Source organism: Dipodomys ordii, unplaced genomic scaffold (assembly GCF_000151885.1).
Source record: "Dipodomys ordii isolate 6190 unplaced genomic scaffold, Dord_2.0 Scaffold22, whole genome shotgun sequence".
In the NCBI taxonomy this organism is placed as follows: domain Eukaryota; kingdom Metazoa; phylum Chordata; class Mammalia; order Rodentia; family Heteromyidae; genus Dipodomys; species Dipodomys ordii.
In genome coordinates, this window is record NW_012267238.1 from 2,983,334 (window position 1) to 3,053,542 (window position 70,209).

The 70,209-nt window shown below is 49.4% G+C and overlaps 2 protein-coding genes across 6 annotated transcripts in view; both read left to right on the forward strand.

Annotated features, from left to right (window-relative positions):
• The first annotated feature begins 11,496 nt into the window (after nt 1–11,496).
• On the forward strand, nt 11,497–50,433 carry P2ry6 (pyrimidinergic receptor P2Y, G-protein coupled, 6). 5 transcript variants are annotated; one of them, XR_001174971.1, is made up of 4 exons: nt 11,497–11,570; nt 30,878–30,937; nt 31,172–31,225; nt 31,843–32,053. XR_001174971.1 is itself a non-coding variant. In XM_013013907.1 (3 exons), the coding sequence occupies exons 2-3, from the start codon at nt 46,843–46,845 to the stop codon at nt 49,115–49,117; spliced, it is 1,098 nt and encodes a 365-aa protein (XP_012869361.1). In that variant the 5' UTR covers nt 31,198–31,225; nt 46,815–46,842; the 3' UTR covers nt 49,118–50,433. The 5 variants fall into 5 exon arrangements, 3 of the variants coding, with proteins under 3 accessions (XP_012869361.1, XP_012869363.1, XP_012869362.1); XR_001174970.1 differs by lacking the exon at nt 11,497–11,570 and adding an exon at nt 22,208–22,286; XM_013013907.1 differs by lacking the exons at nt 11,497–11,570; nt 30,878–30,937; nt 31,843–32,053 and adding exons at nt 46,815–46,902; nt 48,080–50,433 and having other exon boundaries at nt 31,198–31,225.
• Nucleotides 50,434–55,340: 4,907 nt separating this feature from the next.
• Nucleotides 55,341–70,209, forward strand: part of Arhgef17 (Rho guanine nucleotide exchange factor (GEF) 17) — a 64,964-nt gene continuing 50,095 nt past the window's right edge. The window contains exon 1 of the mRNA XM_013014185.1: nt 55,341–58,945. Coding sequence (XP_012869639.1) covers nt 55,766–58,945 — 3,180 coding nt within the window. The 5' untranslated portion in view covers nt 55,341–55,765. The remainder of the gene's footprint in view (nt 58,946–70,209) is intronic.

A 70,209-nucleotide genomic window follows, 5' to 3' on the forward strand; every position in this document is an offset into this window, starting at 1 on the left:
CTCATTATGTAGCCCAGGAACTTGCCATATTCCTGCTTCAACCTCCAACGCACTGAGATTACTGTTGTGTGCTATGACATCTAGTATGAGAAGTTCTAGATAGAAGAATTCAAGCAATAAATGAAGAGGGATGATAGAAGTAAGCATTATTTTGTCCACTCTAATAAAGTAACATATCCTGGCTTGGTTTGTCTATTATGTAGCAACTACCATAGTGGTTTAAGCATTTGAAATTTGGCTCATATGAATTAAGATGTGTTATAAGTATAAAACACCAATTAACTTTGAAGACAGTACAAAATAATTGTAAAATATCTCAATTTTAGCTGGGTGCTGTAGTTTACGCCTGTAACCTAGCTATTTGAGAGATGGAGATCACAGAGTAGTGGTTCAAGACCAACCTGGGCATAAAAGTTCGTTAAGACTCTTTTTTTTTTTTCATTTTTATAGTCCAGCAGTCTTTTATTTTTTAACATCTCTTAGGCCATGAATTCATAGGGAATAGGTTCCAATAGATCAGGTTCCTTTCCGTTGGTTCTCACAAAATGTGCTTCTCTGGGTAGAGCTGGCTGGTGCTTCAGTTGAACCCAAGTTCCTTTCTCTTTGGCTTCCTTCTTTTTCTGGTCACTTTCTTTCATTCGTTTCAGGAAGCTATCTTGGCTCTTAAAGTGTTTAATATACTCAATTCGCACATTAATCCTCTTGGCAAGGATCTTGCTCTTAACTTGCTTGTTCACAACAATGCCAACAGCATGCTGGGTAACATTATAGACCCTTCCAGTTTTGCCATGATAACATTTGTGGGGCATTCCTTTTTGAACAGTACCCATTCCCTTGATGTCTACAATACCACCCTTCTTGTAGATTCTCATGTACGTGGCCAAAGGAACAACTCCATTGTTTCCGCAAGGGTCTAGAGAACATGTACCTAGTACCTCTCCTCTTTCCCTTTGTGTTCGTCATTTTGGCAAATTACTGGAAGATGGTGGTTCCAGCAAAAGGAAAAGCCATTAAGACTCTTTTTAAACCAGTGGCTAGAAAAGATGGTACATGCCTACCATCCCCAGCAATGCAGAGTAGCTCAAGTAGGAAGATCACAGTCCAAGTCAACAGGGGTATAAACCTAGACCTTACCTCAAAAATAACTAAGACACAAAGGGTCTGGAAAGGTGGGCACTAGTGGCTCACATCTATAATCCTAGATACTCAGGAGGTTGAGATTGAGGATTGTAGTTCAAAGCCAACCCCAAGCAGGAAAGTCAGTGAGAAGTGGAGCTGTGGCTTAATTGTTAGAGTTGAAAACAACAGCTCAAGGACAGCATCCAGACCCTGATTTCAATCCCCAGGACGGGCACACAAACAAAGGGTCTGGAGGCATGACTCAAATGGTATAGCACCTGCCTAGCAAGTACGAGGCCATGAGTTTGATCCCTAATACTGCAGAAAGAAAAAAGATCACAGATTTGACATCTTTCAGCATTTTCTCTCTGTTTTCTGCTTACAATGATGAGAGCAGCTCTCCTGTCATGACGGACTGAAATCATGAACTAAGATCAATCATTCCTCCCTTTCAAAAAATTGTCAATTTTGAGTTTTGAATACAGATTACCTATTGCAATTATAATACTTTGGATAGACTGGATTAAATAAAATATATTAGTAAAATTAATTCCACTCATTTCAGATTCTTTTGTAATGTGCTTTCTTGAAAATTTGAAATCATACATGTGCTTTTCATTATATTTCTTTTGTTTTGTCAGTGAAATCAAAGCCATGGTCCCATCTCTTCTCGGTACTACTAAGATACAAAGCCCAAACTCTCTAAATGTCCACAGGCCATTGTGAAAGGAAACAGGAAATGGGAAAACAGAAGAGACAAAACCACTTCCTTCCCCTGTCCGCCATGGACCTAGCACTGTGGGAATCATCAGATTTACTACAGACAATAAAGGAGATGTATTGCAGGGCGGGGGGAATAGAGCTTCCTAAGTTGGATGCCTGGTGAAATGATCTCTCAGGACCTGGATTTATCCTATCTGTGTTAGGCATTGCCATCATGTCCGGGTATTTGCTTTGATACTCTTCCCAGATTTCATTGCTCTATTTTGACCCTAAATGAAGATGGCTTTTTTTTGGGGGGGGGAAGGTCTGGTCGTGGGGTCTGAACTCTGGGCCTGGGCGCTGTCCCTCAGCTCTTCAGCCCAAGGCTAGCGCTCTACCACTTGAGCCACAGCGCCACTTCTGGCTTGTTTCTTTTTGCTTATGTGGTGCTGAGGAATCGAACCCAGGGCCTCTGGCACGCAAGGCAAGCGCTCTACCACTGAGCCACCTTCCCAGCCCCAAAGATGGCTTTTGTATCAAAGAACATTATCTCCCCTGGCAGGTGTACAACTTAGCTGAGGCTCTTTATTAATTTTCTAAATAATAGGTGTTGATGTTCATAGCCTGTGATTGCTTTGTGGCCACCTATTATCCACCATTATGTGAGGCCACCCCACTTCATCAGGGAGAGGAGAGGGAAAGGGAGTAGAGGGAGAGAGAGAGCCACACATGGCCCAGGCTGACCTGCAGTGATGACATCACCCAACTATTATCTGCATGACGGCCACCTACTGGTCTTCTATCTCTTGTGCCAGTACCTGTCAATTGAGTAGTAGGGTTTTGTTTTTTTTAATCGTCGGTTATGGGGCTTGAACTCTGGGCCTGGGCACTGTCCCTCAGCTCTTCAGCTCAAGGCTAGCACTCTATCACTTGAGCCACAGAGCCGCTTCCAATTTTCTTGGTGGTTTGTTGGAGATAAGACTCTCACAGACTTTCCTGCTCTGGCTGGCTTTGAACTGCAACCCTCAGATCTCAGCCTCCTATGTAGCTAGGATTATAGGCATGAGCCACTGGCACCTGTCTAGAGTAGTGGTTTTTACTGTGGAGATCATGCTATCCCAGGTCCCAGTCTTCATTTCTTTTACTTTCATTTAGTCAGCTTACCACTAACCTTTTAGCACCTGCAGCTCTGTCTCATTTCTCTTTTCTTTGAATCTGTAAAGTTCATGTATTTCAGACATACTTTTTCCAGGATGTTTAAGGAAATATTTGCTATTTGTGATTTCAAAATAGGGTTTATGCTGAACTTCTGTTTTAAAGCCCAAGGAACAAGAATTATGAACATCTGTTATAGATAATTCTATATGTCAACTTGACTGGATTAATGGGTGTTGGAGAGCTAGCAAAACATTCTGTGGTGTGTGTGTGTATGTGTGTATGTGTGTGTGTTTCTGAAAGACACCAACATTTAAATTGTTGGACTGAGTGGCGTAGATGGTCCACCTCAATGTGAGTGAGCATCAGCCAATCCATTGAGTGCCTGAGTACAACAAAAAGGCAGAGGAAGGAGACATTCTCTCTTTCTCTGGGCTAGATATACACATTCTCTGGTGAATTATGCCTGTAATCCTGGGTACTCAGGAGGATGAGATCTGAGGATCTTGGTTTAAAGCCAGCCAAGTAGACAAATGCAAGAGACTCTTCTCCAACTAACCAACAAAAGGCCAGAAGTAGAGATAAGCTCAAATGGTAGAATAGCAGCCTAAAACTAAGCAATATGCATATACTCTATCTATATCTTAAAAGTTATGTGACTTTCTTCCTTCATGGGCACACAAAAATCTGTCTCCACTTTTATACCTTTCCTCTGAAGATTTCTTACAGATCTTTCTGTATTAATATACAAAAAGCTTCTTCTTTCTATTTTAAAAGCTACAATTTATTTAGAGAATTTATTTATTTGGAGAGAAATTAGGTTGTTTCTAACCTTGTCATACTGATTTTTAAATTTTCTTTGAAAGCACTGAAATGAAAGCAATATATTTTTTCATTGGGAAGTTGACACTATTTCACCAAACAGTATCTGGTTGAATCTCAGATTCAATAGGATATTAATAAACACCTATTTTAATTAATTGATACATTAATCATTCCTTTTCTTTCTTTCTTTTCTTTTTTTTTTTTTTTTTGCCAATCCTGGGGCTTGACCTAAGGGCCTGGGTGCTGTCCCTGAGCATCTTTACATTCAAAATTAGTGCTCTACCACTTGAGCCACAGGGGAGAGAGAAGAGAAAGAAAGGGCTTTTTTCTGAGTAGTTTATTGGAGATAAGAGTCTCATGGACTTTTCTGCCCAGGCTGGCTTCAAATCACAAGCCTCAGATCTCCTGAGTAGCTAGGATTACAGGCATAAGCCACCAGTCCCCAGCTTAATGATTTCTTTTTTAAGCGACAAAGATCTGTTGGCACTAAGTAAAAAGATTTGTCCAAGGTTTGACTCATGAACTAGGCTCCACAAGACGCCACAGGCAGTTTGAGCAGCAGACATTGATGGACTGTCGCCTCTGTTGTCATAGGCATATTAATCTCTTTTCAAGGATGCCAGAAGCATGTGAACTTCCATGCCATGCTGCAGTGGGCCTAGGTCTGGTAGGAGCATGCTACATGGGGTTTCTTATCCATTTGCTTAGAGACAGGAAATGAACCCAGAGCCCTGAGGAAGAGCTACTGGAGCAGGAATTCCTGGATCATGAATTTGTAAACTGACACTTGGCTAGGTAGCTGGAACATAGACAGAATGTGAAGGACCAGCTTCCAGGAAATTGCTTCCATTTCAGACAAGTGCAGTCAGGGCTGCTGGACTTCAGGGCAAATAGGAGTCTACGGGAGGAGAGTGGAGGTTCTGAGGCTAAGGCTGGGTTTGAAAGCACTGGCCTCAAGAGGCGGCCACAGGCACCCCAAGGCTGGGCATATAGGGCCAGAGAAAGTCTCAGGAACTGTTGAAAATACCAGACATAGCATGTCCAGCAGTGAGTCTTGCTGGACACCTGCCAGCTGCTCCAGAGTCTGAGACAGGGAAGGGGGGGGGGAGAGGAAGAAGAGAAAGCAAATTCGCTTCCAGGCACAGTTTAACAGAGGGCTTCTGGACCTCTCCTGGGGCTGTGGGGATGGGACCTGGTTCCTGGGGACCCACTCTTCTCCTTCTCCCAAGCCCACCTTCCTTGGTCTCAGTGACCCCCACATTGCTCTTCTTCTCATCCTACTTCTCAGCCTCCATCCTTGTCAGCTCCTCTTCCCACGTTCTATGGATAGCTCCATCCCAAAACAGAGTGGAAGCCATCTTACTTACTGCCTGGAGGACCAACTAAATTGGTAAGTCTCAAATGTGTGTCTCCAGCCCACTGCTAATCCTGGGTTGAGTGGATCGGGTTTTTATTGAAAAGCCACCAACTTTCTCTGCCTAGATGTGAGCACAGGGTTCCAACCACTTGGAGACTATATTCTAGTCTCAGGCTGGTACTCTGCCAACCTGGGAGGATCTGGGGACAGTGCATAGACCAGGCAAGAAAAGCTGAAGGTCGAGAGGAGATGCTGGGTAGCAGTCAGGACTACCAAGTCCCGACCCACCTCTCACTCCAACTCCTACAAACTCCGTGCTTCCACTTAGCCTGTGGAAGCAGAGAGGACTCCTCAGCTTGTAGTAGCTGCTATGGGTCCTACAGCACCTTCAGTCTTCATCATTTCCTACAACCTAATAGCTTCTCACTCTAAAAAACTCAGACTGGGCCTTGGGGCTTTCTCTGGCATTTGTACTGAAAGTTCCAGAATCATCAGCCTTTATCCAGTGACTGCTAGGGTTGATATACAAATGCTCCAGCTTCCTTGTCCAGGGATTGAAGTGGGGAGGGGAACGGACATCTTCAGGGCATGTTCTGTACAGTGCTCCAGAGATTCCAAAAGGGCTCCCCTCCCATTGATGCTCTGCTGAGTAACCACCCAGAGTTGGTTTCCTTCTACTCCTTAGATCATCCTCCTAAATTAATAGTTTGAACTTGAACCTCTGCCTCAGAATCTGTTTCTGGAGCACTAACCAAAGTGTCCCTTCCCTCTCCTTCACATTCATATCTAATCTTCCTAAGACCTGCTGATGCTACCTCCTAAACAGCCCCAACTCCATCTCCCAGGCATCTCCCCACTCACCCCCACTGTCTTTCCCCCATATCCACTGCCTTGACCACCTGCCTGGACTGCTGGCTCCACCCCCCCACTGGTCCCCAGTGTGGGGCCACCAGGACAGGCCATCTTTACAAAGCACAACCTCGAGAATATTCCACACCTGCTTAAACCCTTTTTAGAGTTCCCATTGTCCCCAGACTGACATTTAAGACCCTGAAAGTCCTGGTCCCTGCCTTCTCTGCAGCCTTATCTTGTCCAATTCATTCCTTCCACCGACTCTTCAGTAGGATGGAACTTCATGAGGTCCCTAGAATTTGCCATGTTTGGTCCCATCGTCAGGTCTCCACATTCCCCAGGAATACCTTTCCTTCCTCCACCCACAGAACTCTAGCTACTTAGTGTGGGGGAAGGGGTCCTGCAGCTTGAACTCAGGACATGGGTACTGCCCCTGAGATTTTTTTTTGTTCAAGTCTGGCATTCTACCACTTGAGCCACAGCTTTACTTCCACCTTTTTTTCTTGGTCATCAATTGGAAATAAAAGTCTTACAGACTTTCCTGAGCAGGCTGGCTTCAAACCATGATCCTCAGATCGCAGCCTCTTGAGTAGCTAGGATTAGAGATGTGAGCCATTGGTGACCGGCTCTGGAGCTATTCCTGAACACTCAGCCTAAGCCATACTTGCTCTGCCTATGCTCAGGCTGTCCTAGGGCCCCTTTGGGCTCATCCTGTGCTATGCCTATGTCTCAATGCCTACTAAAATCTGGTCTGTTGTCCCCCCCAGCACTGGCACTTGTTTAGGGTGCTGGTTGTGAACATTCACCTCTGTATCCCCAGAGCCTCACATAGGCAAGGGCACATACCAGGCATCAGAATAAAAGAATAATGATGATGACTCTAATTCCTTAAAGAATCCTAAGCGCATTCCTTCATTAACTGTTTACAGAGCACTGAACCATGTGTGGAGGAAATTGACTAGCCATCCAAAACACACACACTGCCTGCAGAGGAAGAACTCAGCTGGTGGGGAGAAAGGCAACAAGTGACATCAGGCCACAGTGATGAGACATGGCAGGACAGCATAGAAGTCTAGGGAGCCCAGAGAAGGCCCTCAGCTCTGTCTGATGGGCAAGGAGGCAGTGAGGAATGCTTTTTCTCTGTGTCGACCTGGCCCATCTTCTTCATTAAAAAAACCGTGTGAGGCTGGGAAGGTGGCTCAGTGGTAGAATGCTTGCCTTTCATGCATCAGGCCCTGGGTTCGATTCTACAGCATCACATAAACAGAAAAGGCTGAAGTGGCGCTGTGGCTCAAGTGGTAGAGCGCTAGCCTTGAGCTGAAGAGCTGAGGGACAGCACCCAGGCCTAGAGTTCAAGCCCTATGACCAACCCCCGCCCCCCCAAAAAAGTATAAATACACACATATACACATATAGATACATATATGTATATATAGTTTACATATTTCTAGCTTGGTGCCAATGGCTCACACCTGTAATCCTAATTACTCAGGAAGCTGAGACCATGGTTCAAAGCCAGCTTGGGAGGAAAATCTATGAGACTCTTATCTCCAACCCACAGCTTATTTAAATGTAAATATAAGTCAATTGGAAATTAGAAATTCAATTCTTCTCTTGTCCTAGACACAAGAGCTGGCCCAGGGGCTGGGAAGGTAGTTTAGTGGTAGAGCGCTTGTCTTGCATGCATGAGGCCCTGGGTTCGATTCCTCAGCACCACATAAACAAAAAGAAAAAAGCCAGAAGTGGTGCTGTGGCTCAAGTGGTAGAGTGCTAGCCTTGAGCTGAAGAGCTGAGGGATAGCACCCAGGCCCAGAGTTCAGGCCCCACGACTGGACGCAAAAAAAAAAAAAAGAGCTGACCCAAGGCTGTGATATTGGACAGCATGTATAGGTATTTCTATTATTACAGAAATGCATGTAAAGCACCAACTGCTTTCTTATGGGATGGAGCTATTTTCCCCCATAATCAGCTCTTGCACTTGTCAGGCAAGGGTTCAACTTCCACCGTTACTGACCAGCCCGCATGAGCCTTCCCTTCTCCTACTTCCCCTTTCCTTCCTATGCATAGCCTTGTCTCTCAACATACTTAGTTTCTTCTCAGGCTTTCCCACTTTCTTAGAAGACAATTTTAACTAACAAGGAGGAGACAACAAATGTACAGCAAATAACTGTAAAGAACATTCTCATGAGATGTGAAGGATAACATCTTGCTAAGGTTTTTTTTTTTGGGGGGGGGTCCAGTCGTGGGGCCTGAACTCTCAGCCTGGGCGCTGTCCCTCAGCTCTTCAACTCAAGGTTAGCACTCTACCACTTGAGCCACAGTGCCACTTCCGGCTTTTTACTTTTTGCTTATGTAGTGCTGAGGAATCGAACCCAGGACCTTATGCATGCAAGGCAAGTGCTCTACCACTGAGCCACCTTCCCAGCCCCAAGGATCACATCTTATAGGCAGTCAGCTGTGTTGGACCCCAACACTCTTTGCCTCACATGCAAATTCCCTACATCAGGTTTTCTACTAGTAAAGTTTTTGCAAGTCACTAGAGTGACAAATATGGAAAGAGTAAGAGATCAGTCAAGGAATATCTGAATAATTGTTTATATTCTATTCTGTTGAGGGGCATTTAGGCTGTTGAAGTGTTTTGCTATTAGTTAGTGCTGGTATGTTCATTCCAACATCACAGAGTTTCTCTTGGTGGTTTACATTGGAACAGCCTATTCTGTTTTGGACTATGTACATCTTCAACTCTACTACGTCACATTGATTCTTTCAATCACTAGCCCTATCCACAGTGTATAAAAATCCCCATCTCTCTACCTCCCTGCCTGCTAAACAGAAGTGCTATTAAACTGAAAACTTTTTTTTTGCTAATCAGATATGTGTGACATGGCATTAAATTACCTGATTGATAGTAATATCAAACACCTTTTTTTTGGAGGGGGGGTGGTTGTGGAGCCTGAACTCTGAGCGTGGGCACTGTCCCTCAGCATTTCAGCTCAAGGCTAGCGCTCTACCACTTGAGCCACAACACGACTTCCGGCTGTTTATGTAGCGCTGAGGAATCAAACCCAGGGCCTCATACATGCAAGTCAAGCGCTCTACCACTGAGCCACCTTCCCAGCCTCCCTCTCCCCCCCCACCACTTTTTTTTGTATCTGTGTGCCAGTACTGAGGCTTGAACTTTAGGTCTGGGTGCCATCTTTTAGCTTTTTCACTCAAAGCTAGTAGTATACCATTAAAGCCCACTTCAGCTTCTAGTTTTTCTGCTGGTTAATTGGAAATAAGAGTCTTGGAGAGTTTTCTGCCTGGGCTGGCTTTGAATCACAGTAGTCAGATCTTAGCTTCCTGAGTAGCTAGAATTACAAGCAGGAGCTACCAGCTAGCTTCTGGCTGAGAATGAACATCTTTCATTGGCTATACTTGCTTGCTTTTCTATGAAATTCCCATCTTGTCTTTTGCTTATTTTTTATTAGGTGGGTTTTTGTTATTGATGATGGTTTTTTTTGTTTTATTTTGGTGACAGGTCTACCTATATTGCCCAGGCTGGCTTCAAACTCACAATCTTCCTGTCTCAGGGCTGGGATTAAAGACATGAGCCACCATGCTTTTTTAAAATTACATTTTTACTATCTTTATGTAATTGTACAAAACACTTACCATTCAACACGTCAGTTTAGCTACCTTGCTTTTTCTTTTTCTTTTCTGTTTTTTTGGGGGGGGTCCAGTCATGGGGCCTGAACTCTGGGCCTGGACGCTGTCCCTCAGCTCTTCAGCTCAAGGCTAGCGCTCTACCACTTGAGCCACAGCGCCACTTCCGGCTTTTTTCCTTTTTGCTTATGTGATGCTGGGGAATCGAACCCAGGGCCTCATGCATGCAAGGCAAGCACTCTACCACTGAGCCACCTTCCCAGCCCATATTATTTTTTAATACACTGAAAAATAATACTTTGTTATATGTTTTGCAATGATCTCTCATTCTATAATCTTTTGCTTTTGCTTTTGATTGAACAGAGTTGTTGGGAGTTTGCTTTTTTGGGGTTTTTTTTTTTTTTTGGCCAGTCATGGGGCCTGAACTCTGGGCCTGGGCACTGTCCTTCAGCTCCTCAGTTCAAGGCTAGCACTCTACCACTTGAGCCATAGCTCCACTTCTGGCTTTTTTCTGCTTATGTGGTGCTGAGGAATCAAACCCAGGGCCTCATGCATGCAAGACAAACACTCTATCACTGAGCCACCTTCCCAGCTACCAGAGTTGTTGTTTTTTTTTAAATACTGAGTTTATCACTATTTTCCTGTGGCAGCAGAGGAGGCAAGTCCTTCAAGAAGGGTGAAAGTAAAGGGACCTCTGAGTAGTTCAGCCTAAGACTGTCCCCCGACCTTCCCCTGGTGGCGCCTCCCTCTTCCTCCAGGTCGCTGCTTAGTTGTCCCTTCCTCTGAGAAGCCTCCCTGGATCTCCAGCGTTCTCACTGTAATGTCCCATCTCGTCCTTCATTTTTCCTTCTTAGTGAGTCCTACATGTGTTAAGTTATGGGAATGTTTAACTAGCATGCCAAGAGATGTCTAGGGAATGTAGGTCGGTGAGGAGGGGGGTATTCAGAGATGAGAACTTGGAGGTCACTGTCTACCAGCACTGGCTCAGAAGATAACAGGAGAGAAGAGAAGGAAGGAGACTGACAATCAGAAGACCTGCTAACCTGGAGGAATATGTATTATAGGACATGTCTTATGTCATCCAGATATTCACCATTCCTAACAGTGCCCCCAACTCCACCACTATCTTTAGTCTCAGGTCCCACTAGCTCTGTGACCTGAACACAAGCCCATGTCCCTTGGGCCTCAGTTTCCCAATCTGCAAAATGGATGGGTAGCACTAAGCTGTGAGCCCCCAGAAGCAGTGCACCATGTGGAAAATGCTGTAAAGCCACACCTCCAGTATACTTGGGCCCTGGAGTCAGACTGCCTAGCTCCAAATCTCAGGCCTCACCCTTCCCAGCTGTGTGATCCGGGACAAGGCATTTTTCATTTCTCTGTGCCTCTGCTTCCCCATTTGTAACATAAGGGCCATGACACACCTGCAATTACTCTGAGAATTACATAAGATAATGCATTAAAATAAAAACAGATAAAATGATTAGCACACGCCTGGCTTAATCCCTACCCTTCGCCATCTCAGAATTGTAAAAATGCCACACTAATTCCAAGAGGGAAACTGAGGCCAGGGAAGGGAAGGAGTCTCAAGGGAATTGGGACTAGAATGCAGCGGTGGCTTCCAGTCCTGCCCTAGGAACCATGGGCCTGCAGCCTGCAGCCTCTTCCCCTCTCGTATCACTGCCTCCTGTCCCCCGGGGGAGGAGGGGGGCCTGGCAGCCAGCCAGGTCCTGCCTGGGCGGGACTCCAGCGCGGGTGCTAAGGCGACTCCTCCCGCCCTCCTGCCAGTTTGGTTCTCCCAGCTCCGGGCACTAGACACACTTGGGACCGCAGCCTAAGGGGACCCACGCTGCCCCTCGCTCGTCACTCCTGTACTCAGTTTGCTGGTTCCTCTTCCAGCTGCGCCTAGGCGGAGCAGGTGAGGGAAGTGTGCGCACCGGCGCGCGGCAGGGATTCAAGGGGCTGGGGTGCCGGGCCCAGGCATGGGGTACAGAGTCCTCTAGTCCCCTCCAGACCCATGGAGGATCCTGGTGACATTCCCGATGGTGACTCCCAGGAAAGTGTGGGCGACGTGGACGGTGGACGCGATTACTGTGAGAGATGGGGTAGTGGTGTGGGCCAGCGTGCCAGTGCGCCACGTGCGGCCAAGGGATTGTGGATTGTGCTTGTCTGCAAGCGTGGGGGGGGGGTACTTATCTATACAGCGGGGAGTGCCTTTGCCAGGGTGACCCAGGGTTCTACACACAGGAACCCGTGGTAGTATGGGGCGCTGCCTGTGTGTTGTTTCCATGGTGAGGTGTGGGGTTTGTGCGGCTCATCTGTGGTCCCTGCGTTGCACTGAGCGAGATGATGGAGGTGAGGAGCATGTGTGCAGCAGAGCTGCACAGAAAGCTGCCAGGACCCAGGATGCCTCTCACCTTCCACCCAGCAGCTTTGAGGGCTTGGGTGAGCTCAAGTTGGATCTGGGTGGAGAAAATATAACCAGAGAGCCCAGGCATAGTACTCTCTCTCTCTCTCTCTCTCTCTCTCTCCTCTCCCCTGCCTCTCTCTCTCTCACACACACACACACACACACACACACACACGTGCATCCCAGAAAAGCCTTTCTGAAGACTCTATTATTTTGTATGTATGTGTTCCAGTACTAGGACATAAATTCAGGGTCTTGGACTTTCACTTGCCTTTCTGTTCATAACTAGCACTCTACCACTTGAGCCACACCTCCAGTCTAGCATTTTGCTGGTTAAGTAGAAACAGAATCTGAAGGTCTTTTCTTCCATGGCTGGCTTCTATCCTCAGATCTCAGCCTCCAGAGTAGCTAGGATATGCAGGCATGAACCATCTGAGTCTGACTTGGAGTCTCAGTCTTTTTTTTTTTTTTAATCTTCAGGATTCCCCGTGGCTTTCACATTCCTCTCTGTAATATTTCTGCATTTTATTTACATGCAAAACTATTGCTGTGGTAAATTACCATCCAGGGTGTTGACTCAAGGCCTAGTGGTACACTGGATCTATCTTGTATTATAGGGACCCCTGCCAGTCCCTCAAACTGAGATGCAGAGAATAGAATTCCCTAGCACATAGTTGCATGGCTAGGTGGACACTGTGTTGCTTAGTGACAGTCAGAGAAGAGGCAAGAGAGCTGGGCTTCTGAAGAGGACCCCTGACTGTCAATGAGGTGCTCATCTCTACTAGACTTCAAGTATCCCAAGGGACTCGGGAAGGGGCTCCCATCACTGGCTGCCATCCAGGATGGTCAAGGATGACATCCTAGTGTGGTTCAGACCCCAGCTCTGGTACTTCCCAGGGCTGGGAATGAAGAAGTCCCTCTGTCTCAGTTCCTTCCTTTGTAGAATGGGCATGTCAAAGGATTTACCTTAGAGGGTTATGATGATGGCGGTCTCTGGCATATAAAAAATATTTAACTGTGGGGAGAGTGAGGGAGAGCCTACATGGATGTGGGTCCCTGTCTACCCTAGGACCTCATTTCTCACAGAGCTGGGCAAGTGGAAGTCTGAGAGCCTCCCACTGGGCTACCTGTCCCAAGAAATGTGTCACTATTGCATTCTCAGTGGCTCTGTGACAACTGGGAGGATGAAGTTGGACAGGGAAAATTGAAAGTCTCCAGCAAAGCCAGGGTGGAGCGTGGGAGAGCAATGAGGGGGGAATGCAGGGCAGCCTGGGCCTTCGAGGGGGGGCTATTTGTCCTGATAACCATCAAGGGGACACACACGGGCATGCATGCATGCACACACACACACACACACACACACACACACACACTCGAGCCACACTTGGGTTTATGAACTGTCAAAGGCTAGGGCTGGGATCTCTCTGCTTGAATGAGGAACGTCAAGATGAGCAAGATGTGAAATGTTTGGTCTCTGAACCAAGAAGTCCCAGGAGGGCAAGAGAGAAGTTGGAGTTGAACTGCGGGCCCAAGAGGGCAGGAGACCCCTCAGGCTAAGCTTTGTTTCTGAGGTTTCAATATTTGTGTTGGCAGAGCAAAAGCCCCTATTCCTGGTGACTTTATTGGGTCAGTTTAGAGAAGGTGCCTGGAGGCCTCAGAGGACAAGGGGACATAAAAGGCAGTGCTGGAGCTGTGGAAACAGTGGAGGGGAGGGCACCTAAATATATCTCTATATATTTCCTATGGCAGCGTGCTGTGATGGGGAGAGGGAGACTTGGTGGAGCAGGGTCTACTATTGTCCTTGCTGTCCATTGTCACTAGGCAAGAGTGCTTCTGCTCTCTGAGGCCCTGAACACTGCCCGTTGAGTCTGAAGGATGGAGGATGAATTCTTGCAGGCCAGAAAGGGTCTTGCCCAGGCCTGACACACTAACTTCTTTGGTATTGGCTATTAAGAAGGGAGAATCAAGTAACGGCGTCATTCCCAGCCCTGATTTCTTTTGATCTACAATTCTGGTCATAATTGTTTATGACTCTAGTACTAGCCCTAAAACTCTCCAGCAAGTCAAACATTCTCAAAGTCTATAATCCAAAGTCCAATCTTCTACAGGCCAACTGTAACATTCCCTCATTTCTGTCCAAATGCTCAAGGATTTGGACCCTGGCTTTGGCAACCTGATCCCTTCAAGTTTATAAACTACTAAGGAAGATATATTGGAGGTTACATTGGCAGAATTATTTGAGGAGTTTCAGGAAAGGTCCTTCCACCTTCAGCCAGACTAGGGTAAAAGAAAGTCCCTGGAAAAAATGGCTATGTGCTCCAGGGGTAGTGACACTGAGCGCACTCCTCCTGTGAAGAAGTATAGGTGGTTACAGTAGCTGGTGGGTCTCAGGGAAGAGTTGGCCTCAGAAAGGAAAAGGTTCAAATCCTAGAATATAGGCACCTCTCAAGATAAGGGAATAGTAGGGTCCTGGTTACCTACAAGTATTATTGAGAGGAAGCTTTTCCCCCCAATTTTAAAAATTATCTTTAAGTAGTTGTACAAAGGGTTTCAATTCAACCTGTCAGTTCATGAGTACAATGTATCTTGATCAGTGCTACCCTTTCCATCATTCTCCCGCCTCTCTCCCAATATTAAGAGGAAATTTGAACCTTTTTTTGGTGATACTGGAGTTTGAACTCAGGAACTTGTGCTTGCTAGGCAAGTGCTCTTGCCATTTGAGCCATGCATCAAGACGAAAGAGAGAGAACAAGAAACAGGATTGAAAAGACCTTGAAAGGCAAGCCACATTCTAAGACACCCTCCGCCTAAGACAGGCAGCTGTAAGTGCAGGCACACTTGAATTTAACCAGGGCTATAGCCAGCTTTAAGAACATGATTTTGAATATACCCCTTCCTTTCTCCCGACCCCACTTTCCTTACCCAGAAAGCCAATACGCAGGACCAAAATGGCTTGTCCCGCTTCTCCCACACTGAGGAAGTCAGGAGTGCAGTGATTGCCTGGTCCATAGACCATAGCAGAATGAGTGACTAGTGAGTGAATGAATGATCTGATGAGTAGAGGTGAAGATACTACAAATTGAGTAATGATTATGGTCTCCCTCCTCACCCCCCTCCAGACTCAACATGAGAAGTTGATCTCAGAACTAAAAGCCTAGAGGGCTTATCTTCTGGGACAGCCCAGGACTGATGTAGACTTTACATGGATGTAGACTTTACATGGAGGCAGAACTCTCTGTGCATTACCTCCCGCCCAGTACCACTTAGGCCAACCAGCCCTGCCCTGAGCAAGAAGGAGCTATAGCTTCAGGGGAAGCTGGGGTGGCAGGAAGGAGCCCCCAAAGGTGGTAAAGAGGTTGATATGGGGTGACATGGGAGTGACCCACATTTAAGCAGGCATTAGGATGGATGAGAAGCACTCATTTATCAGGCCTCCAAAGAGGGGTGCTGTGCTGTGCTCAGTCCTCCCTGTGTGTTCTCTGTCCTCACAGCCACTCAGGCAGGAGGGAGACGTTTGGGCACATCTAAGTTTCTTCCTTTATTTCCTCCGTTTAGTTACCAAATCCCACTGTACCTTCCCCTCCCTCCAATATCTCTCCACTAGGCCCTTGGTCTCCACTCCTGGAATGTCAGCCCAGCTCTGGAATCCTCCTTAGCCTCCTCTTCTCCCCTTAAGGGCTTCCCCAGTACTGACCTGTCTGCTCTCTTCCTTCCTCACAGCCATCCCATGGCTCCCGGTTACTCTGGGGAAGCTTCATCTCTCCAATTCCCAAGTGTCCAGGGCACACCCAGGAGACCCTGGTCAACCTCTCCAGCCACTTATGGCTCTGGATCTATGCATACGTTACTCTTGCTCTTTCCTTCCTTCTTCTCTGCCTTTTAGCAGGAATGGTGCCCCCAGCCCTGGCCCTTATGACCCTTGTGAGCTTGGTTATGCTGTAGGCACAGCTCAGGCCCCTCCCAGACATGCCAGAGATCCCTGGGGTTCCTGTGTATCACAGGTATCTTCCCTCAGCCCTGTGAGGGAGTCACAGCTGTCTCCCCACCACCTCCTTTCACTGTGGCTCTGCCTCCATTTCCCTGAACATGGTTGATCTTGGCCTTACCAGAGGGTTGGAGAGCAAGGACAACATACAAACTCACAAGAGGCAAAATCAGTTTTAATGAAGGGCTTCACCCCCGACACACACACCCAGGGGCACTATCCTGCCCATTCTCTAGTTCTTCCCTGAATTCCTACTAACTTCCAGGTTGAAGGTTCCCCTTCATCACCCCATCTCCCTGTCCCATCATCCCGGGGAGTCTCATCACCCTATCATCCCTGTCCCAGTGCCCAGAACCTCAGCCAGAAGGAGGAAAGCACAATGCCCTCGTACCATCCACAACAGCTCGTTCCAAAGAAGACAGCCTGGCACCTCTGCAAAACACCTGACTCTGCTGTCCTCATTCCATGGAGGCAAGGCCAAAAGATGATGTCTCCTCCACAGTGCTCTGTTCCCCAAGGGAGTGAAACACAAAGGCCAATGCAGGCTTGGCGAAGATAGCGTTTTCATCATGTTCTTGAGAGTGTTCTTAGGCTCAGTCAAAGCTTCTAGCCCATCTCTCTCTCTCTCTCTCTTTTTCACACACACACACACACACACACACATGTGCACGCATACATGCGCATGCACGCATGCATCACGTGCACGGCCCTAATGGTGTATGGCTTGTGTGTGGGATCTATACAGGAGGCTCTGAAAGGTCCTTAGCCTTGTTCTTTTCTGGTGCCCTGTGGTGGTCTCTTTGCTTGTGTCTCTCTTCTTGAGTGGGAGCCCCTGGAATGTCAGAATCACAACATAGTTTTAACCTGTTATATGTGTCCATGTCTTCAGTGTAGTCTGAACACAGTTGGTGCTCGTTACTGCTTTCTGATCTGGATTGCCCCACCCCCCTGCTCACTCCACAAGGAAGATCAATCAGGATTATCCCTGTGATTGGATCTATTCCCTGGGCAAATATTTGCCCCCTTCTTATCATAGAGAGAGAGCCATAAATCCTTCCTCTGCTCTTTTTTAGTTGGCTTCTAGGAGGCTTAGTCATCATCTTAGTCTTGGTTTCTGCACCTGTTTGTATTTATTTATTTCCTGCCCTTTCCCTAATAAGATCATGTGACATATTCAGCTATTATCTGAGCTGTCCAGTCCCTTGTGGACTGAGGTGTAAATTCTCAAGAAATCAATAGGTAAAGCTCAGTATTTCCTAAATTCCAGGGGTTCCGTTTGCTTCTTGGATTTTCTCTGCTATCTCTTCTGCCACATTGTGTAGACATGGAGAAACTGCCTGCTACACCAGGCAGTGTACTGATTTAAAGTACTGAGTTCAAATCCTGATTTTGGTACTATTGGTTGTGAGAATATTCAACAAGTTTCTTAACCACTAGGAGCCTTGATTCTCATCTGTAATATGGGATAACAGATGTCCCTATCTTAGATGATGTGGGATGATAAGTTGAGCTAGTCTTAGTGTTCAGAACAAACAGCTCCAGGGTCATGGTGAGAACTGTGCAAATGTTTGCCATGTGTAGGACCAACCTTAATAGGCTGGGGCCCTCCCCAGCCAATTACTGGGAGGGTTTAATATCTGATCTCCTCAAACTCGGGTGAGTGCAGAAATTGTTGGAGATCTGATCAGCAGGTCAGGGCGGGACTTCGACCTGCCGCTCTCAAACACTTCTACTTCCATGTGATATCAGTGCCCCAGGTGCAGAGTTCACACCTCAGTCCACCCTCTGAAAGGTTAAGTGGGGCTGAGCCAGGAGTGGAGGAGCCAGCCTGGTCTCCTTGCTGCCATGTCTTTGCCATGAGCAGAACTGGCAATGAGAACCTAGGTTCTCTTATCACCAGCATCCAGAAGACCCCAGCAGGGGGTGAAGGGATGGAGGGTTGAGACTTGAGGATGTGGACAGGGCCCTCTGCCTGGAAATGGCCCTGATCCTGCTAGGACTCCTACTAGCCCATCTTATGCCCTTTCCAAGCCACTAATCTGAAGCCACATTTTGAGTTTGTGGCAACTGGGCCTTGCAGCTGATTGTGTACAGTGGAGGCTATACTCCCAACAGGACTTCTGCCTGTTTTGAGTATCCTGGGCTGTGTAAGATGAGAGGAAGTGGAAGGTGGGGGGGGGACAACAAACTGCCAGATGGGAACACTCCTAACTTCTCTGGGAAGCAGCAGGAGGCCTGGCATTTGTCTAAGGATTCTGCTAGTCTCTTTCTATCTCTTTCGAGGTTCTGGAAGTTTCTCCCATGCACCTTGTGGCTGAGCGAAGCTCTAATGCTGGGGAGATGGGTGCAGATGGTGTGTGCTGCGGATCAGTGTGTGGAGGTCTGGGCGTGTTGGGCAAGCCTCAGTGTGGTGACATTTGGGCACAGACTCTTAGCCTGTGTCTAGGTGTCTAGGCCCCTCTGTGGGGTTTTTGTTTTTTTTTGAGAGAAAGACAGAGACAGACAGAGAGAGAGAAAGAGATGCTAAACTCAGGGCCTCACACTCTTACTTGGCTTTTTTGCTTAAGGCTGGTGTTCTACCACTTGCACCATACCTCCACTTTCAGATTTTTGGTGGCTAATTGGAGATAAAAAATCTCTCAGATGTATCTGCTTTGAACCTTGATCCTCAGACCTCAGCCTCCTACATAGCTAGGATTACAGGTATGAGCCAATGGAGCTTGGCTCCTTCTGCACTTTTCTGTGATGGTCAACAGCTGGCCTCAGACCCTGGCCTCCCCTCTCTGAGAACACCAGTCAGCTTGCTGCCTGTTGGGCTCTGGTCTAGAGGAAATATGTCTCCTCCTGCACACTGGGGGCCAGGAGTCACCTGTTTCGGATGGAGGGCTGAAGGTAGTGTGGCCTCTCTCCACTGTAGGAAGCAGCAAGGGGCCAGTGGGGCCTGGGATACACACAAGACCATTTTTGCCAGTGGCTGGTTGCAGGTCATAGGCTGGTCTCAGCCCTCGTCCTCTGTGAGGGAAAGTGCTTGAGTCTACAGAGGGTGAGTGGGACTCAGGAAGTGAGAGATTCACCTAATGAGGTGCTAGTATGAACAGTGAGCCCAGCTCCACTTGGAGGGGACCCTGAGACAGCAGGCAATGGCTGATAGGGGCAGGATCTTGGGAGGCCAGGTTATAAGGGTGGCCTAGCTGGTATGGGGTATCATCTCCATGACACTTGACTTATGGCTACAGATGCCCTGGGGATCCTGCTGCAGACCTGGGGAAGGGAAGTGGCTGAGGAGGGATCTGAGGACAGTCCACGGGATCTGAGGACAGTGGGACTTTGACCTTGAGCACCCCTCCCCCTTTCCCTAGAGCCTACACCCAGTGCTGAGCTGGGAGGATCCAGTTAATCCACTAAGCCTTCCTCCTCCTCTTATATAACTGCTTTTGTTGTGGGAAAAATCAGGAGCCTGCAATGCCCAAGAACAACACAAATCTCTCATGGTATCCAGGCTGACCTGGGGTTGTGGTAATGATTGTAGGCTGGGGAAACACAGCCTATGCACTGGAGTGACTGGTGTACATGACACAGACAGAGAAGCAGCCATGGACAACGTGCAGGAGCAAAAGTGTGTCCCAGAGCCAAAGTGTAGACACCCTGTGCGCATCATGCTTGACAGCCACCCCAACAGTACACCTCAGAAATAGCCATGGCTGACAAGCCTCTGCACCTTCATGTGCACGGACCATTTGAGGACCTGACCCTCAACTACTGGGGGACTAATACCTCTTCCTCCCAAGCCTGCCAGTCTGTCCTTCTCCTGTCTTTCTCCCCTTACCTCATCTCAATGACAGAAGAGGGGTCTTCCTGTGAACAGCCTACTTGGGACTAGAGAGGATTTTGTCTTTTCTGAAATGGACCTTCCATTTATTTCCCATTGGGCTATGAGCCCATACCTTGAGTTTTCTAGAACTCTAAAATATAGAGAGGGTACAGGTTTTCAGCCTCACGTATAACAACCTTGTCATCTGATGGCACTTAATAGTGGCAAACTGCCTTCTTGCCAGTATCCTGTACATTCTTCATGACACCCTCAACATAAAGCTGCCTTTGCTCCTACCATTTGACAGATGAAGAAACTGAGGCCCAGGGAGGGATGAGAACTGCCTGAGGTCACAGCAAATTAAGAATTAAGCTGGTCAATGGCATACAATGCCTGAAATCCTAGGGCTTTAGGGGGCTGGGATCTGAGGATCACAGTTCAAAGCCAGCCCCAGCGGAAAAGTCTATGAGACTCTTATCTCCAATAAACCAGCAAGACGCTAGAAATGGAGGCATCGCTCAAATGGTAGAGCATCAGACTTGAGCAAAAGAGGCAAGCAAGAGTGTGAGGTTCTGGGGGCTGGGAAGGTGGCTCAGTGGTAGAGCGCTTGCCTTGCATGCATGAGGCCCTGGGTTCGATTCCTCAGCACCACATAAGCAAAAAGAAAAAAGCTGGAAGTGTCGCTGTGGCTCAAGTGGTAGAGTGCTAGCCTTGAGCTGAAGAGCTGAGGGACAGCGCCCAGGCCGAGTGCACAGGCCCCACGACCGGACCAAAAAAAAGTGTGAGGTTCTGTGTTTAAAACCTGGTAATTTGTTACATGCACACACACACATACATATGTTACACACACACACACACACACACACACACACAGACTTGACCAAAAAACCTTGAGCCTAGATTAGGAGAAAAGGCTTAGAGGATGAGAATTCAGAGTGGCTCAGATTCCAGAAGATAGGGCGTCTAGGACAACCAAGTTGTCTCCACATAGGAATACTCCCCACCCTACCTGGTGCTCTCTGAGGTACTCAGCTGTGAGGCTCAATTTTGTGCACATGCTAGAAAAGGAGCATGAGAATACCTCTGCCTTGGTATGCAATTCGAACAAGCTCATGTTCCCTGTCTGGGCTCAATGCTTTTCTCTCCGCAATGGGGTACCAAGGTTTCACTGGGTTCTCAGGACCCAGAGCAGAAGGCAGACTCATGATGCTCCAAACCAAACCCAGGGCAATCCTGAGCTGCTGCTGTACTGGGCAAGCCCTGCCTCAGTCCCGGCCCTGCAGCTGAGATTCTGTAAAAGCTGGGTCAGACACAGAGCTGGGGTTCCAAGGCTGGGACAGAATTTCCTCCAGGCTGGGTGGGCTTCTCGTGAGATGGACAGGAAGTAGTGTGAGGAGGGAGGGATTTAGCAAGTTCAGATGGGACCTGTCTCACTGATGGGAGGTTTAACTCTTATCACTATCTGTTCTGCTATTTGTTATATTTGTTTTTGTTTTTATTCTGAGACTAACATTCAAACTTAGTATCTGCCACTTTCACTCACTGGCTGTCACTCTACCACCTGAGCCAGGTCTCCAACTTCATGTTCTTTGTTAACAAGTAAATTCATCTCTTCTGCTAGAATGCAGGCACCTCCAGACCAAGGACTTTGGGGTCTTTAGGTAGTGTTGACCACCTTAAGACAGCAGATGCCCAGTGAGTAAAGGTAAAGAAAGGGAGAGGAAGTGATAGAAAGATCTGGGCGGCTAGCCCATCTGCCCATGAGGATACCCCAGCTGTCTTCTCTTCTTCTGGAATAAGCTCAAGAATGGATTGGGGCTGAAGAAGGCTCAGCCCTGCCTTCCGTCTGAGGGTGATTTGGACCTTCAGAAGGTGTCTGGACCCACAGGGTTGGAGCCACAGACAGAGCCATTCATGCTGATATCTTAGTTTTTTTCCCACTGGCTGAGGAAAGAAAGGTTAATTGTCCCTTGTGCCAGTGATGAGTAAGATCAAGGCTCAGTTCTGACTTAAGAGAGGCCAGAAGAGGGCTGGGGTGAGGGCAATGGGCATCAGGTATATGCCATCCCTCTGCCAGGCCCTGGACCTTAAAATATCTCCTCCTTTCATTCTCCCAGCAGCCAACCCATGCCTAAGGGTGCCCATCTTTGGGTGCACACACTTACAGGGGTCAGTGATTCATTCCCAGCTGGGTAGGGACTGAGTCAGCCTTGGTGTTAGGCACTTGAGTAACAAAGGTCCAGGCCCTGCCTTTGGGAGCTGAGGGCTGCTAGAAGTCACTTCCCCTCCTGGGAGAAGTTTCTTCATCTGCCCCCTCTCAGACTTCTGGGTGAAGCAGTCTGCGGCACAGGAACCCACAACAGTGGGGGACTGCTCCCGTGCTCTACATCTACCCTAGCACTCACAGTTGGCAAGTGGGGAGCCAGGGGTGAGTTTGCCAGTCCGCTGCCTGGACACCGCCCTCATCTGGCAGCTTCTTCCTTCCCTTTGGCTTGGGTTTGAAGCTTGCAGGTTGCATAGCATGTCAGTGTAAAGCCCACAGGACAGGAAACGAGGGGGTGGGGACGCGGGGACTGGGCTGTGCCTCAGTGGATGAGTGGAATAGTGAGATGGGGTTTGAAGCCCCATGGGTCTGAGTTTGAGTCCTGAACACCACAAGGCACATTTCCTCTCTGAGCCTGAGTTTCTTCTTCTTCGCAATAGTCTCTACTGAGAATTTGAAAGCTTACAGGTAAAAGGCAGAAGTGGGTCCCTCAGGGGATGGAGGCTGGGCTGGATGCTCCGAGCTCCCGGGGACATGGGCAGGGCAGGAAGGACAATGTAACACAATACAGCCTGGAGCTGACCCCATGTAAAAAGGGGGAACAAGTCTCAGAGTCTAGGTATGAAGATTTTTTTGGGGGGGGGTCAGTCATGGGGCCTGGGTGGCATCCCTCAGCTCTTCAGCTCAAGGCTAGAGCTCTACCACTTGAGTCACAGTGCCACTTCCAGCTTTTTCTGTTTATGTGGTGCTGAGGAATCGAACCCAGGGCCCCATGCATGGGAAGCAAGCACTCTACCACTGACCCACCTTCCCAGCCCAAGGTATGACTTTTTATGGGAAGGCAAAACAATGTTACCATTGGACTCTCTGCTGACCATTGGGCAGAGACCTGCAGGTTGAAGACCCAGCACTCAGCCCTGGCCTCCTGAAGTTATGTGGGATTCACATCTCTTGTCCACTCTAGAGTGGCTGTTTGCTGACTCAGAGGAAATTTGATACCCTCAATACTGTATCAAATGAGATTTAAAAATAGAGAAGTTACTTTATAAACTAAGGACCATTGTTCACTTGCATGTTCGTGCAAGCCCTTGGTGTGTATGTGTAAGAATGTGCAGCTTGTGAGAGTGTGCACACCTGTGTGCACATGTGTGCCTGGCTGTGCTTGCTCCAGAACTGGGTGAGTGAAGTGATTCATTCCATACTACCCAAGACCCCGATTGAGTCTTCTTCTTTTTTTTCTTTTGGTTTTGTTTTGTTTTGTGCTGGGCTAAAAGTTAGGGCCTAGGCCAATGTCTCTTAGCTTTGGTCTCACTCAAGGCTGGTGCTCTACCACTTGAGCCACAGCTCCATTTCTAGCTTTATGGTGGTTCATTGGAGATAGGTGTCTTATGGACTGTCCTGCCAAGGATGGCTTTGAACTTCAACCCTCAGATCTCAGTCTTCTGAGTAGCTAGGATTACAGGTGTGAGCCACTGGTGGCCCAGTCTGTTTCTCTTTTTAAAAATTCTTACATTTTTTTTCATTTCCCCACTATTTGTTAGTTTACCAGAAAAGGAGGGGCCACCTGGCCGGAAACTAACAATTGTGTGTGAACCTGTTCTCTGTCTCATCCTGTGACTGTCCCTGGAGACCACTGCCCAGGGCCCTGGCATTGCCCAGGCACAGGGCCAGCAGCCTGCAGGGTTTTCCTCTGTGTAGACCATATGCCTCTGCTTTTCCTCTGAGGCTCTGCACTGGCAGTTTTCATTTGCATTATTGTCCTGTTGAGTTGTTTTGGGTTTGTTTGTTTGTTTGTTTTTGTCAGTCATGGGGGTTGAACTGTGGGTCTAGGCGCTGTCCCTGAGCTCTTCAGCTCAAGGTGAACACTCTACCATTTAAGCCACAATGCCATTTCTGGTTTTCTGGTGGTTCATTGGAGATAAGAGTCTCATGGACTTTCCTACCTGGGTTGGCTTTGAACTGCAATCCTCAGATCTCGGCCTCCTGAGTAGCTAGGATTACAGGTGTGAGCCACCATGTGCCTGGCATTGGCTTATTTTTTGTTTTTTTGTTTTGTTTGTTTTGTTAAATAATACTGGGGTTTTGAACTCAGGCCCTTGTATTTGCTAAGCAGGTGCTCTACCATTTCAGCCATGCCCACAGCACTTTTGGCTTTATTTTTTTTTTCAGTAAGGTCTAGATTTTTATCCTCCTGTTTATACTTCCTGCATATCTGGAAGGACAAGAGGGTACCACCAAGACCAGCTTATTGTTGAACCTCTATCCTCTCAATCTTTGCCTCCTCAGGAGCTGGAATATGAGCCACCATGCCCAGCCTCCTATTGATTCATCATAATATCCCAATATCCTCCAGAGAAGCTATCATCTTTCCCCTTTCTTAGGCAAGGAAATTAAGTCTCAGTGAGGCACAATGGTTCTCCCAAAGCAGCAGTACTGAGATTTCAACTCCTAACTCTACAACTTTGTTGTTTACTGTGGCTGAAGTGTCTAAGTGCTAGCTGGTGAGCCCAATGAACAGATGAATGAAAACACAAATGAATAAGTCACTCACTGAATATTGAGGCAAAAAGAGGTTAAGCAACAGCAGCCACAGCTACAGGTACGGAGCACCTGCCTAAAACTCTAAACCCAGACCCAGACTATAGCTCTAAGCTGGACTTTCCTGACTCCTAGAGAAAGGAGTCAGGAGAACCTGGTGACAGGTGGCCATTCTAGCAGAGGCCACTCAAGATTCTCAGGAAGCTGAGGTACTGCACCCCACTAGGGCCCCTCCAGCCATTTCCCCATTTGTCTCTGAAGCAGGTTTCTATTTTAGTTTGGTGATCTGTAGGCTCAGGCTCAAAACTCTTCCATGCTCACTGTTATGGAGTCTAGTTTGTGCCAGTGCTGTGGCCCAGGCATGTGGAGATGTATCCCTGCTCCTCCTGAGCAGGCCCTGTCATTAGCAGCTCTGTGGGCACCTGTCACAATGCATGTCAATCTGCGGAGATGGCCCAGACTCAATCCATGACCTCTGTGTCCAGACAGGTGTTGGACACTGGGTCCAGGAACTGAGAAATATTGTTTCCTTTAGGACCTCATAGACTGGGAGAAAACCAAGATGCAAGAAGTCTTCAGTAATGAGACAGAGCCAAGCAACCTGACACCCAGAGCACCCCTGCTTTGATGGCCTAGGATGGAGTAGCAGCTGTTCTGTGGCCCCCCATGAGGCAGATCTCTGCTCAGGATAAGGGAAATGTTAGTTGTATGGAGTCAGATGAATAGGAAGTAGCTATTTAAATGAGCCCACAGTTCCTGAATGCCTTGTGCCTCTTATTCAGGGGTCATAAGAAGGAAAGGAGGGGATTCTACCGTTAAGGGAAAGAGTCAGTCTCAAAATTCAGAGTTGGGCTTAGAGCCAGGCACTAGGATTTGTGGGAAGTATGACCTCAGACAAGGTATTGACCTCTTGGAATTTCTGTCTGTAAAATGTAATAATAATACCTACCTTACCAGCTGCTCATAAAGTAGGTAAAATAAGGTCATGTGTATATTATTGCTTGTAAGTTCTGAGGAAATCTAATTCACTCCCCTCTATACCCTGAGCACCCTGCCTCTGATGGCAGAGAAAGTTCCTTGGGCCACTACCAGCCTGATAGTTGAAGCAAGAGCCAAGACTGGAAAAAATGATAGAATTTACCCAACAGAGTCATCAAACACTTGACATTATGCTGCCAGTGTCACATCTGAGGGCCTGGCCTTGGTTCCCGCCAGGCTTCTGAGGTAGACTGACCACACCACAGAACAGAAGAGAGACTGGTGCCTGGCATCCACAGGTCTTCTGTAAAAAGTTACTGGGGTGAAGCAGCTAATAGATGAGGTATGAAACACCCCAAAGCTGGAAATTTCCCCTCCCAGCCAGTAAGAGTCACTGGTGAGATATTTTTGTTGTTTTGTGTCTTGATTTTTTGGGTTTTGTTTCTTGGGGGGTGTTTTTGGTTGTTGTTTTGTTTGTTTGTTTTGAGACATGGCATCAGTAAGTAACCCAAGCTGGCCCAGAACTCACTATGTAGACTAGATTGGTCTTAAAAATCACAATACTCTTGTTTCTGGTAGGATAACAGGTATGAGCCACCATACCTAGCTTCACTGCTAAAATTTATTGCTTTGTGCCTGGCTCACACAAAGGTTTTGTTATAGATTTATCTGAGTTAATACTAGAACTCATATTTAGTAAGTAGAGACACCGATACAGTTAAACAAACGGGCTCAAGGTTATGCAGCTAATAGAAGTATTCAAAACAGAGAAGAGATTTGAATATAGGACTACCTATCCCCTGAAACCCAGAATTCTCTCTCTCCCTCCCCTCCTCCCTCTCTCCTCTCTCTCTCTCTTTCTCTTTCTCTCTCTCTCTCTCTCCCTCTCTCTCCCTTTCTCTCTCCCCCCTTCCCTTTCTCTCTCATGCTGATATTGGGGCTTAAACTCATAGTTGATGCTATACTGTTTGAGACACACCTCCAGTTCCAGTTTTTAGTTGGTTAATTAGAGATAAGAGTCTCTTGATGTTGTCTACCTGGGCTGGCTGTAAACCATGATTCTCAGCTCTCAGCCTCCTGAGTAGTTAGGATGATCAGAACTCTCCGGTTCTAAGGGGTACTTGTTTCACAAAAGATATCAGGTTTCAGAGCGGAAACACATCCAATAAAATGGCAAAAACAAGGATGATAATACGCACACAAAAGACTGATTAGGGAAATGCAAGTCAAAACCACAATATCCCACTTCAATACCCAGCAGGTTGGCTATAAACAATTTTTTAAAATGTTGACAAGGACGTGGAGAAATTGGAGTTCTCAGGCTTCTGGGGAGATGATGAAATTATACAACCACTTTGTTTTTTGTTTTTGTATTTTAGGGGCATTAGAGATTGAACCCAGCCTGGAATGTTAGTCAATGCTAGTATCTATTACTTGAGCCACATCCCCAACCCTTTTTGCTCTAGTTATTTTTTCAGGAAGAGACTGGCAGTGTTTGTGTGGGCTGGCCTGGGCCACAATTCTCCTTATTCCTCCACTGTAGCTAGGATAAGGGAACATACTGTCAAGATTTTTGGCTGAAATGAGTTCTTGCTAACTTTTTGCCTGAACTTGCCTTAACTCATGATGCTCTGCTTCTGCTTCCTAAGTAGCTTGGATTATAGCTATGTGCTACCACATCCGTCGTAAGCAGCCACTTTGGGATACAATTTAGTAGTTCCTCAAAAAGTTAAACTTAGAATTGCCATATCACCCAGTAGTTCTGCTCCTCAGTTTATACCCCCCAAAAGCAAAAACCTGCAGCATCAAAACTTGTACACAAGCCGGGTGTTGGTGGCTCACGCTGTCATCCTAGCTACTCAGGAGGCTGAGATTTGAGGATCATGGTTCAAAGGCAGCCTGGGCAGGAAAATCCATGAAAACCAGAAGTGGCACTGTGGCTCAAGTGGTAGAACACTAGCCTTGAGCTGAAGAGCTCATCTCATGGAGGAAGGAAAGCAAAGAGAAGAGGCGGGAAAGAGACCCAAGTTCCAACACAACCTTTCAAGGGCACATCCCAAATGATCTCCTTCTTCTAACTAGGCTCTAAAATTTGCACCACTTACAAATAATGCCTTCAGTTAGGGACAAGACTTTAATGCACAAAACCTCGGAGCATGTTTAGCATCCAAAGTGTAACAATAGATATTCTACAGAAAGTTGAAACCGACATTGGTCCTGTGGTAGGCAAGAAGGAAAACTCAACCAAGTTTCCTGGCATCTGAAGTGCTTTCTTTCTTTCTTTCTTTCTGTCTTTCTTTCTTTCTTTTTTGTCAGTCGTGGGGCCTGAGCTCCGGGCACTATCCCTCAGCTCTTCAGCTCAAGGCTAGCGCTCTACCACTTGAGCCTCAGCCCCACTTCCGGCTTTTTCTGCTTATGTGGTGCTGAGGAATCAAACCGAGGGCCAAGCACTCTACCACTGAGCCACCTTCCCACCCCCCTGGCATCTGAAGTGAAAAGGGAGAAGCACCCTCCAAAGGATATAGGTTCTTAGAGAAACCAGTTCTTTAGAGGCTTAGGGAGGCTAGTTCAAGCCCTAGTACTAGCATAAAAACTTTACCCAGTAAACAATTCCCCATTCTCTTGATACCTGGCAACCACCTTCTACTTCCCGTCTCTCTGAATTTGTCTATTCCACGTACATCTTGTAACTGGAATTATTCAGTATCTATCTTTTTCTGTATAGCTTATTTCATATTTCCAATGTTCATTTATAAGATAGCATGCTACCAGAATTTCATTCCTTTTTAAGGTTGAATAACAATATATTGTGTGTATATCACATTCTATTTCTCCATTCTTCTGTCAATAGACATTTGGGTAGTTTCTACCTTTTGGCTATTGTGAAAACTACTGTTTTGAACATTGCTGTGTAAATATCTGTTCGAGTGCTTGCTTTTAATTCCTTTGATTGGAATTCTAGAAGTAGTAATTCTGTGGTTTTATTTTGTAGTACTGACTCTCAAGCTTACATTGTGGCACTAGCTAGGCTGGTACTCTACAGCCTGAGCCACTCCGTCAGATGGTTATTGATTTTTCAAATTGGTTACCTTCCGTTGTTGGAAAAATTAGCAATCTATCCAGGTACTGGTGGCTCACACCTATAATCCTAACTACTCAGGTGGCTGAGATCAGAGGATTGTGGTTCAAAGCCAGCCTGGGCAAGAAAGTCCATGAGATTCTTATCTCCAATGAACTGCCAGAGAAACTGGAAGTGGTGCTGTGGCTCAAGTGGTAGAGTGCTAGCTTTGAGCTGAAGAGGTCAGGGTCAGAGCCCAGGCCTAGAGTTCAAGCCCCACAACCAATTCCCCCCACCATAAAAAATAGTCATCTATTTGGTTATTAACCCCTCATATGAGACATATGATTTTCAAGTATTAGTTCCCATTCTGTGGATTGTCTTTTCACTTTGATGATAATGTCCTTTGATGCACAAAGGTTTTAATTTTTATGAAATCGAAGTTATTTTGTTATTGCCTGTATTTTGTTGTCATAGTGGTCAGGGTTGAGATTTTGTTGTTGTTTTTGAGGGTTTTTGTCAGTTATCAGGCTTGAACTAGGGATTTGATTACCATCCCTGATTTCCTTTTTACTCAAGGCTAGAGCAATACCCTTTTGAGCCACTTCTAGTTTTCTGGTGGTTAATTGGAGATGAGAGTCTCACAAACTTTCCTGCCCAGGCTAGCTTACAGCCTTGATCCTTAGATCTCAGCCTCCATAGTAGCTAGGATTACAGGCTTAAGCCATCAGCTAAGGGCTATTTTGATTACAGATGTTAAATGCTATTAGCTTAGGCAAGAAAAAGTATATCATCTTCTGCGAATACAGATCCAAGATAGACCTACATCCGACATTGACCTCCTCTAACCATTAGAGTGATACCATCACCTTCTCCTTTTGTATCTTTTCTCTTGAACTTCTGCTGGGTTCCTCACTTACATTCCATCTCAGTTAAGTACTTCCCATAAGTACCAAGCTCCAATAGTCCTCACATCTAATAATCTAGGAGAAAAAAATAAAAACTCTTTTAGCCAATTCCACCAAAATTTCTGAGACAAACTTGAATTGGTTTTCCCAGGACCAATCACTGGTGAGAGGGTCTAGATTGATGTTCTGATTTGTCAACTCTGGATTAGATGACCAGCTTGAATGAAAGAGGATCAAAAAAAACTTAAGACAGGTAACCACTCATCCTAAGAAAGACTATTGAGACTCAGCAGCCAGGGTCAAGATGCTCTGCTTCAAAGGACATCTCTCACCTTGGCTTTCCATGAAAGGCCTGAAAGAGGTAAAGAGAATACTTCTGATGTCTGTGAAGACTTCTTGGAGGTGGTAATGAAATAGTCAAGCATTCATGCAGGCCAAAGGCATTTCTAGCAGAATGAACAGTGAGGATAGAAGCTGCGTGAGGCCTTGGAAGGTGGTAAGTGGAGCTAGCATTGCCAGTATACTGGCAACTATGGTTGGAAAGGAGTCATGATTGTAAGACAATAATTGAATACTGACTGCATGCCAGAAGTACATGAACCCTTTCCATCCTCATAAGCATCCTGTGAGGTAGGACTGAGTATTATCTCCACTTTCAACCTCAGCTGAGGAAACAAAGGCACACAGAGGTTTCCCCAAGATGGCACAGGGAAGAGGCGGGCTACTGGGCAATAAGCCCAGAATCACATTTTTAGCCATTATAGTACCCAAGGCTGACCTGCAGGGCCATCCCTCCCTGCCTGGGCTCTTTCAGACTCAGTCACAGACCCAGGTATTTAGCCCTGTCCAATGAACTCCTGCAGGCAGGACCTGGTTGTCTTCTGTCATTGAGACCTGCTTGTCTTCTGTCATTGAGTTTTCAGTGGGAGTCCTCTAGCTGCAGATGTTAGGAGAGGGCAGACCAGGGTCAGAAACTGTGCCAACCAGAGAGCAAACTGGTCCCAGGAACTGAAAGTAGATCTGGGCCTGGCAGGTTGCGTGCAAGGGGCAGAGTGTGTGCTAAGAACAAAGAGATCCTTATACACTGGTTTGCCTTTATCCTTATATACTGGGAAACTAAGGAGAGTTTTGAAAGGGAAGTGATGAGATCAGATTTCTCCTGAGCAGAAGCCCGGCAGGCTACAGATAGGGGATGGACTGGCATACAAGATGGGAACGTAAGCAGAACGTGGTGGAGAGTGTAAGCAACAGTGATTGTTCCATTTTCCCACCAGGAAAAGAGCAGTGAGCCAGCCTTACTCCTCCAGCCTGCCCAGCAGGGATTGAAGTATTAGGTTTTTTTTTCTTTTTAAAAAATTTTATCATTTTTTATTGTGAAAATACTGTACAGAGGGGTTACAATTACATGGGCAAGATAGTGAGTACATTTCTTATCAAGCATTGTAGCCTCCTCCTTTGTTTACCCTTCCCATCCCTTCCCAGCCTCCCTCTCCCCACCAATCCTTCCCCACCCCCCCTGCCAAGTTGTAAAGTTCGTTTTGGACATGACAACTTGTATGAAGTATTAGGTTTTTAAAGAAGAGGTGGCCGAATAAGAACCACGCCACGCACGTGGTATTCAGGTAAGGGGTAGGTTTATTAATCGTTCTTGCTGGCACCAGGCCATGTTGGCACTCCATGGGTCTGGGAAAGGCCTGGAAAAGAGGGCATCTGGCCCTGAGCTAGGCCTTATCTAGGGTAGGAGCAGGGAAAGGTGTGGCCACATTGAATCCAGATGTGACCTCAGCAGATGCAGATGAGACCTCTTCCAGGTGTGCCAGTTGCCTAGGTAATGCACGTACTGGGCGGAGACTTCGCTGCGAGGAGGGTGGAGTCTGCTCTCCACCCAGGAGCGGACCTTACATGAAGGACAGCAGGTCCCTGACTTCTTTAAACAGTAACCGTGTCTACCGTATTATCCTGTATGCTTTCTCAACCCATTCCCACCCTGGGTAGGATCTGGTTCAAGAAGGAGAGCAAATACTCAATCTTAGTAAATTCTGCAAGCTCAGAAGTCTAGAGTTAGGATTCCCTACCTTGAGAGCCTGGGAGCCTGAGTACCAGGGCACAGGCTAGCTGAGCTATACACTAGTTCCCTCAGGCAGGAAGGAGCCTGGCCTCCTCCACCCAGGAAGAGACCAGCCCAGGTCCTCAGTATTCTGGAGCAGATGGCACATGATTCCTTCCTGTTTTATCACAGGCTAGAATGGAAGAGAAGTACCCCTTGGGGACAGTGCTGGGCACAAGGGCCAGTAGGAGGGCAGACACTGATCTCATTGGAACTCCACCCTGCAGCAGCTGAGTGACCTTAGGATTCGTGAATCCAGTTGCCTTGACCCTCCCAATCTCTGTGCCTGAATGGATGTGCTACCCCAGGGCCAAATGCCTCTGTTCTATTGCCAAGAAGTGTGAATAAAAAGAGCTTTAATGTCCCCGCATCCTTGGTCTAATATGCAAGGGCTTGTGAGCATCTGGCAGGTGAAGAGAGTCATCTTCAGACTCCTCCAAGCCCCCAGCCATCTGAGCCTGGCCTTGCATCCTCAGGAGAGGAAGGCCAGACAGTAGCATTGAGCTTGAGCATGGGACAGGGACATGGAGTCTTCCCAGCAGACACACTAAGGGCCCCAACATCATCTTGCCTACTCGGAGCCTCAGCTTCCCATCTGTGACCTGCAGGCTAGAATTGTGCATTTGTGACTTCCCTGTCCATTCTGTCTTTCTAATAGAAAGGGTTTGCAGAAGAGTGAGCTGAGAGAGGAGACTGCTATGAATCTGGCATTCAAGGCACCTAACTTAGTCCTACAATCAGCTGGTCCCAAAGTCTCCCTGCCCATATCCAGGGTTCCACTTCAGGCTCCATTTTCTCTGTCTTGGACTCTACACACAGCCTCCTAATTCCCAAATTTGATGTGCCCTGTCCTACTTTAGAAACTGTCAAGGGCTTGCCTAACCTGACACCTACAATGTGAGGGCCAAATTCACAGCCCAGGAGTTAGAGGCCTGTTGGGAAATGGGTCTGATAACTCCCCTCAACCTCTCCCTCTGCCACGCCCTTCAGTACCTGAAGACAAAACTCTTGCAGTTGCCCCAGCCCTCACATATCCAACAAGCCTCTGGACAGAACACCTTCTCCTTTCTTGTCCACCTCCATCAAAACATCATTTCTTCCAGAGAGCCTTTCTTGATATCCCAGACAGGAATAGGGGCCTCTTCTGTCTTCCTGGGGACTACTGGGCCTCCATCTTCACCTATCTTTCTCATCAGCTGGGAGGTCCTCAAAGGAAAGAACGCAGATTCCTGAGAAATCCTTGCATACTCAGGAAGAGACTCCCTGCAAATGCACATGAAATGAGTACATGTAGAACAGAGAAAAAGAAATGAATGAGTAAAGGTTGCAAAGGAGGACATTTCTCATGAGTCGAGGCAGCCATCGATACAACTAAGAGTAATGTTAAGTTGTCAGCTGAGTGATTTCTTACTGTGCACTAGATATGGGCTAATCTGGGTCCATTATTTCATTTGAGCCTCAGATAATGCTGCCGTTGTTCATAGGATTTCATAATTAAGGACTCGTGCAGAGAGCGGTAAAGCCATTGCTCATAAATTATAGAGCCAAGCAAAACCAGGGATGGGGGACAGAGAGCTTTACCAAAACAACGGTGATGAGTGATGAGTGTGATTGATCAGTGATAGGTGACTGATCTATGATTGGTGATCAGTGATAGGTACTAGATAATGGGTGATCAGTGATGGGTGACTATGAATACCAGGAATGGGTGTTCAATCCAGTTGCATAGGCTGGTGCTCTGAGGAGAGACAGCTTCCTTATATTTTGTATACTAGGAAGTTCTGCCAACGTGCTACCCTCTCCTGCCATGATTATGGCCTCCTACTCTATGATACAAATAATTGCTATTTTCTTGAACCAATGTCATATGCTTTGCAAAAGTGCCATCCAAGCCAGCCCCTCCTGCCCTCTTCAGAATTCCCCAGACCCTCAAAACAGATTTTCCAGTTGTACTACAGCCCATCCTAAGCCTTGCTCACCTTCCAGCCCCTTCCTGGAAGCCACCAAGACGGTCTCCCTGTCCAGCCCGGCACCAGCCTTAAGTGATACTTGGGATGTCCAGACTGCAGTCATTGCCAGTAGCCTTTTCTCCCTCAGGCCTGGATGTCAAGTCACTGGAAATTTCCTTACAATAAAGCTCAGATGATGGCTGGCTCATTGGTCCCCTCTTGCCAACCTCATCTAGGGGATAGATGTCTATAAATCTTCCCTCAGCTGGTTCCAAAGGCTCTCTGCTCTGTCCTGGCTTGAGTTCAAGCGTGAGAAGTGGGTGCAAAGAGGAAGTGTAGGACTCTCCCAGAGATGGGGGATGATGGAGGAAGAGACACAGCTGGAGAGGCATGAGGGGTCAGGAAAGAGGTTTTGCTGAGATGGGTGAGTGAGCTAAGGGGAAGGAACCAGCTGCCTGGAGCTGAGGAGGAGAGATGAATGGGGGTAAAAACAGAAGAGTTGGTTAGGCAAGAGGAAGTTGAAGGTGACCCTGAAATAGCTCTGCTCTGAAAAAACTGAATGAGGTCTCGTGGGGTGAAGGGTGTAGGGTTGACCACAGAAATATGACCAAGGCATAGAAGACAGAGAAGAGAGGCTGACCCAGGCCAGGCAAAAAGTTGGGAGCAGCCAGGCACTGGTGGCTTATGTCTGTAAACCTAGCTACTCAGGAAGCTGAGACCTGAGAATTGAGGTTCAAAGCTAGCCCAGGCATGAAAGTCCAAGAGGCTCTTACCTTCAAGAAAGCTAAAAGTAGAGATGTGGCAGAGCCCCAGCCCTGAGGAAAAAGCTGAAAAGCTAAAAGACAGAACCCAGGCCTTGACTTCAAGTCCCAGTAACTGGCCCTAAAATAAATTTGGTTGGGAGCAGCCAGTGGGCCAGCAGCCTGAGCAGTGAGACCATAGAACCATCTGTCACTTCCTCCAATCACACTCTGACCACAGTGAGGATGGATCAGGGTGATGGTGCTATGTATGGGCCACTTGGGTAGAGATGCAGGCTGGCATGGTAGAGATGCCAGGAAGCTGCTGGACCAAGGGAGCTGAATAAGAGGACGTGGAATAGACAGAGTAATTTTGTGCAAGCTGGAAGCCCTAAACCTCCCACCACTGGTGGGTGCTGGGAGATGTGGATGGGACTGGGGAGGAGAGGGACTCAGGGAGGACCTGAGATATTGCCAGTGGAGAGACAGAGATGAGCAGCTCAGCCCCACCAAGCTGCTAGTTTGTCCCCTCAGCTGGGACCCTTCACAGCCCAATTCTTTATTTTTTTAACTGCTGCATCATTTTATTTATTTATCTATCTGTATCTGGCTAGATATCTATGTTGAGTAGTTTGGGGGATTGAACCAAAGACCCCGAGCAAGCTGAAGAAGTAGCCCCTTCCATTTGAGCTATGCCCCTAGCTCTGTCATATAATTATCATACAATTATGAAATTTTATTTTCCTTTTGCTGGACATTTATTGCATCCATTTGCTATCAAATAATGTCGTAATAAATATATTTTTTGATCACCTTTCTCATTGTAGTCATACATCTCTTAATGATCACAGCCTAATTCTTTAAACACCCAAAGAGCCCCAGGGGGTGACTTTAGTGGTTCCATGTATCTACTCCCAATGCCCAATAAACATACTCTGAGTACAAATTTCACCTTGCGCTACAGCCTCTAGCCAAGTCTATATTTACGATTAGGTTTCCACCTCTGGGTCTTCTTTCTTTTGAACAAGCCATGGGATCCATTCACTATTTATTTATTTGTTTGTTTGTTTCCCCTTCTGTGGCTTGAAGTCAGGGCCTGGGCACTGTCCCTAAGGTTCTTTGACTCAAGGCTAGCACTCTACCACTAGAGCCACAGCATCATTCCTAGCTTTTTCTGTTTATGTGATACTGAGGAATCAAACCTCAGGATTTAATGCATACTAAGCAAGCACACTAAGCCCCATTCCCAGCCCACTCATGTATTTATTATCTACCATGTATCAGTCTCTGTCCTAGTTATTAGATATGCCACAGTAGGGGAAAATGAAGAAACTAGTGGAGGTTATGTTCTGGTGGAGGAAGAAAAACAAAACAAACTAAAAATTAGGATATTTGTGAAAAAAAATTATCTTAGCTGGGTGCTGGTGGCTCAAGCCTATAATCCTAGCTACTCAAATCTGAGAATTATGTTTCAAAGCCAGCCCAAGCAGAAAAGTCTGTGAAACTTTTATTTCCACTAAAGTACCAAAAAAGCTGAAAGTAGAGTTATGACTCAAGTGGTAGAGTGCTAGCCTTGAGCAAAAACAAGGTCAGGGGCAGAGATGGGGCCCAGAGCTCAAGCCCCAGAATAAAAAAGATCTTTAAGGTCTGGGGTGTGGCTCAAGTGGGCAGCATTTGCCTAGCGAGGATGAGGTCCTGAGTGTTCAAACCCCAGTGTACTTTCTCTCTCTCTCTCTCTCTCTCTCTCTCTCTCTCTCTCTCTCTCTCTCTCATACAGAGACACAGACACACAAGTGTGAAGGAGGGGAAACATCCAGCATGGTTCACTTGGAGACTTTGAGGTTTGGTAGAAGGTGGTCCAGCCCAGTAGAAAGAAGACCATAAGCTAATTAGTAGCCCTGGAAAGTTAGTAAGCTTTGGGGGCCCCAATTTCCTTCTCTCAAAATGGTAAAGAGCTGGACATCAGTGGCTCACAGCTGTTATCCTAGCTACTCAGGGGGCTGAGATCTGACGATCTCTGTTCAAACCCAGCCTAAACAGGAAATTCCATATGACTCATTTCTAATTAACCAGAAAAATAAGTCAAAAATAGAGCTGTGGCTCAAGTGATAGAGTGCTAGACTTGATCAGGAAAAGTGTTAGCACCTAGGCCCCGAGTTGAAGCCCCAGTAATGGCATGTGCATGGGCACGCACGTGCACGCGCGCACATACACACACACACACACACACACACAAGAATACTTCCCTTCTTGCAGGTTCCAGTCAGAAAATAAGCCAGGACTAGCTACTCAGACTTGGGAATAGTCACAACCCTGACTACTGAGCTAGTATGTATAGGCTCCACTACCTGGTTTCCCATAAACATGGGAATGAGGGAAGTTAAGCAAGACAGATGAGACAATGTCCACAGGGTGTTCTGGGACAGCTGGTCTCTGGCAGGTCCCCTTGGAGAAGGGAGTTGGTGACTATTTGCAGATCTTCAGCCCAGCAGGTAGGCGCCCAGAATGCTTTCTCAAGGTGAGAAACAGCAGCCTGGGAGGGAAATGGGTGCCCTGTTATGGGGAGGATACAAATTGGGGTCTGCCAAGCCATCAGGTGGCTTCAAGAATCTCTCAGGGGAGTGGATGAGCTCCAAGTCAGTGATCTAAGGCCTCTCATCCTTGGTGTATCTTTTATTAGAGGTGAGGAGGTCCTTTAAGACTCTCCAGTTATAGACAGAGAGTTGTAAACCTCTCCAGCTACTTGCAACCTTGTATCTGCTTATGAAATAGACCATAAACACTCAGGCAGTGCTGGTGTTCTTCCCTTTTTGAGGTCAGAGTTGGGGATGCAGGCAGGCTTAGGGGTGCTTATTCCCACAGCCATGCCCTTTAATCCCCTGAGGATGGAGTCTGGACAAAGATTTTTGCTTTTTTTTTTCAAGTGGTGTTAGGGTTTCAACTTGAGGCCTGACATTTGCTCTAGTGGTGCCCTACCACTTGAGCCATGCCTCTGGTTCTGCTTTGTGCTGGTCACTTTGGAGATGAATCTTATGGACTTTTCTGTCAAGGCTACCTTCAAAACACAATCCTCTGGCTCTCAACCTCCTGAGTAGCTATGATTATAGGTATAAGCCATCATTCCTTGGGCTAAGACAAAAAATCTTAAAAAGAAATAATAATAATTGAATAGGCAGCACCAAGGACAGAGCCCTATGGCTCATCTTTCTGGACTGGATCCAATCATTCAACATTTCCCAGTGCTTTTGGAAGCGGGAGTCTGTGAAAACAAACCATGTCCCTAGATCCAAAGAAAGTTAGAGAAAGGGGCTGGGAAGGTGGCTCAGTGGTAGAGCGCTTGCCTTGCATGCCTGAGGCCCTGGGTTCAATTCCTTAGCACCATATAAGCAAAAAGAAAAAAAAGCCGGAAGTGGCGCTGTGGCTCAAGTGGTAGAGCGCTAGCCTTGAGCTGAAGAGCTGAGGGACAGCACCCAGGCCCAGAGTTCAAGCCCCACGACCAGACCCAAAAACAAAAACAGAAAGTTAGAGAAAGGTGAAAGTTTGCCTGACATGGACTCTTGGCTTGGGCTGGCTTCTCTTTCCTGATTTCTGCACTCTGTTTTTTGTTTGGTGTTGGGCTTATCTCAGGTCTTTCTATTCCTGAGAAGCAGAGGGTCATGGTGGGTGGCTGATCTTGCTGGCCTCAGTTTTCCTATACGGAAGAGTGTCACCTCTCTTCCCAGCACCTTATTACTCAGAGCTGCATCTTCCTCTGAGATCACCACTGACTCATTGTGTCACCTTGGGCAGCAAGTCACCAGCTTTCCCTACGTCTCTGTATCAGTCAGCTGACACAAACCTCTATTATGGCCTGTGGTTTCAGAAGTTTCAGTCCAGGGTCACTTAGCCCCACGGCTGAAGGCCTTTGGAGAGGCAGAACATTTTGGATAGGGCAGAGGAAAGCTGCTCACCTCCTGGCAGAGACAATAAGGCTGAAGACAAGGATACGGGAAAGGGGTCAGGGGACGAGAAAGGCCCTTCAAAGACAATTCCCATTAACCTGCTTCCAGCCAGGCTCTGCCTCCTATCAGCTCATTCAGCTATGAACTCATGAATGGATAAACGCACTGATAAAGTTACCTGCCAGCTAGGGAGCAGGTCTCCCATACATGAGACTTTTTTAAAAAAAGAATACTTCATATCCAAACCAGAGCAGCCTGATTTCTCATTTGTGATGTGGAGACAACACAGTCTATCACACAGGGATCCTAAAGCAACAGCTCTGAGCTCAGGGTCTGGCATCCACTGACTAGCCAAGGAAGTAAGTAGTGAGTAGCACGGGAAAATGAGACTCAGAGAGGCAAAGCCACCTCCCTAAGTCACACAGGAAGTGAGTGAGGAACCTAGGATTGAGGCTTCCTAGCTTCTGTTGTCCTTTGCAAGCGCTGCTGAGACCACTAAGTGCTGTCTCTGGGAGCATCATGGGAAGTGAACTGGGGTCTTCATGGCTGTTCCCTGGGAAACCAATCTTAATCTAGCAGTCCCTGTGTCACCAGCTGCTCTCTATTGACAGTCTTCAGCTATGTGTCCAGTGCCAGCCTCCCACACAGGGACAGTGGGCTTCTAGCCCAAAGCTGTGAGAAAGGAGGAGGAAGAGGGTGCAGATCTAGAGGCAAGATGCCTGTTTTTGCCTGACGCAATCCTAGATCAAACAGGCCAAGACAAAAAGGGAAATGATCAGCTTCTCCCACTAAAAAGTTCAGCAGGAGGTAAAGCTTTAAGCATGGCTGCAAGCAGACATTCTCAGGGGTTTGTACGTTCTTATCTCTCCACTCTGCCTCTGCTTGGCTTTAGTTGTGGATCTCCTCTCCAGTGCCAAGGACAGTGGCTGGCACACAGGAGCTCTAGCAGTCCTTTCTGCCATCTTCATGAACCCCAGGGAGACCCCTCTTCTTCCCAACTATCCAGCAAAATCCTCAGCATGGAGCCCCAGGTTCCCAGTGGAGGTGGCTCTCAGAACCAGAGGAGTTTACATCTCTCTCACACAGGCCCACCCTCACAGATCTCAAGACTCCAAAGGAAGGAGCTTCCCCCCACCCCAGCCCCAGGAAACATGTGAGGGGTTGTCATCATGAGAGGGGTCTGGGAACTGGGTGGAAGAATGAGGAGAGGCAGAACAATGCTGCAGGGAAGGCCACCAGCTGGACCTGGGCCATCCTTTCCCGCCACTGTCTGGAGCCTGGTTATCAGGGAGGATGGGCGGGCCCTGAAGGCACCAGCAGGCTGAAGCCAACTGTGCTTCTTGAGGCTAAACAGCAGGCTCCTTCTTGAAGGGATATCCAAGTGGCCTCAGCCAAGGGACATGGGAGAGGGTTGGGTGGAGGAGCTGGAGCCCCAGTAAAGGCCAGGAAGCTATAACCTCTAAGTCCTGCACCCGCCAGGGCCTCTGTGAGCATTAACTCCCTAGTCACATTCCTCAGAGAACTGTAAAAATGAGATTAGCTGGGAAGACTAGACCTCTAAGCCTAACTACTTGGGAGTCGGAGTTGGAATTGCAGTTAGACACCCTCTAGGCAAAATATTAACAAAACTGTATCTCAAGAAAAAGCCAGGAGCCAGTGGCCTGTGCCTGTACTCCTAGCTATTCAGGAGGCTGAGATCTGAGGATCACAGTTCAAATCCAGCCAGAGCAGGAAAGTCTACAAGAATCTTATCTACAATAAATGCTGAAAGATGCTATGGCTCAAGTGGTAGAGCACTAGCCTTGAGTACAAAAAGGCTCAGGACAGCATCAGGCCCTGAGTTCAAGCCTCAGGACCAGCAAAGAAAAAAAGAATAAAGAAAGAAAGAGAGAGAGAGAGAGAGAGAGAGGAAGGAAGGAAGGAAGGAAGGAAGGAAGGAGAGAGAGAAAGAAGGAAAGAGGAAAAGAAAGAAGGAAAGAAAAGAAAAGGAAAGGAAAAAAAAAGAAAATTGAGCATGGTCTAAACGGATTTGGAGGTGTGGCTCAAGTGGTAGAGAATCTGCCTATACCAAGTATGAGGCCCTGAGTTCAAATCCCAGTACTATTAGAGAAAGAGTGAATGAAGTCATTTTGTGCAATGTTTGGCATATTGTGCTCAATGAAGCCACATGTCTAAGTTGAGGGGGGGCCTGTGTACCCTACTGCTCAATCTGAAGGGACCAAGAGAAAGAAGGGAAACAGCCCTGACTCACACCCCAAACCCCACTGAGGCCCCCCAAGCTGCAGCTTCCCCTTCCTGGCACTCACAATGGATGGCAGTTTCAGTTCCAGCTTCACTCCTGTTAAGCAGAAGATGAGAAGGGGAAGTGGAAAACAAGAAGTGAAAAAAGATGCTAGTATCCCTCATGTCCTCCCTGTGGCCAGCCTGATACCACACAGGTGGGGCCCAAAGGCCTATAGGTGGGGCCTTGGATGATGGTATCAGGAACCTGGCCTCAGACTGGCCTGAGGTGGATGCCAGGCATACCCCTGCCCCAGGCCCAGATGCTACCCAGCATCAGAGCTGGATGATGCCTGGAGCCTGACAGGGATAGGTAACTGGCCCCAGGTCACACAGCAAGTTGGCAGCAAAATCTAACCCGTCGGCCTCTTCACAGGAAGGAAGGTGTGTCTTGACCTCTGCCATCCTGTGCTCTTGATAGCTGCTAATCTTAGAGGCCAGGGGCCCAGCAAGGGGCTTTCCAGGCTTCATTTCCCAGCAGGCAGGCAAGTCAAAGTTAGGAAGCGTCTGCCCAGGTCCAGTGTGTCTGCTTGCTTTCTGTCTCCCCACTGGCAGGTAGTGACTCAGTCTTCCAGCTCTGGCCTCTGGCTGACAGGCTCCTGATTCCTCAGAAAGCTTTGGCCCTGTGGGAATATAAAGGGATCCTGAGACCATAGGATCTAAGTAACACAAAAAGCTTTGACCTTGCCAGTTAGTTCTTCCTTTGCCTAACTTCAGCTGCTTCTACTAACAGAATTAACTTCATGGTTATTCTTGTCTGCAAATATAAAACTAGCTGAGGCTGTCCTTCTGCAGGACAAAAGGCTGCTGATGGTGTAGATATGGCAGTAGATGACTGATGTCAGGAGGGTCATTCCCAGGGTCTCTACCCAAGGGCTCACACTGGTTCTATGCCTGCTGGCAATGCTCCCTGGCAATGTAACCCGGGCTTCTATGATCCACACAGGATAAGGTGAGTATCTGAGGGCTAGGCCATGCTTATCTGAGAAGGTAAGTAAAGAAAGGCTGAGGGACATCCTGAGATTGCCCAGAGATGGCCCCTCCAGGAGGCCCTGTCAAGGCCTTCTCTGAAGGCTGGCTCTTCTGGGCTTGTCCACTGGTGCCACCTCCTGGCCAAAGTCACTGAGGAGAAGACACCCAGTGGCAGGAATTAAGACTCCAAATGTCTGAAACAAGCCCCGGCTAGGGGCTTTCAGAGTTGCTGGGATAGATAATGATCATCCTTGTAGGACATAGCCACAGGAGATCATCTTGGGGGACCCAGTAAGGGACTGGTTGTTGGGTGAAAAGCCAGGCCATCTTGACCTCCCAGGTCCCACAAGTTTAGGTCAGACAAGGAGATTTGGCCTCCAGGGGGCAGTGAGGAGTCACTCACCTCCTGGTTGCTCTAAAAGCTCCAAAGCCTGGTTAGTGATGAGGAGGTTCTAGGGAGACCCTCACCCCGGCAAAAAGATTCTCACTCAGGAGAAATACTTGGGGTCACATCCTTATTGCTCCCCATCCCCCACCATCACTCCCTGTGAACCCTGGGCCTGTGTGTAGAAGAGGCAGTGACTGCTAATGCGGGGAATGAGGGAGGAACTCATGGCATACAGAAGGTGCTCAATAGATGAGGACAGAAGAAAACAAGGGGCTAGGCGCTGGTGGCTCATGCTTGTAATCCTAGCTACTTAAGAGGCTGAGATCTGAGGATTGTGGTTCAAAGCCAGCCCAGGCTGGAAAGTTTAAGAGACTTTTTTTCTTTGCCAGTCCTGGGGCTTGAACACAGGGCCTGGGCACTGTCCCTCAGCTTCTTTTTGCTCAGGGCTAGTACTCTACCACTTGAACCATGGCTCTACTTTCAGCTTTTCTGGTAGTTTATGGGAGACAAAAGTCTCACAGTTTCCTACCGGGGCTGGTTTTGAATCATGATCCTCAGATCTCAGCCTCCTGAGGAGCTAGGATTATAGGCCTGAGCACCCAGCTTCCAAGAAATTCATATCTCCAATTAATCACCCAAAAAGCTGTAAGTAGCTTAAATGGTAGAATGTTAGCTTTGATCACAAAAGCTCAGGGACAGTGCTCAAGCCCTGAGTTCAAGACCTAGAACTGGCACAAAAAAAAAAAAAAAGAGGAAAGGAAAGAGGGGGCAGGAAGCTGCATAAGCACCAGCTTTGTAGAAAAGTAAGAAGACCATGTGGGTAAAGGAGCTGTTAAATCAAAGAGAGAGAGGAGGGGGAAAAAAGGCTGATAGATGAAGGAATGAATTAGCAAATAAATGGGTTCCCAGTGACCTTGCTGTAAAAGGAGCAATGAGAACTCTAATTCCCCAGCCCATTGTGTAGAAAGAAACTTCTGGATCTGTGAATCTGGTGACCAGAAGCCTGTGATCCTCCCTTGTCCCTCTTTCCTCATCTCTCTCTTTCCAAGGCTGGGGCAGGGGTTCTGGGAAGGATGCCTATTCTCCTCCTCTTGGCTCTTCCAGGTCTAATTTCCGCCAAGCTAGACCAAGGTGCTAGGGGGTGGTAGTGAGGGAGACTATTTCAGTCAGAGACAGCCCTGCCAGGAAGCAGAGGAAGCTGTCCACTGTAAGGGGTGTGGCCGCCTGACTGAGTCCAGAGTGTGTCTGGCTTCTCTTGGCTCTAATGCATTTGGGATAACCGTGCTGCTGTTGGGACAGGAGGTCGCATGTGAGTCTTGGTGCATGTTGGGCTGCAGACCAGTGTGGGATGGGGTGGGGTGGGGGTAGCTGTTGTCAAGCTACTGTGATTCTGGCAGGCAGGCTGGAGATGGTGATGATCTAGGGGATGCCCACAGAATTGGGAGCCCGGAGGAAGGATTCCACCTAGCTAGGGGCTCAGAGGAGGAAGCAGCATGAAGGGATTTGGAACCTGATGAATACTTAAGGTGTCTGAACACAGAGGAGTTGGATGGCACTTTGTGTGGTGGTAACAGACAGGGCACCAGATCTCCACTGCCAGTGGTTGTGTGGCCATCTCTGTGTCTTAGGAAGAGAAGGGCAGGAAAGAGTAGAAAGCAGAATGGACCTGGGGTCATTCAGACCAGGCTGGATGGCTGAGCAGAGCCTTGAGCATCAGGACAGAAGCTGAGATGTTTCCTCAAGGGCAGAAGGACATGGGAAGGTTGTCCTGAGAGCCAATGTGGGCAGCATAGCTACAGCCCAAGGAAGGGCTGAGGTTTGAGCTGGTGCAGAACTTAGGGCCTACCCGTTGGTGACAAAGCCAATGCAAGCTGCTACCTTGAAGTAAAGCAGGCCCTGCAGGAGGGGGAGAGCAATCACTCTTCAGTCCTCAGAAAGTTCAGTGAATGGGGATCTGGTGCATCCTGGCCTGCCTCTCCTGGCTTGGCCCTTGGGACACAGGACAGCTCCCTTGATACCCTCTTTAGCTCCTACCTCACCAGGGAGCCAGTCTCTAGCCACCTCTAGGGCAGTGTCTAAGAAGTGTCAGGGCTTCCCAAAGCAAGGTTCATGGACACAGCATCCTTCCACCCATGCTGATCTCCTCTCAGATCCTGCCTGTCTCTCCCTGTCTGCAACTAGGGATCATTATGTCCATGTCCACCCATGGAGATCTCCCTCAGGCCAGGGGCCTTCATTCTTCCTGGAAAAGCTCCTTTCACCCAGTGGCTCGCAATAGTCTCTCCCTCAGACTAGCACATCTGTAGCTGCGTGTGCAACTGTGTATACACCCACCCCCTGCATCTACCTACTGTACTAGCAAACAGTAAGATGTATGAATGAACACGATGTATAAATGAAAGAAAGAGTGAAAGCAGAAATGAATGAAGGAACTCTTGCAGACTATACTGATTGATCTTGCCTTCCTGGCCTGCTGGGGGGCCCTCCTGCAGCTTCCAGCTTCCTTATGTGCCCACCCCATCTCCATCACACAGCTCTGACAAGGCTCAGAGGAATCCTCCATAACCAAGGTGATATTGGACATGGGGTACTACCAGAGAATCCAAACACTATCATTCTCTCCAGAATTGAGGTAAAATAATTACATTAAAATTTAAAACCAGGCACTGGTGGCTCATGCTTGTAATCCTAGCTATTCAGGAGGCTGAGTCTGAGGATGGAGGTTAGAAACCAGCTGGGCAGAAAAGTGCAGAGAAAAATGAGACTCTTATCTCTAATTAACCAGCAAAAATCTGTAAGAGGAGCTATGGCTCCGGTGGTAGAGTGCCAGTCTTGAGCTAAAAAGCCAAGCAAAAACAAGATGCCCTGAGTTCAAGCTCCAATGCTGGCACAAAATAAATAAATAAGATAAAATTTTAAGTTCAGAAGAAATGTTTGTCTCTGATGTACTGTTTTAAAATTTTTAAGATAGGTGGAGGAAGTGGCGCTGTAGCTCAGGTGGTAGAACATTTGCCTTGAACTGAAGAGCACAGGGACAGCACCCAGGCCCAGAGTTCAAGCCCCACGACCGACAAAAAAAAGCATATAAGATAGGTGGGCACTGGTGGTTCATGCCTATAATGCTAGCTACTCAGGAGGCTGAGAGCTGAGAGTCATGGTTTGAAGCCAGCCCAGGCAGAAGAGTTTGTATGACTCTGATCTCCAGTTAATCATCAAAAAATATCCAGAACTGAAGCTGTGGTTCAAATGGTAGAGTACTAGCTCTGAGAAAAAAAAAAGGCTTAGGGATGGCCCTGAATTCAAACCCCAAGACAGGCACACAAAAAATACAAATAAATTCTATAACCTTATTTAGTATTCACAGTTAAGAACAGCTAATAAGGGCTAGGGGCATGGTTCAAGTGTCTAACAAATATGAAGCCCTGGGATTCAAGTATCAGTATAAGAAAGAAAGAAAGAGAGAGAGAGAGAGAGGGAGGGAAAGAGGGAGGGAGGGAGGAAGGAAGAGAAGGAGGGAGGGAGGAAGGAAGGGAGGGAGGGAGGAGGGAAGGAGGGAGGGAGGAAGGAAGGAAGGAAGGAAGGGAGGAAGGGAGGGAGGGAGGGAGGAAGAAAGGAAGGAAGGAAGGAAGGGAGGGAGGGAGGGAGGGAGGAAGAGAGGGAAGGAGGGAGGAAGAGAGGAAGGAAGGAAGAGAGGAAGGAGGGAAGAGAGGAAGGAAGGAAGAGAGGGAAGGAGGGAGGAAGAGAGGAAGGATGGAGAGAGAAAGAAAAAGATAGAAAGAAGAAAGGAAGAAAGAAAGAAAGAAAAGAAAGAACATAATGGTACACACCTATTACTCAGACTCTGAAGTGTGAAGAGGAGGATTTTGAGTTTGAGATCAATCTAGGCTACAAGATCCTGTCTCAAAACCAACCAACAAGCAAAAGGAATACCTAACAGTTAGCACTGTGCCAGGTGCTAGCCCTCACAACAACCTTATGAGGCAGGTGCCACGTTATCCCATTTTACAGATGAGGAAACTGAGGTGTCTGGTTAAGTAATATGCCCAAGGCTACACAGGTCACACATGGGACAGAGCTGGGATTTGAATGGACCAGAGTCCATGTACTCAGCCTCAACTCTTTTCTACCCTCTGGGTGCATTTGCAGGACTTAATACTTTGTTCTAGGCCTCAGTTTCTCCCATATGTAAAATAGGGAGAAGAGAGGACTGAACTCCCTCTCTCAAAGGGGTTGCTTTATAGGTCGTTGGGTTTGAACTGTAAATTCCCTATAGTCATTACCCAGGAGTATTTAGTGGAGTCAGACACCCTCTCCCCAACATGAAACCCTCCCTAAGAGACATTTATACTGCTAGACCCCCAAACCCAGCTTGAACCAATGAAAGGTGGTATCAAGTAACAGGATACAATCACATGTCAGGCCCATGTACATTGTACTATTGATGACACAGGGCCAGAAAAGATGAGTAACTGCAGCACTCAACATAGCAGGGAATCCAATATTCCAACCCAGGCATGCTTAGCTCTGAAGCCACATTATAACCTCTACATCTCATGCCTGTGGACTAAGCATCTCCTCTGAACTAGCTTGAGGGGTTCCGGTTCTGGCTCTGCTTCTAATTCACTAATTGAGTTGACTTTCCTGCCCCTCAAGGTGTCTGGATTTCTAATTCTGCCGGGGCTTCACCCATTTGCCTTTGAGGAAGCTATTTTCTCTATGGCCACAAGGGGGGGTACTGTAACATCCATGCTTTGCTTGAATCACGTTGGTATCTTCAGGTCAATTGGAAAGAGGTTTTAGGGAGCTCTCATCTTCTCTTTCCCCTATTTTACAGATAACTAGACGGTGACCAAAAAGTAATCATGGCTTTGCAAGGCGAAATTCAGTCTGAGGAAGTTGAAGCTGCCGTCAGTGAGATCTCGGTATGTGACTGCTATACTCCTTTGGGTGAACAAATAGTTTACCCAGATCTTAGGCCTGGCTCTAAGACACAGAGAAAGCAGAAAATCTCGTACTTCTCAGGAGGTCTTTGGTCTATGCAACACAGGCCGAATCCCCCATGAATACAGGCTGCAGGGTGCCCCGGGGAAGCCCTGGGTAGTACAATTTAGTGCTGTTTGCCACATAACATTCCTGAGAGGTGAACACACTGATTGATCAGATGGGGGAAACTGAGCCTCAGAAAGGGTAAATCACTAACTCCAAGATCATATAACAGCAGAATTGCAATTCAAACCCAAGTCCATCAACCTCCACTAACAGAGGAGACATTTAATCCGGATTTTGAAGGATGACTAGAAGTTCTCTAAGAAGGTAATTTATCTTTATTTTATTTTATATTTATTTATTTACTGTCAGTTGTGAGATGAACTTGGGGCTTGGGTGCTATCCCTGAGCTCTTTTATACAAGGCTAGTGCTCTACCACTTTGAGCCCCAGCGCCCTGGAATTCTGGTGGTTAATTGGAGAAAACAGTCTCGTGGACTTTCCTGCCTGGGCTGGCTTTGAACTGTGATCCTCACATCTCAGCCTTCTGAGTAGCTAGGATTACAGGCATGAGCCACCTGTGCCTGGCCTTAATTTTTGTTTTTATTGTTATTAGAAAGGTGATGTACCAAGCGGTTACAATTAACATAGGTCAGGCATGAATATATTTCTTTCTTTCTTTCTTTCTTTTTTTTTTTGCCAGTCCTGAGGCTTGAATTCTGGGACTGGGCTCTGTTCCTGAGCTCCTTTTTGCTCAAGGCTAGCACTCTACCACTTGAGCCACATCTCCATTTCAAGCTTTTCCTAGATTAACTGGAGATAAGCGTCCCACAGACTTTCCAGTCTGGGCTGGCCTCGAACCATGATCCCCACATCTCAGCCTCCTGAGTAGCTAGGATTACAGGCATGAGCCACCAGTGCCCTGCATGTGAGTACATTAGGAAAGTAAATTATTGTATTCTATGTTTCTTTACAGTGAGGGCTATGTGGGCCACCATGGGGTAGTGGGTACAGGAAATGACAAAGTTGGTACCCAAATGGTCCCGCTAGAGAGATTAAGGCCAAAAGAGAGCGAGAAGGCCAACTGAATGTTTAGTGACCATGTCATTCACAGGGTGTGTATTGTCTTCCCAGACTCTCTGAGTACAGAAGTCCCAGTTGGGTAGCCATGGAGTGGAACAATGACACACCCCCTACAATGCCGCCCACTACTTGCGTCTATCAAGAGGACTTCAAATGGCTGCTGCTGCCACCCGTGTACTCAGTGGTGCTGGCAGCCGGCCTGCCACTGAACATCTGTGTCATCGCCCAGATCTTCGCATCCCGCAGGGCACTGACCCGCACAGCTGTGTACACCCTGAACTTGGCCCTGGCTGACCTGTTGTATGCCTGCTCCCTGCCGCTGCTCATCTACAACTACGCCCAGCGGGACCACTGGCCCTTTGGCGACCTCACCTGCCGCCTGGTGCGTTTCCTCTTCTATGCCAACCTGCACGGCAGCATCCTCTTCCTCACCTGCATCAGCTTCCAGCGCTACCTGGGCATCTGCCACCCATTGGCTCCCTGGCACAAGCATGGGGGCCGCCGTGCTGCCTGGCTGGTGTGTGGAGCCGTGTGGCTGGTGGTGACAGCCCAGTGTCTGCCCACGGCTGTATTTGCAGCCACTGGCACCCAGCGGAATCGCACAGTCTGCTATGACCTGAGTCCCCCTGCTCTGGCCACCCGCTACCTGCCGTATGGCATGGCCCTCACTGTCATTGGATTCTTGCTGCCGTTTGCAGCCCTGCTGGCCTGTTACTGTCTCCTGGCTCGCCGCCTGTGCCGCCATGATGGCCCAGCAGGGCCTGTGGCTCGAGAGAGGCGTGGCAAGGCCGCCCGGATGGCTGTGGTGGTGGCAGCTGTCTTTGTCATTAGCTTCTTGCCTTTCCATATCACCAAGACAGCCTACCTGGCTGTGCGCTCTACACCCGGCGTCTCCTGCCCAGTGTTAGAGGCCTTTGCCACTGCCTACAAAGGCACACGACCCTTCGCCAGTGCCAACAGTGTGCTGGACCCCATCCTCTTCTACTTCACCCAGCAGAAGTTCCGCCGGCGGCCTCATGAACTCCTACAGAAACTCACAGCCAAGTGGCAGCGGCAGCCACCTAGCTGAACCCACAGGCAGGACCCTAGGCAGGGGCAGCTGTGCATTTGCTATGATGGCCAGGGGACCAGAACTCCCCTCCCCAACAACCCCTCCCAGCTCCAACCAGACAGAGAATTGAAACTTAGCTGTCTTGGGCATGAAGTAAGGCCACCCCTAGACCTCTTCTTCTCCCCGACCAAGATCTCACCAGCTATTTATTGAACCCTCTCCCTGGACCAGGGTCTGTGTGATAAAGACCATCAGACCTGGGCCTGGCCCTCCAGAAGTTCCCAGTCAGCCATCAGGTTAAGAAAACTGTGGTAAGCTGCTCACAGAAATGGAGTGTGAGTGTACTGTAACAGAGAAATTGTACCTTATTGTATGGTATACTGTATTGCCTGCTTTGGAAGTCACCAAGGGAATGGATGAGAGAAGATGGGAAAGGGAAGTGAGGGCTTCCAGGAAGGAGCATTTGAGCTGCGTTTAGAGGGTTGTATATGTGCTTTCTGGTAGACAGGAATGATATCCTTATTTAGTAAACCTTAATGAAGATCTGGTTGCTCAGGCCTGGGTGTTTCCAGAACCTTAGGAGAACCAGTCCCAGCCCTGTTCCATATAGGCTCCCAACTGCTGGAGCCATCAACCCTGACAGAGTGGGATCAGGCCTGTGACAGACAGAAGCCAAGAAAGGGCAGTGTACAGAGGGATCAGGAGAAGCAGATGTTAAAGGCCAAATAGGCGATCCTCAGACAGAAGTGCTGCCTGGGTCAGTCTCCTGTGTGCCTCTGTCCTGGAGAAGATGCCTTGTAGCCCGTGTGCAAGTGAGGAAAATAGCTGCTCTTCAGTCACTCTGCAGACAAAAGCAAGGGTTGGCAAGTACACAGACATGGGAGAGGAAGGGGGAACTTTCTAGAAGAGAGGGTTCCTAGCAGGAGGAAGGCACTGAGTGTACAGAAACCCAAAGGGAAAAAGGAGCTGTGGCTTACACCTTTAACCTCAGCACACATGTCTGTCATCCCAGTGTTTGAGAAGTGGAGACAGAAGGATCTCAAATACAAGTCTAGTGTGGAATACACAACAACTTTGTATTGAAAAAGAAGATGGGGGCTAATGGCTCGGGCCTATAATCCCAACTACTCAGGAGGCTGAGACCTGGAAGATCTCAGTCTGGGCAGAAAAGTCCTAGAGACTCTGTCTCTAATCAATAAAATATTGGGCTGGAGCACTAACTGTGAGCAAGAATGCCAGGTGAAAGCTCAAGGCCCTAGTTCAAACTTCAATACCAGTGTATGCACACATGCACCAATGTCTGCATAAGAACATGCACACACACACACACACACACACACACACACACACACACACACACAAGAAGGAGGAGGAGAAAAGAAAAAGGGCAAGAGATAGGCATGGTTTTGAAGCAGTTAACACTGGAAGAGGGCTAGTGTGCAGAAAGGTACCTAGAAAAGAAGCTATAAAGACCAGAGCAGCCAATGTTAGGAACCCAGACCCCATCTCTCCTTCACCTGCCTCTTCCAAGGCCTCAGGCTTTTGCCTGAACCATTTTCTGCACCTGAGATACCCTGGCCCTCTCCTTCAGCCCTACTCTTCAGGGCCCAACTGCCCTGCTCCATCCTCAGGAAACCTTCTGGAACCCCTGCAGGAGTCACTTGAGCCCTCTGAACCCACTTGGTGCCTACCCACACTTCCTCATCACCCTGTGTTCCTCTTCTTCACCTGCCACCTCGTGGCTCTAGGAAGGAAAGACAGCTGGATGTCAACCACAGCATCAGTCCTCCCCTTTAGCTGAGCACTGGCTTCAGAAGATGGAAAGTTCACTTCAGAACTCTCTTGCATTTATGGGGTAACAGCAAAGTGTCCCAGGGCACTTTAATACAGAGTGAGAGGAACATGTCTAGCACTAGGTGGTGACTTTAGAGATAAGGCCCTTTCTATCTCCCTGTCATCTGGGCCTAGTAGTCCTGGCTCTTATGGCTTGTAGAGCAAGAAACTGTGAGCGGCTTGGGTCTCCAACCATGAAGGAGAAATAAATGTTTTGTTTTTTAAAATCCATTGGTTTGAGGGGGCCTTTGTTACCCACAGCTGAAACTAACCATTTAGTGAGGTTCTAGCCTGACCTGGTGTGCCCAGGTGAAGAACTGGGCAGTGACTTGAGTTGGGGTGGGGTCAAGGTCTAGGTCTAGGGGAGTAGCAGCTCTGCAGACACCTCTGAAGGCATCTTTAGACAAGGGGACATGGTCTGGGGGTGTAGCTTGAGGCTGAGAAGGTGGATGGGAGGACAGAAAGGAGCCAAGGATGTGGAGACAGAAGCCTGGAGGAGGTCTGTATGGAGGAAGGGGAGGAAGTGGAGTTGGCGGGCAAAAAAAGGAAAAAGGAAGTTCTGAGGAAGGTCAGTCCCAAGGCAGAATCTTCCAGGACAAAGACCTTCAAGTCTTGTCACTTGAGGACAGGGAGCCAGGGTAGTGGGGTCAAGGTTTAGTGAATGAAATAATGAGGGAGCTGGGAATGTGGCTTAGTGGTAGAGTGCTTGCCTAGCATACATGAAGCCCTGGGTTCCATTCCTCAGTACCACATAAACAGAAAAGGCCAGAAAGGGCTCTGTGACTCAAGTGGTAGAGTGCTAGCCTTGAGCAAGAGTAGCTCAGGGACAGTGCCCAGGATCTGAGTTCAAGCCCCAGGACTGGCAAAAAAGACAAGAATCAGCAAGCAGGGCCCATTTTGAAGAGATTCCCACTCCACAAGGGAACAGCCGAGGGAACTGGGTATGTCCGAGCTGCAGCAGTAAGCTCCTTCCTCTCTAACTCACTGTGTAACAGGCATTCTGTTACTCCCTTGAGATGTTACTCCATTCTGCCATGGAAAAGAATCCAGAGGCTTGGGAGTACAGCATTAATTCAGCACCTACTGAATGCCAGATATCATGGGTTCCTGGGGAGAAGATCTTATGGGATGGTGGTTATGGCTAAAAAATGATGGGTGTCAGGGGAGGTGGTGAGAACCTGACCTAGTTTGAAGGGTAGACAAGGTTCCTTAGATAAAGTCCTTGGTTCTCAGAAAGGATGGGCTTCATGCAGAGGTCTGCACTTCTTTTACCTGAAATACAAGTTAAAGCTTCTAGTCCTCTCATAGCTGACAAGGTACTGAGGATGGAAATGTTAGAGGCCTGGACCTCACTGGGCCACTTGACTGACTGGGTAGATGCATTGCTGTTTTCATTCCCCCTTCCTGGTATAGGCCTGGTTTCAAAATCTCAGCTGTCAATGTTCCTCTGTGTATTGAGCCCAATATTCCTAGAGCCTCTCAGAAGAGTTTTCTTTTCTAATCTCATCTGGGACTGTAAGGCTGGGATGGGAGGCCTCCTGAGGCCTCCTGGGACACATAGGATACCCTGACTGAACTTCCTTTTGAACCAAGGCCCAGCCTAGATCCTAGATCCTTCACCCTACCCATGTGGCTGAAGGCCTCAGCCAGGTCACCTCAGGTCCAGCCCACAAGGACTCTGGGACCCTGTGGCCTGAGTCACCACTAGTCTCCACCATTTCTGACATGGAATAAGGACCTCTGTCTCCAAAATGATCAGAAGGCAGGAGATAGCCAGGTACAGTGGGATAACCTGTGATTCCAGCAGATCACAAGTGTGAAGCTATCCTGGCTTAGACTATAGACATAGTCTAAGAAGGAGGAGGAGAAAGACGATGACAATAAATAAATAAATAAATAAATGATGGTGTGAAGGAGCTTGGAAAGGAGTATGTTTCATTTTGGGGAAAACAGACTCTTGAGTGAGATTTCCTCCCACTATACTATCAAAACATGCCCCAAAATCAAAGAAAAAGCACCTTAAGGAAAGTAAGAGTCTGACTTCAGTATTGTAAGTCAGAGAGATCAACTTGAAAGTTAGAAAAGAAACCTGATTCCACTCCTCACTTTTCAAATAAGGCATCCAAGGCCTAGAGAAGCAGAGATCTACCCATAGTCACATAGCAAGACAGGGCAGAAAGGCATAAGCTCCATCTGAGCTCTTCCTTGATTACTGACTTCCCAGTGAAAAGGAATTTACTAGATTTACTCCAAGTTTCCCTGAGGCAGCGTTAAACCATGATTGAATGAGGGCCTCACTAGAACATGTCTCAACTCAGGGCAAGGACCTTTGGCCTAAAGAGATTTCTCACAACAAGGTACTGCCCAGAGTGTAGGAGAGGACAGGAGAGGAGAGGAGAGAAGAGACTGCTCTCCTATGTGGGCAGCAAGCAGGGCCTGGGGTATTGGTGGGATTTTCCCTTCCTTATTCCACAGTCAGATGATCCCTAAGTGTCTACTGTCCTGCTCTACCCTCACCCTGACTCTATCATCCATATGGAGCCTCCCAGCCTAGTTCTGCTAGCCCTGCTAACCCTTTGGCAGTGGGGTTGGCTGGGTAAGGCTGACCTAGCACAGTGTGAGAGCTACTGTTTGAGAACCACAGAAGGTTCTAAAGGAGGTGGATGCAGGGCTGAGTGGGTAGGGAGCAGTGCAGGCTGTTTTCTATTGCCAGGGAGGTTGCACTCTGGCAAGAAAAGAGGGTGGCTGCTGGGGTCTCAAGGAGAGAAAACCTCTTTTTTTTTTTTTTGTCAGTTGTGGGGCTTGAACTCAGGGCCTGGGCACTATCCCTGATCTTCTTCATTCAAGGCTGGCACTCTACCACTTTGAGCCACAGCACCACTTCTGTTTTTTTCTGGTGGTTCACTGGAGATAAGAATCTCATGGACTTTCCTGCCTGGGCTGGCTTCAAACTTCGAACCTCAGATCTTAGGCTCCTGAGTAGCCAGAATTACAGGTGTGAGCCACCAGGGCCTGTTTCTTTCTTTCTTTCTTTGCTTTGTTGTTGTTTTAGCAGAATCTGAGGCTGGGAAAGGCTGTCTGGAGGAACATGGCATTTGAAAGCCCTGAAATCAGAGTCTGAATTACAGCAGTAGCTGCCAGTTGTTTCCTGGCTTTGGCAGTAAAGTTGCCTCTCTGATAATCTATATCTCCCAGGGTGGTTTGAAGATTAAATAAAATCAATCTAGCATTACCCATACAGCAGAGACACTCCATAAAATGTCATTCGTTTAGATGAAGAAGTCCAGCCCCCAGGTAAGTATGAAAGAAAGGTAGGTGAGGGTGGAGAGGCAGCTTTCCGGCCCGGGAGGGTGGAGAAACCGCAGGCGAGATTATGTTTGACCATGAGAAGCCAAAGTTGTTCAGGTCCTTTTGTGCGTGAGGGACAGTGTATTTTGGGAAGGTTTGAAACACAAAGGGGACAAGGAAACGACTGCAAATAAAGCCTTCTAAACTCTAGACATTGGTGGGGGGGGAGGGGGGGATGGTTGAGGCTTTGTCCAGGGCTCTGAAGCTTAGGGAGATCTGGCCAGTAGAGGGCGTAAGAGCCACGTACCCCGGAACACAAGGCGGGGGCAAGAGGGCGTAGCATTAGGAAGAGGGGAGGGAAAGGCGGGGGGGGGGCGGAGAAGCAGGTGGGGGGCGTAGCATCTGGGAAAGTGTATGGGAGGGGCATGGTCCGGAGGGGAGAGGCTTCTAGAGCTGCGCGGGTGGGTAAAGAGACCATCAAAGCCAGACCGACCTCTAGGGAGGTGGGGCCGGTGGGCGTCTGGAAGGCTTTGAGGGGCGGGGCGGGGCGCAGCGCAAAGCGCCGTAGAGGGCGGAGCAAAGGGGTGTGGCCAGAAGCTGTGAGCGCTCGGCCGGGCTGCCCCGCCCACTGCAGCCCCGCCCACTGCGGCCCCGCCACCCCCAGCACTGGGGTCCCGCCCCTTTCCCTCCGCTGGAGAGTTTCTGCGTGTACCTGAGTACCTGTGTACCAGAGTTTACGGGGCTGAGGTTGCCATGTTGGAGCCCCTCGGGCCACAGAGTCTTGAACCCCGATGCGTACGCTCCCGTTTGCGGAGCTGACCGCGCTCGGAGCTAGCGTGTGTCTCAGCCAGTTTCTAAGGGGCAGCTAGGCCGACTGAGCTCCCGGGGGACTTCCGAGGGTCGTGGCCGTCTGGAAGTGTTCAAGCATCTCATTTTTCCTTCGGGCTCCTCCCTGATTCCCTCCCCCCCACCCCCCACTGCGTTCCCAGCCTCGCGCGCTCCCGGTGCCCACCCCCTCTTTTGGGCGCGAGGCCCCGCCCCCCGCCCCCTTTCCTCAGCCACAAAGTTTATTCGCAACAAAAGGGAGCGAGGAGCTCGCAGCGCCGGGGAGGGAGCGGGAGCTGGAGTGGGAGCGCTGGGAGAGGCAGGCCGGCCGCGGGAGGACGGGTGCAGAGCTGAGGAGCAGGGCTCTGGGATTCAACCGCCCCCCCCCACTCCCTCCACACATACACACACACACACGCCGGGCCGCGATGCCCCAGGCCCTTCGGGTGGAGACCAGGGCTGGCCCTGGAGGTCGCTACTGAGGCGAGAGAAGCCGCCGGGATGGAGCCGCTGCCCCCGATGGCTGCAGAAACTTGATCCGCGACAGCTAAACCTCGGCTCGAGTCTCAGCGTCCTCCTCTCCAAACCCGGCGCGCACGCGCTGCGGGTGCAAGACCCGGGCCTTCGGACCGCAGCCACTGCGCTCCTTCGGAGCGGGGGTGGAGGGGGGGTTGGCCGCGGCTTCCCGAGGCCAGCCCCCCCGGAGTGAGGGCCACCACCATGGCGGACGGGCCGCCCCGGCCCCCACTTTATCGCAGCGTCTCGTTCAAACTGCTGGAGCGCTGGAGCGGCGGACCCGGGCCGAGAGAGGAGGACACGGACACCCCTGGGTTGCAGCGCCGGGCCTCGTGCCGGCCGGCCACGGCAGTCCCGGGCCAGCCCTCCCGGCGCGTGTCCAAGCTGGCGTCGGGGCCCCGGGCCGCCCCCGCGCAGCCGCGCCCGCTCCGCAGCCTCTCGCCCTCCGTGCGCCAGCTCTCCCGGCGCTTCGACGCGCCGCGTTCGGACGACGACCCCTCTGGGGCCCGGGACGGGAGTGCCTCCCCCGGGGCCGCGGAAGAAGCTGCCGAAGGCGCTGCTCGTGGAGCCTGGCCGAGCGTCACCGAGATGCGCAAGCTCTTCGGCGGCCCTGGCTCCAGGCGGCCCAGTGTGGACGCTGAGGCCCCGGGGGCACCCAGCCCGGATGGTGCCGCGTGGGAGCCCCTCGCTCGAGATCCCCGGCAGCCACCGACGCCCCCTCCTCGGACGTGCTTCCCCTTGGCCGGCCTGCGTTCGGCGCGGCCGCTGTCCGGACAGGGGATCGAGGGGAGGCGGCGGCCGCAGCAGGAGCGGGCGCAGCGTCCGGCGGATGGTTTACATTCTTGGCATAGCTTCTCCCAACCGCAGGCCGGGGCCCGGGCCTCCTGCTCCTCCTCCTCCTCCATTGCCTCCTCCTATCCTGTCAGCCGCAGCCGGGCTGCCAGCTCCAGCGAGGAGGAAGAGGAGGGCCCGCCGCCTCAGCCTGGGGCGCAGAGTCCGGCCTACCACCGCGGCCACTCCTCGGGCAGTGACGAGGACCGAGACGGCGAGGGCGGCCACCGCTGGAGGGGGAGGCCGGGGCTTAGGCCTGGAAGCTCCCTATTGGATCAGGACGGCAGGCCTGACAGTGATGGGTTAAATCTGGGCAGCGTGGACTCAGCTAGGGAAGTCAGGAGCCCTGAACCTCCAACATCACCAAGAGCTCCTATGGAGGAGGGACCCCGAGAATGGGATACTGGTCCGCAGCCCTGCGTCTCAGGTCCCCAGGAGGGCTTGCGGCCTATGTCTGAAACTGTGGGAGGAGCTTTCCGTGTGGCCAAGGTGAGCTTTCCCGCTTACCTGACCAGCCCCGCAGGTTCCCGGGGTAGTAGCCGCTACTCTAGCACTGAGACTCTCAAAGACGACGACCTGTGGTCTAGCCGGGGCTCTGGGGGCTGGGGCATTTACCGTTCCCCTAGTTTTGGGGCCGGGGAAGGGCTCCTTCTACGGCCTCAGTCTCGGACCCGCACCAAGGGACAGGTGGGTGCCACTAGAGCATTGAGAGATGGAGGCTTGGAGCTGGACAAGAGCAGGCAGCGCAAGTCTCTTTCCAATCCAGATATTGCCTCAGAGACCCTGACACTGCTCAGTTTCCTTCGCTCAGACCTTTCAGAACTGAGGGTCCGGAAGCCCAGTGGTGGCCTGGGGAGCAGTCCCCTAGAAGGCAGAGACTTGTCATCAGCAGGTAGCCCAGTGGAGCAACTTGACCCCATGCCCTCCCAAGCCCCAGCATCACCTGGCATCCGCCCCACACTCAAGGAATTAACTGCTACCCTTCGGAGAGCAAAGTCTTTTACCTGCTCTGAGAAGCCCGTGGTCCGACGACTAACCCGCACCAGTGCCCTGAAGCCCAGCTCCTCTGAGCTGCTCCTGACAGGTCCTGAGGCAGAGGATGATCCCCTGCCACTGGTGGTCCAGGATCAATATGTGCAGGAGGCTCGTCAGGTGTTTGAGAAGATCCAGCGCATGGGTGCTCAGCAGGATGATGGAAGTGATGTCCCTCCTAGAAGCCCTGACTGGTCAGGAGACATAACCCGAGGGCAGCGGTCCCAAGAGGAGCTCTCAGGCCCTGAGTCCAACTTGACAGATGAGGGCATTGGGGCAGACCCAGAGCCTCTTGGTGCAGCCTTCTGTGGCCTGGCTTCCTCAGGGGTATGGCGACCTCTTTCTTCATCCTCAGCCCAGACAAATCATCATGGCCCTGGGACAGAGGATAGTCTGAGTGGGTGGTCCCTGGTGTCCCCTGAAACTCCTCCCACACCAGGTGCCCTCCGAAGGAGACGCAAAGTGCCACCTGCGGGTCCTGGTGGGACTGAACTAAGCAATGGGGAGACCAGCGAGGCCTACAGATCTCTGAGTGACCCGATTCCACAGCGTCACCGGGCTGCTACCTCTGAGGAGCCATCTGGGTTCTCGGTGGACAGCAACCTTCTGGGCTCACTGAGCTCCAAGACAGGGCTTCCAGCCACCCCAGCTGTGGATGAGGGTTTGACCAGTGGCCACAGTGACTGGTCTGTGGGCAGTGAAGAGAGCAAGGGCTACCAGGAGGTCATCCAGAGTATTGTTCAGGAACCTTGTGCTTTGGGACGTGTGGGGGAAGACAGGGTTGCTGGCAAGGCTCCCAAGAAGAAATCTCTAAGTGACCCAAGTCGCCGAGGCGAGTTGACTGGGCCTGGATTTGAAGGTCCTGGAGGGGAGCCCATCCGAGAAGTTGAGCCCATGCTGCCACCTTCCAGCAGTGAACCAATCCTTGCAGAGCAGCGGGCAGAGTCAGAAAACCTTAGTCCTTCCAGGGGTCGGGCACAATCTGAGAGAGTTCTTCCTGAGGCCCCACCTGCCTCTTCCACTGCCCAACATGATTTCCACCTTGATCCCAAGCTGGCAAACGTTTTGTCCCCTCGGCTTATCCGCCGAGGCTCCAAGAAGCGCCCAGCCCGGAGCAGTCACCAGGAGCTTAGGAGAGAGCAGGGCAGTCAGGAGCAGACTGATAGTCTGGCTAGAACCCGGTCCTCCTCCAAGCATGTTCGACATGCCAGTGTGCCTGCCACCTTCATACCTATTGTGGTGCCTGAGCCTCCAACTTCTGTTGGACCCCCTGTGGCTGTGCCAGAGCCTGTGGGCTTCCCTCCTCGAGCTCACCCCACGTTGCAGGCACCATCTCTAGAGGATGTCACCAAGCAATACATGCTGACCCTCCGCACTGGTGAGGTCCCTACACCAGGGCCTGTGGACCTGCCCTGCTTGACTCCTGCTGCACCGCCCCCTGTTGAGGTCAAGCCTCCAGAGGCAGCTCGAGCTCCAGAAGAGCCTGTCCCAGCTAGCAAGTGCTGCAGCAAGCCACAGGTGGTGAGTCCTGGGGTGGGGGTGGGGGTCACAGGAGGGCTTGGGGAACTGACTTGGCAGGAGACTTTTTTCATGTACACAGTTGAGTAGGTGCCCAGGGCTAAGGGTGCTTAGCTGGTTCTCTTAAGTGCCCAGGGGTTGGAAGAGTGTTAATGACACAGGACTCTTGTCTATTCTGGCCCTGAAGAGATATCAGGTCTCTGTGGGTGGCAAAGGTTCCTATTTGCTCCAAGGTATTCTGGGCGTGATTACCAATGTTCATAGGGCATCTTCTGGTTGTTTCTCAGGGACTGGTTTTGGAGACTATCGTGGGATTCTTAGTTGTAAATACACAGGAGGAATGAGAATGATGGCACCGAGTACAGTTTTCACTGAGGCTTGCTGCCCAACCTGTGTGGGATGTTTGGGCTCAGGGGCCCATAGTTGACATGTGTTTGCCTTTCCTTGTGTGTCTTTCCTGTGGCAGGCCAGATTGTAAGTCAGTTTGTAGGCCTAGGAGATTTGGGGTGATACAAGGCCTTACTTTATAGAAATTACAGAGGAGCTCGGGGCTGTCACCTTAGTCCCATCTTGTCTGTAACAACCTATCTTTCTCATGGCTTGGGGAAGACTAGGTGTGGGTTGGAGCCTTGTAAGGGCCTGAGTTTCACCAGAGCTTCCCCTCTCCAAGCAGAGGAACATCTAGCTGGGGACTGTCAGCAAAGAGTGGGGGCAGGGAGGTATCTGCTGAGACTGAACTGGTCCCCACAGGCTGGAGTGCCTGAGTGGGTCAGGGTTAAGGCCCTGTCCATTAACCTGCATGCTTACTTACATGTGCTTCTTACCCCATCCCCTTCCAGGTTACTGTCAGATACCACCCCTCCCCCTACTTCCTTGCTAGACCCCAGGCAGGGAGGTTTCATACTCCCCAAGGTCCCTCACTTCCACCTCTGGCTTCAGCCATTCCTAGAATTTGGGCTGTGGGTTAAGTTCAGTTCCAGGCAGTCGATTCCCTGGCATGGGAGTTTGAAGGGAGATTGGAGTTGGAAGCAAGATTCAAGGCTCTTGGTTTCAGGGCTGAGCTCAGGGGTAGCCTGGGGTTATTTTATCCTTCATTCCCACCGTGTTCCTGACTAGGAGAAGCCAGGAAACCCTAAACCCTGGACTAATTTGGTCATTCCAGTTCCCAGGGCTCTCTGGGGCCCCTCTAAGTCCCTTTCTCTTTGTTTCTCTCCTTCTCTCTCTTCGACTCTACCCCTGCTCCCCCAACCCCCCACCTTTCCCAGTTCTAGCTCTGCTGTACCTCTGGGAGGCTGCCTGGAGAGTCCGAAGGCAAGAGAGTAGGAACAGAAGGATTTTTGGACCTTCCATGGGCCTGTTAGATGAGCCTGAAACCCCAGGGCCAGCTCTGTCTTTGGAAGATGGGGGAGGGGGTGGCAGAGCAGGAGTCCCTTCTGAGCTACCTTTCCCTTGCCCTGCTCTTTCCTGGGAGCCCTGGGGGCTGTGTGTCTGTAAGGGTGGGGGAAGGGTTGGGATGAGAGATGAAACAGTATTTGGGGAGTCTGGTGGGGCAGAAGGCATTGAGACCATGGAGGAGGGGGAAGTTTTGCAAAACTGGTTCCTGCTCCCTTCCCTTCCCCTTCTCTGCCACCTCTCCACCTTCTGGGGGCTGTAGCACATGTGACAGGACAGCTTGACCATACACAGGCTTCTCCTTGCCCTGAATGAGGCTTTTTCTAACTTCCAGGCCTCTGCCCACTTCAGTCCTCCCACTTTTCCAGGCCTAGCCTGACACTCCCTCTCAGCCTTTAGGGGAAAGAAACTGGTGAGTGTGTAATTAAAAGAGCAGGGTTGGAGCATGGCCCAGTTCCTGTCACATCCCTGTTCTATGCCTCACTTTCCCCTTCTGTAAAGTGGAGATAAGGTCTCTGTTTGGCAGGTGGGTACTGGTATGATGGTCTTCCCTTTCAAGGAGGCAAGAGAGAAAAACAACAGGCTCAGCTGCCCCAGCTGCTGCTGGGTGACTGAACTGAAGCCAGGCTTCCTCCCTGCCCCTCCTCTACTGAGGTCTGAGCGCAGGCACTGTGGTGGCGGCGGCTCCCAAGACATTCACCGTCCTTTCATTTCACACCCCCTCCTAAAGTCTGGAAGTTCTTCCATCTGCTAGCCTGAATCCTTCCTGATGCTCCATCCTTCTGGCTTCAGAAAGATGGGGAGCAGTTGTCCACCCCCTCTTCCCGGCCTCCATGGGGTTGACAGTGTTCTCTTGTCTTAGGCCTAGGGCTCCAGTCAGGATCTCTGTAGTGTGGGTGGAGATGGTGTGGTGAGGGACAGAATAAGAAGGGACAAGAGGAGCTATGACACTTTGCTTATGGTGTAGAAGCCAGTGTGCACCCAGCCAGGAGCTGACAGGTGAGAGCCTGGGCGGTGGGGTCGGAGGAAATCCTGGACTTAACCTTGAGCTATGGGGAGTCTCTCACACCTGGCTCTCTTCCAACCCATTGTTAGCTGGGAGATACCAGGCCCTGCTTAGCTTCTGACTCACTTTGGTCCTGGATAGGGTCATCTTTGGGCCTTAGTTTTTCTCATCTGTACATTGGACTGGTTTTTAAGGCTCTGTAGGGCTCAGAAGAGAGGCTGGAGAGTGGAGGGGAGAGAGGCAGGCTACCCTCTGTAGGATTGGAGGACACAGGAATGAGGAGCAGCTCAGAGGTACTAGGTCTTGTAGGCTAGAATACCTGTTTCAGAATGTGCTGTCTAGGCTCCCCTGCCCTGCCTCTTGCACCCATGGTGTTTCTTCCACCTAGGTTCACTGTAAGCCTGGCTGGCTCTTCCTGCCAAGGCTCTCCTTCCCTGGCCTTACAGAACAGAGTCTTGGGGCTGGGAAGGTGGCTCAGTGGTAGAGCGCTTGCCTTGCATGCCTGAGGCCCTGGGTTTGATTCCTCAGCACCACATAAGCAAAAAGAAAAAGCCAGAAGTGGCGCTGTGGCTCAAGTGGTAGATCGCTAGTCTTGAGCTGAAGAGTTGAGGGACAGTGCCCAGGCCCAGAGTTCAGGCCCCACGACCAGACCCCCCCCCCCAAAAAAAAAAAAACCAGAACAGAGTCTTGAAGTCTACTTATGCCCTCGGGTACCTAATAGCCAATTGGCACCTGTAACTTTTGCATTCTAGAAACAGGAAATGACTTTTCTCAGAATCATAGAAGGGTGAATTCATGCAACTTAAGCATCTTTGGAATGGCAATGCTAACAGCTTACATTTATTTAGTAAGTGCCTGTTGTGTGCAAGGCAACCTTAGTGTGCCAGCATCTACTCTCAGACTGTTGAAGCCACCCTAAATCCTAGCATGTCAATCTCTTAATATGTCAGTGTCTTGATGTGAAGGGTTTAAGCCATCTTGGCTTCTCAGATTGGCTTGCCATCTGAGAAGGAGACATTAGGTATAGGAACAATTGGGGGCATCACCTGCATTTTCCCTGAACACTTTCATAGTGGTTGGTTATTTAAGTTATCAGGGCCTGGGCTGGGGTGGGAAGAACTTTGAGAACCTGAGAGGTAGAATATTAGGTTTCTGGTTGCACAGCAAGGCCAGGCAGAACTAGGCCTAAGCAATAGAGACCTGGCTTTATTCCTCCCTCTACCCCCAGCAGCCCCACCACCACAGCCCCAGCTTGCCTAGCCTTGGGAGGGGCTGGACTGCCACTCTTTCAACCACCTTTGTCTCTGGCATCCCTTTGGCAAGGAACCTGCGGGGGTGAAGTTCTCTTTCTACTTCTCCCTGGCTCTTTGCTGTGGTGTGTGTGTGTGTGTGTGTGTGTGTGTAAAAGGGTTCTGGGGGGAGGGGATGAAGCAATTAGGACATTTGGAATTCTGAGTGCTACCAAATATCTATAATTAAATGTCTTGTCACCCAGCAGGAGGAGGGTGGGAGGGAGGAGGACAGACAGAAGGGCTGTCCCTTTCCTCTGTTTATTCTCTGTCTCCACCACCCCCTGCCCACTCCTTCCCAAGGGCCCAGGGCTGCTACAGGGAGTGCAGTCCAGGAATGAAAGGTTGGGGGATGGACTAGAGTTGAGTGTGACATTTTCCAGCCCCTACATTTCCGGGACCAGCTGGGTCTGGGAGACTGCTGCTAATCCTGTCCCCAGCCTTCTCTCCCAGTATAGGAGCCCCTCCTGCTTGCTTTCCTCCCATCTGTGATCTTTCCAGCTACACAAGCTGTGGCAGTGGGGTGGAGACACCCTCAGGCTGCCTGGGAGTTGAGACAACACCCAGGAGCTTAGAAATCTAGAAGCAGTCCGGACCAGGCTTCAGATGTTGGGGGTGGGGGGCTGCAGAGGAGGCCTCTGGGAGGAAGCTCTGCTTGATCTTGACCTTCAAAACTGGAAGTGAAGCCAGGTACCAGAGGCTCCTGCCTGTAATGCTGGCTACTCTGGAGACTGAGATTGGAGGAGCACAGTTCAAAGCCAGCCTGAGCAAGAAAGCTTGTGAGACTTTTATCTCCAACTAATCACAAAAAAGCCGTAAGTGGAACTGTGGCTCAACTAGTGGAACATCAGCCTTGAACAAAAAAACTAGGGGATAGACCCCAAATCCTGAGTTCCCCTAGTATCAGTGCACATACAGAAACAAAAAAGAAAGAAAACTGGAAGAGATGGGCACGAGGCACAGCATGAGCAGAGGCTAGGAGTGGGAAAGATGGCAGCAGGTTGTATGCAGTAAGAGTTTGTTTCAGAAGTGGGTGGCTCTTGCTAAGATACTGTATTCTTCAGTGTTTGAACAAATACTGAGTGCCTAAACATCAGACATGTGAGGAGACAGCAGCTAAAACCCCGAAGCTTGCCCCTAAAGAGCTTTCACACTAGTGAGGTCACCTGTCTGGAGCAGAAAGGGTAGGGGAGAAAAAGAAAGCAGGGCAGAGGAGTTGAGAATGACAGGGTTGGGTGCTGTTTTGCATCAAGAGTCTGGAAAGGCCTATGGGAGGAGGTGACACCTGAGCAGGGGCCTGGAGGAAGTCAGGTGGCTGTCTGGGGGGAAAAGCATTGTGGACAGAGAGGAACAGCAGTTGTAGAGGCCCTGTAGTGTTTGAGAAACAGACTTAAGGGCAGTGTGGATGGAGTAGGCTAGTAGGGAACTAGTGGTCTGAGAAGCAAGGGAGGCTATGGGCCAGAGTGAGGAAGATCTGAGAGCCAAAAGGAGGATTTGAATCTACTTGAAGTGAGGGAACAGGCACTGTGAGCAGCTCCTGAATAGGACCTGAGCTGACCTGTGTCTGTTCTGGGTGTTGTGTGGGGTAGACTACAGGGCCTGGAGTGAAAGCAATGAAGTCAGTCAGAGCAATCTGGGCAAGTGATGATGGTAGCCAGGAACAGGGCAGAGGTAGGTATTGGGTTGCAGGTTTTTGCTTTGGTGCAGATGTTTGAAGTGGCCAGATTCATAGCACTCAAGTGAAGAGATGCCTACTTCAGCTCCCATGGCTAGCCAGTGGGGGAGGGGTTGCTTAGAGTGATAGGCAGGGAAAATGACAAGCCCCCCAGAGTGGCTGGGACTGTGGGCTGCCCTGGCCACCCCTGTAGACTTACATCAGCTTGGCTCAAAGGCTAAGACAGCAGAGCCACCGTAGGACCCTACTGAAGCAGGTGACCATGCCATATCCTGTGTTTTACCTTAAGTTACTTTGCACCTATTCAGTCCATCATGTGTATCTGCTGGGACCAGGAGCTCTGCCACCCAGAGCAGCCCTGTCTGTCCATCTGATTCCTGCCTAGGAGGCATTGCCTGTCTCTGATATGTGGGTAAAGGACCAGGCCCAGAGCCACAGAGGTTTTCCCAAGGCTCTCTGACTCATGAGTAATCTGGCCCTAGGTAGTCCTGACCCCCCAGCCATACACTGGCCCCACAGAGCCCTCACTAAGTAGAGTTGGCAGGGATGGCAATGGCAGGGCGGGGGAAAGGGAGCCCATGCTTCCCAGAAAGGCTTGTAGCCCTGGCTCACTTATTGGGAAATGTGCCCAGGCAGCCTGGCGCCTTACTGGCAGGCCATGAAATGGGGGCCCCAGGTCTCCTGGGAAGCATGAGCCTATTGGAGCTGAGGTTCCACTGTGGGAGTTGATCCCTAAGACCCTCTTCCCTCTCCACTTCTCAACCCCCAGGGCTTCTGAGGCATTCCAGAGTAGACAGAGACAGAGGGGAAATGCCAAGCTGCTGGGATTTGAGCAGTGAGTGAGCACCAGTCCATGATAAGCATGGGCCTGGGGCCCTGACCAGGCTGTTGGAGCACACTCTAGCAGCTGTGGTTCACTAGGGATGGCCTGCTGGAGCTCATGAAGGTCAGGAGATGTGAGATCCAGCCTGGTCTCATCATCTCCCTGAAGGAGGTATCGCATCAGTCCCTTCCCCTCATCTGCTGTGAGGCATCCCTCTTTCCCCTGTCAGAGCCACAGGTGTTCCAGGCTTGTAGGCAGCATCAGGCCTCCTTCCTGGGCTTCTGAGTTAAAGCAGGTATCCTGCTTTTACACACAGGAAGTGCTGGCATGCCAGGCCTTAGGCTACTGAAGAGCATGGCTTGGAGAAACACCACCCCAGGACTACGCCCCTCCTAACTCTTGCTGTTGCTTTCCATTCTTCTCAGGGTCTTTCCCTATACTAGTGGGAAGCTCTCCTGCCTACTCTGAGGCCTGATTCCAGAAATAGTGTTGCTATTGCACACGGGACATCAAAACTCTCCCAGGTTTATTTCTGGATGGGTTTGAGGGAAGTCAATAGGCCCTAAAAGCCTCCCTGGGTAGGGAGAGGTGAGAGGGGATGCAGGAGGCACCCGAGGTGAGTAGGACATGAACTGACTCCAGAGGTTGCAGAGGAGTGGTGTATTAGTTTCCTATTGCCGTGATGACAAATTATTGTACTTCATTGGCTTAAAACAACACTGATTGCTTATTTTACAGTTCCTGAGGTCAGAGTCTAAAATGAGTTTCACAGGGCTAAAAGCCAGGTGCTGACAGGCCTGGGTTCCTTCTGGAAGTTAGGGGAAAGTCACTTCCTTTGTCTTTCCAGCTTCGAGTGGCTGCCAGCAGAGCTTTGTCCATGGACCCTTCCTTCCTTCCTTCTCAAAGCCAGCAGCAGAGTATCTTCATAGTTCTCTCACTGTCATTCTCCTGCCTCTCTCTCTTTCTTTTCTCCCCCTCATCAGCTTTTACTCAGGGCCTGTGCTCTTGCTCAACTAATATTCTACCAGTTGAGCCATACTTCCATTCAACATTTTGCTGGTTATTTTAGAGGCTATGTATAAGAGCTTTCCTGCCCAGGCTGGCTTTGAACCTTCATCCTCCAGATCACAGACTCTTGAGTAGCTAAGCTAGATTTATAGACTTGAGCCATCAATGCTTCTTAAGTACTCTTCTGATTACACTGGGCCCACTAGATAATCCAGAATCCTAATGATGACATGTGTGAAGCCTCTTTTGCCTTGTAAGAAAATATATTCACAAATTGTGGAGATTTAAGGGACTGTTATTTTGCCTACCACAAAAGGGCCAGTCTTTTAGCTTACGAAATCCAGAGGTCCTTGTAGGTACTAGTCCTGGGGCTATCTTGTCTATGAACTCATCCATTTATGTAGCAGTTGACCTTTACACCCCTGGATGGCCAATGCGGACTCACAGGGAAAGATTGGACACCCTCCCTGCTTGCCTCTGAGGTGGGTGTAGTCCAGAGGGAGGTTAAGTCCAGGCCTCATGCGGGAGGGACATAAGTGCCAGTGAATCCCTTGAGAATGGGCCTGGCTTCCAGAGGCAGATGGCCTGAGGTTTGTAAACTAGACATTGGGGTGAAGCAGTTCCCAAGAATGGCAGTTAAGAACTCAGAACCAGGACAAGCAGAGAACACAGAGAACACAGTCATGTCTTGCCAGGCACCATTGGCTCATGCCTATAATTCTAGCTACTCTGGAGGCTGAGATCTGAGGATTGAAGTTCAAAAGCCAGCCCAGGCAGGAACATCCATGAGACTCTTACCTCTTAACCAGCAAAATGCTGGAAACAGAACTGTGGTGCCTCAAGTGGTAGAGTATAAGTCTTGAGTGAAAGAGCTAAGGGACAGTGCCCAGACCCTGAGTTTAAGCTCTAATACCAACACAAAAAAAGAAAAAAAAAAGTTATGCCTTTGCCAGTCCATCCTTGCCAAGTAAGGAGCTGGAACCCGAGAGGCAGATGAAAGGAACTCCCCCATCCTCATGATCTGGGAGCACCATATTGGGGCTGGGGCTGGTGAACTAGTAGGTTCCCTCATGCCTGAGAAGCCAGAGGCTTCCAAGGAGATGATGTAAACATAGACACTTACAGTGTCTATCCAATAGGAATAGTGTCCCCTTACTCCACGAAGGGTTATTGCTAGGTTTAAATGAAATCATGTCAAGATGGCTTGACCAATAGTAAGTGCTCAAGAAAGTTCTCTTATGAATGATAGACTACCATATGATTTAAAGAATCTCAGTTTGCAGCCTTAAAGCTGAAGACTAAGTTCTAGACAGCAGGCCAGGGCAGGCCGGGGTTCTGATCCACCTATGTAGGACCAATAGCTCAGCAGCCTGGGCCTTTGGAAGTGGAGAGTAGGGGATAGGAAGGACTACAGGGAGGACCATTGGCCCACTGGTCTCTAGCTTTCCCTCTACTTCTGTTACCTCCAGCTTTATCCAAGACTCATCTGACATGATGTGGAACAGTTTGGGAGGCAGAGTCAAAGCCCTGTCTTGACAAAGTCCCAGATCCTAGTAGGTAGGGCCCAGAGCCCCCAGGTGGCAGGGAGTCTGAAAGTCTGTGTACCTCTCTGACTCTACCACTTGGTGGTATTTAACTGAGTCCTTGGACCTCAGCTCTGACTCTCAGTTTCCTGCTCTGTAAAATAGGGAGCTAAAAACTTAGGAGGTAATGCTGGCAGATCCTCATCCTAGGATGATAATCCTAGGATACTGAGACTCATAAATGTAGCTACTTAGGGGCTGGGAAGGTGGCTCAGTGGTAAAGCGCTTGCCTTGCATGCCTGAGGCCCTGGGTTCGATTCCTCAGCACCACATAAGCAAAAAGAAAAAAGCCGGAAGTGGCGCTGTGGCTCAAGTGGTAGAGTGCTAGCCTTGAGCTGAAGAGCTGAGGGACAGCGCCCAGGCCCAGAGTTCAGGCCCCACGACCGGACCAAAAAAAAAAAAATGTAGCTACTTAGTGTGTGCTCTTAAGATTGGCACTCTCGGAGTTTAGAGCTCCACTGGTTCAACATGAAGAATTCAGGTTTCTTTCCCAAGAGTAGAGCACTCAACTTGATTTTGTTTGTGAATCTGAGCTTGTTACATCTTGGTCTTGATGCTATTTGTCCTAAGATTCTGAGGTTGAGAAGAGGAGAGTCAGGTCTTGGACCAGTGGGAGAACCGTGGGGGGCTGTGATGAAGGGCCAGCCCAAGGAGCAAGTGCAAGGTTGGTGTCTGTTTCCTGTTTATTGGTTCCCAGGGGTGAGCAGGCCTTGCTCCTCACAGCACTGCAGAGCAGGAGGGAAAGAGGCCGCCCTCGTGGCTGCCAGCCAGCCCCACAGCCGGGCCTCCTGGGATTGCTGGGACCCCACTCTCCCACCCCTGGACAAACAGTCAATCCTTTCCCAGGACAGGGCACTGGAGGTTAAGAAGCAGATGTGGAAGGGAAGGGAAGGGGTGGATGGATGGGAAGGACTCTCCCCTTCGTAAAAAGTCTAGCCAACTCCATCTTTCTTGGCTTCCTGTGTCACTGAAGTCTTGCTGTTAGTTTCTCACCACACCCCCCTGCCTCTCCTGGTCTCCCTCGGGTGGGCCTGGTGGTAAGACATCAAATCTCTTGGCAGACTAAGAAAAGGAAGAAGAAGAAAGAATCAGGACCTTGAATGTCCTAGAAAGGGAGGTCCTCCTGGAAAGACCTTCAGATACAAGCCATGTGTTCTAACCACCCCTCACACCTGTATTGTTAAGATGTGGAAGGGTCTTACCAAGGCCCCACAACAGTGGACTAGGCCCATTCCCCTAACCATTGCTCCAGCCTCATACTTGGACTTCTGAGTAACGGGCCACTGAGAGTTCTTGAGCAGTGGTAGCAAAGTTCACCCAGCATTGGAGGGAATTGGTCTGAGCCAGGGAATGAAAGAGAAACCCCTGAGTATGTCAGAGGCCAAGGGGACTGGGAGGTCTCTGAGCAGAGCACACAGACAAGCTGTGTGTCCTGAAGACAGTCTGAAGGCTGCGTCTCATGGTCTAGGCAATGGGAGCCATGAGGTTTAGGAGCTGAGAGGGAGCAGTATCAGTTATGCATAAAAATGGCTTCCTCTAGTGACTGATGGTCAGAGTAAAGGGGAATAGGGAGGTAACAAACTTGACCCTAAGAGAGCAAGTGATAAAGAGACTGACCAAGACTGACCAGGGAGAGAATGTGGAGGTAAAGTCTGAGGTTTCAATGTAGGCTCAGGAGCCCTGTCAGAACTGGGTGGGTGGAGTGGGACCCTCCTTCTTATTTGAGTCAGAGAATATGGCAATGAGGAACAATTCACGCATCTACCCCTAGGCAGAATTTTCCTCTGCCTTCTGATAGGATGAGGAGCTCTGAGCTCCATGAGATTCCCCCTGTCTAACTTCAATCACAGCTGCTGGTTGTATCCTTGGGGAACAGCCAACCCCCAAGTCACACTTCCAGTTGGCCCTTCGAGGGGAGGCGCCATGAAAGGAGCTGTGGAAGAAGGAAGGCTCAGGCTGTGTTGCGCCTTTTGGGGCTTTGAATCAGGACAATTTGCTCTGCCTTGGTTTCCCCATCTGTGAAGCTGCAGTCACAGTTTATGGGAGCCCCAGAATACTCCTATGGAGCTGGGGATGGGGTGGGAGTGAGTAAGTGGTAGGCAGGCCAGCAGATCCATGAGCTTGTAGTGCCCACTGTGGAGCTGGAGGTGGGAGCTAAGAACTCCTTATTCTGTAGATACCACCATCACCACCACCAGTGGCTATAGTGGGGGGGCCTGGGACCTCAGAGGCCCTCTTAGAGAATAGCACAATAAGAACTGAACGAGAGGGGAATCATTCTGATTTGGGGTCTGATGTGACCCTCAGTTTTCCCTGTAAGTCCTGTGTTCCTTCTCTCCCCTCCAGCCTGAACTAGCCACTTCCAGGCTTCTTCCCAAGGCCAGCGGGGGTGTTGCCTGGGGTGGGTGAGGAATTTCCGAGGGAATGGCTAAATTCAGCCCCAGCTAAAAATAGCTCAGGGCCTGGCCCCAAGACTGGAGGAGGCAGAGGA

What these genes read in the sequence shown, in the direction of transcription:
- P2ry6 (XM_013013907.1), top strand. Translation starts at nt 46,843, where the DNA reads ATGGCTTTGCAAGGCGAAATTCAGTCTGAGGAAGTTGAAGCTGCCGTC. An exon ending in CTGCCGTCAGTGAGATCTCG is followed by an intron (nt 46,903 to 48,079) that starts GTATGTGACTGC and finishes TGTCATTCACAG; the next exon opens with GGTGTGTATTGTCTTCCCAG.